The sequence below is a fragment of the Cupressus sempervirens genome, chromosome 2 (genome assembly GCF_028749045.1).
Source record: "Cupressus sempervirens isolate cs-2001-9-10 chromosome 2, ASM2874904v1, whole genome shotgun sequence".
Classification (NCBI taxonomy): domain Eukaryota; kingdom Viridiplantae; phylum Streptophyta; class Pinopsida; order Cupressales; family Cupressaceae; genus Cupressus; species Cupressus sempervirens.
The window spans coordinates 674706832-674778920 of record NC_143119.1 but is presented as its reverse complement, the minus strand read 5'-3'; the positions used below and the strand labels follow the sequence as shown (position 1 = coordinate 674778920).

The window sequence follows — 72089 nt, the reverse complement described above, 5'->3', positions numbered from 1 at the left end:
CTATTCCAAGCACTATCTTAATGACAAACTTATCCTAGCAATTAGCACTTATCTTACAAATCTTCCCAATCAGACACAAAACCACCTTTAATTGACCCAAGCCCACCAGGAATAGGTCCCCAGCTAGAACAAAACTCTGAAGTGCCATTAATCCAATCTAAATTTGAGTTAACCTCATCAATTAAATCCCAAAAATTTTGTTCAATCAATTGCATAGAAGCAACATTCATATCCCTGGAGTTTGAAACATTAGATTCCTTCTGCAAATCAATCATAGCCTAACCCACCATCTTTATACGTTCCACCAAATGAACACCCATTAATCTTGGTTTAGGCGGCAGAGCATGTTTTAAATAAATGAAGCTGCTAGTGTCTATAGCATGCTTAAGTGCCTCAAAAACAACATAAAATTCATGATAGTGCAGGAGTTGAAAATGTGAGTACAAACCACCATCTAATGCCACTCCATTCCATAAGTCATACTTTTGCAAAGCCAAAATCAATTTGTTATCACCCAGGAAGTGAGGTTGGAACACCTTATGGGCCAAAGCTTGAAGCATTTCAAAAGATTGCAGGAGATCCATAGCATTGGAAAGGAAAATTGAAATGAGTTGAGACAGATAGAAAAATAGAAGTACCAAAGGATATAAAAGTTCTTCACTGATGATATGTTGAATAGCTCTTCAGACTATGAGTGAAGAAATTAAAAATATTTGATCCAATACCTCATCCAAAATAATACTCAGTAACACAATTTCCTCCAATGCCGTTGGCAAGCATATACGAAAATTCTTTGGCATGATGGCAAAATGCTGTTTGTGATACATTCCACAAGCCAGAGCGATATCCCACCCAGAACTCATCTTGTAACACAAAAATGAGCACAGATCATAGAATTGAGCTCTTGCATATATCTGCAATTAAAGATGTCATTCCTCAAGCAATAAATTACATAGTGCAACATGATATAAGCCATCTATGCTCATATAGAAAATGTCCTTGAAAGAGCTGGAAAAAGTACTAATGACGATGCATTTTAATGACTCAAATTTAGCCACATGAGGAAATAAAATCACAGAAATAGAAATTAAATGTTGTCAGAGAATAATCAGATTTGAAACACTCAAAATATACTGTGCATGTCATGTCATCATAAATGATTCGAATAAAATTATACGACATTAATGAGCTTTGAATTGTACTATGTTTCTAGGCAACTCGGCACCTAATACATATGACCTTGACTCGACATCTAAAAAATCTACTCTGCTCGGCACATGAAACAATCCTTCTAAACTCGGCATCTTATATCATTCTGCTTCACTCGACACCTAAATCAAAAATACTTCACTTCAATTACCTACAGTAATACTAATGCTTGACAACATCTATTCTGGATTGCTCAGCATCCACTATGTTTCTTGGTTGCTCGACTCCAATAGAATTATTGTGTCACTTGACACCTATAGAATTCCTGTGTTACTCAACACCTATTAACTTATTATCTTATTATTTAAATAATTTTGATTTAATTATTAAGTCACTTATTATCTCTAGTTTACTTAAGCTAACTTTAGGCATATAATAATTAATTCTTCTATTAATTATTATCATGCAACTTATGTTTTACCTTGTTAGGGTTTTGATCTCCTTTTATAAGGATTGATCTCTTTGTAATTTACTCATTCACTTTTGATATAAAAATTTCTCTTTTTTCTCATCAAGAATGTCTCATCTATGGATCTAGCAATTCCAGCCTCCATAGCTTTTTGCTTCTCTCTTTTGTTACAGGTGTTTGCATGCAGGTGATTTTTGGGAGTTGTGGGGTTGATCTTTCATGAGCTTCAACATTTTCATCTCTCTTTTCTATGGAGGAATTTTCCCTTGAGGTTTTCTCTCTTTCTATTCTTTATGAGAGATTGCATTTAATAGATTTCATTACGTATTATACATGTGTCCCTAAAATGGCCTAGTAGTTAGGACCCATCTTGCATTATGAGTTTAAGTGCATTACCCTGAGTTGTACTTAAAGGAGGTGATGGTGTAATTAAAAAATTATTAGTTACACTTTACTTAAGCTTACTTAGGATAATGCATTGTATAGTGTTTGCTATATTTTTTGGGTAGATTGTGTTCTAATTTTTGCATCAACATTTTAGATCACACTCTGTGATCCATCATCAACATAGTAGTTTTTCATTGAAACACCTAGGAGTTTGAATACACCAATTAAGCATACAATGTAGGAGAATACCACTCTATTTGGTCATAGTTGTTATCTCAATCCACCTTTAGTATACATATCACATTACCATCCTCATCATTACATACACTTCATTCCATAATGGAGGATGATCCACCATTGGTGGACATGTGATTCCACCTTGTGTAGGTGATAGGTTATATTGTCCTTATCATTGTATCTTATCACCTTCCTATATAAGGAGGCCTATTATATAAATTTAAATTAATCCATTCAAATCGATCAATCATGTCCATGTAATTCATTGATGCTCATTATCAATAATATCATTCATGCATCTTAATGTAACTATCTTGCCAATCTCTTGTGGAAGTTATCTTGGTCTTTCATTTGATCTTGTGGGTGCTGTAGAATCACCTAAAAATCTAACACTTACATTGGGGCAAGGGATGACCTTGACCCTTGCTTAAAGGTTTTATAACATTAGAATGGCTTCTGAGATCTTGACAATTGAGAAAGAATATTAAAAAATAGGCAGAAGCTCAAGGAAAGGTAGTTTATTGAGCATAAATGCATCCATTCTTGAGAAGATTACCAAAATTGTGCCAAAGAAGTCTTGAAGAGCTCCCAAATTGATGGGTACTAAATTTTAATATGGTACACATACATACATACATGCATGCATGCATCGATAATATTTCTAAATGATATATAACAAAAATTGAGGTATAGAGACCTCTAAGATACCTTCTATATAATAATAAGAATGATATTTGTAGAATAATACCAAATTCCTCATCTGAGTATGCACCATTAATCATAAAGTAATAAATATCTATATCCCTATATATACATTCCTATAAGTGTGTGTTTGCATATGTATGTATGTATACTTATGCATATATATGAAAGGCACACTAATACCCATACATAGATATGTATGTATGTATACAAAGGGCATACACCTTTTCGTACATATATATAGAGTAATAAATATCTATTGCCCCATATATACATTCCTATAAGTAAGTGTGTTCCTATATATATATATATATATATATATATATATATATATATATATATATATATATATATATATATATATATATATATATATATATATATATATATATATATATATATATATATATATATATATATATATATATATATATATAAATATCTATTGCCCCATTTATACATTCCTATAAGTAAGTGTGTTCCTATATATATATATGTATATGTATGTATGTATGTATGTATGTATGTATGTATGGAGGGCATACTAATACCCATACATACATATGTATTTATGTATGTATACAAAGGGCATGCATCTATCCATACATATATATACATGTTTGTGTGTTTCTATACACACACACATACACACACACACATACACACACACACACACACACACACACACACACACACACACACACACACACACACACACACACACACACACACACACACACACACACACACACACACACACACACATACATACACATATACATATGTACATAAATATCTATATTTATATATGCATATGTGTGTATATATATGTATGTATATCTATGTGTATACACATACACATAACAAGAAGTCAAAGCAGAGCCAACACAAGATAAGCATATAAATATAAAGATTAAAAAGATTAATGATGATAGTATCCAAATAATTACATACATATTAACATCATAATTTTTGTGACAATAGCCAAAATTAGGAAGCCTAACAAAATATATAGCAAGATAGAGAGGCTATAATGACGTGTCCAAGTAAACCCTAAATAGTTTATCAAACTTTAAACTTAAAAAACCTAAGTAAATTGGTATAAAAAATGGTCAGGCCCAAAGGTGGGATATTAGTCAAAAACTTTGATTCTTTTAACCTTTATGTCTTTTCCATTATTGTCCAAGATGGATCTCAAATTTACTATGGGACATACTAAGAATTACTACCACTATCATCTTGAGATCTCTTTTTTTGATGGTTCTTCTCACCCTTGGATGATAAAGGATGATTATTAAAGCATCTTACTCCTTAAGACTTATTATCTCTAGTCCCTGATCCAAAAAGTGGGCACTTCCAAACTTTCCACTAGTATGACTACCAAGTCCCAGTAAATCCAACACTCATTGTTCAAAAAATCTATGCTTTAATATCTCAAAACTTTTATCTACTCTATGTGTACATTTGAAATCCCTTTGACCACTTATCATATTTTCTAACATAGGGTTATAAAAAAGAACTAAAATTCCAAATAAAATTCTAATAAAAATTAGCTAATACATGGAATGATCTAACTTCCCCAATACTCTTTGATGTAGGCTATTCAAACTTTCTTAAAACTTATTAGGGTCCATCTTCAAACCTTCATCTGAAATCACAAATCTAAGAAACACTATCTCTTCATGAAATAATATTTTTTGATATTGATCAACAACTTTTCTTCTTTCAATCTCCACAATAATTGCCTTAAACACAACAAATGTTCTTCCATACTCTTACTACAAATCATAATATCACCTAGGTACACACTCATAAATTTAGCCAAGAATTTATTCCATACTTCATTCATCAACCTCATGAATTACTAGGTGCATTAGTTAAATCAAAAGGCATAACCAACCATTCACACAAACCTTCATCCTTGGTAACTGTAACTTGGTAACTAATTCATTTAATACTAGGATGTTTGAACTCCCACTATAAATGACAACTTTACAAGATCTTCATGCTACCTTACATCTAGTCTTGAAAAAACTTTTCCTCAATATCAGTTCTTGATCAAATTCCTATTTACATAGTGCTCTTCTAAAATTTAAGGGCTCTTCCATCTTCAAGTTGATTCATATACCCAGGTAAATCTTCTTCCATAAATGTATTCCTTCTATTGCTACATGCCTTCTTTCTTGAATTTCCTTGGTTGCATTCAAATGCTCTATGATTTTCTTTTCCAAATTTGAAATAAGTTTTCTTAAAATAACTCTTATATTTACTTCTATTATTATTACCTCTAGGGTAACCTCCTCCTCATCCTTAATATGAAATTTATTCTTTCCATTCCAATTTTCCTTTGCTCAAATCTAAATAAGATCTTCCATTTCTAATAAATATCCCAACTCTTTGGAATCTACCACATCTTCTAACTTGTCTATGTTCCTACACCTTGTTCAATTTCTCCTCAGCCTTTAAAGAAAATTGATAAGCTTCCTAAATGATTTCCATCTTAACCACACTAATATAATCCTAAATAGATGTCCTCAAACCATTGAGAAATCTTGAAATTATTTCAACCTCATGATCCATATGGCTAGATCTAATATCTAACCTATAAAATCCTTTGGTATTGTTGGTTAATAGTTTGTTCTCCTGTCATGATTTACAACCTGGGTCTTTCAATACCCAAGGTTTGGAGAAACAAAAGGATGTCACCAACAAATGGATCAATGTATGTGTTCTATCACCACCCTCTAAATTACAAGGTACAACTCCCTTATGAATTGCAATGATGTGTAATGAATATGTCTTTATTAGATAAGAAGTTTATGACATAATAAACTCTTAACCTAAGAGCAGTAAAGGTTAACCAAATTATTTGCAGACACAAACAATTCAGACAATATGGATTAGGACAACCTATCACACACAATGGAATGGATATATTAGATTGTCTTGAAATTCTCTAAACCTTACTTCTATTCTAAATACATATTAATCATCTAAATACAAAAGAGGAAAGGAAGAAGAGATGCAAATGAGGGCAAATTTAATTTCTTTAACTATTAGACTTAGGTGAAATGGAATCCAAAAAGTTTCTAATAGATTCATCCACATTTATTCTTCAATTCCCAATGAAACTACTTTTAACATGCCATGGAACAAACAAGAGAAGAAGAAAAGCCACATGTGAAAAAGTAAATGGAATTACATATACAATAAATACCATGGTGAAATGAAATCCATGGGGTGATCACAGAATCACATGTAATTGTCCTTCAACTCTTTATGTAGAACTAATTTGTAAATTGAATGGGCCATAAAACATGAAGAGAAAATTAGGTAAGTGGAATTACAAAGCCAATTCACTATTAAGTTTGTCTACCTTTACATTATCATCAAAAATTACATTTATAGTTTTGCTATTAAACCCATTCATCACTGGAAATCCAATAGTCATATTATTACCAATATTTAATTTAAGAAATCTAAGAATATGTAACGCCCCGCTCGGGAACCCAAGAGAAATAAACCTAACATGTTACAATGTTTACTGAACTATTTTTTTTTTTGAAGTTTAAACAACATCAAGATAACATTAATGCGGAAGCAATATGAACATACACATCAAATACACATATGCAAATATAGATACAATTTCAATTCCTCAAGAGTTCCTTTACGTTGAGTCACATTTAATAATTTTAAAATTAATTAGTTTAAGTTCCAAGTACAATGTCTCAAGATCATAAAGAAATAATAGATACATAATCGCATAAGCAAATGCATAAGTATAAACAATACAATGAAAGTACATCCACTAAATAACATCCACTGCACATGTCGCAGGGTATGTGAGAATAGATATAATACATCGAAATACATGATAACATATATACATCATTTGAAAAGAAATCTCTGAGATAAGAAATAAGAATGATAAAGGTATATCTTCTGCAACGAACATCCAACAGCTGGCAATATGAAGGGGGAACCCAAATGGTAAGAAGGCACTACCTCCTGACCGTGTGGTTACCTAGTCAGGCTTCCACTCCCACCGTGCAGGGAAGATAAAGAACGATCCACATACGGCTATCAAACATAAAACATTCCTAGGCATGGAACTCCTAAAGGCCACAACTATCTCAAAGGTAACACATGCTACTAAAGAAGATAAAATAATCCAAAAGTAAGAACACTCAATCCAATACCAAGATCATAAGATAAAGTCAACGAAAGATAATCATCTCAAGTCAAAAGCCACATGTCAAAAGTACAACATCCATGAATCACCAATCATCATCAATGAAAGTAAATAACCATAATAAACACATCCAATAATAAATACACCACCAACAATAAGTACACCACCAGAGATACACAAATCTACAGAGGAGACTTAGCTACATACTAGGGAGTGTCATCACATGGCTGCTTGAGTTACCCTGAACTGATCTCTTAATAGACCCCGAACCCTCAAGCGTTGAGTTACCCTGGACTGGTTACTCTGAACCCCAAACCCTCAACATCACACATATGGAAACTAGAAAGCCCTCTCAAGAAGACGAGGCACTCATCTCATTCCCATCCTTAGTCTATACAAACATTAAAGGCATGGGTAGATCAAATATCTCTAACTTATCTTTTTAGTGTGTTTCCCCCCCCATAAATTTTAATTACTAGATTATCACTTATTACATAACTTGCATTAGGTTACCCTGGCACTGACCACTTTGGGTCCCGAACCCCTATGCAAGCCACTCCCAAAGTCACGTACCTAGACAACCTCTCCTAAGCACATAAAAACACAGTTGTGTCCCATACAACAAAACCCCTAAAGATCAAACTCGGTTCCTTAACAGGCAACCTAATAACACGATGGTTCTCCCATCAAAGTACACATAAATTCTTCATAAAGTAAACCTCATAAATATAATTTCCAAACTGAATCACAAGACATCTCATGACATCTAGTCACATAAATGGTATAACAGAAATCTCACAAACCTTTGGTGTACATCCTAGACTGGTCGACATCTAATCCACACCAAAATCTCAAAGCATAAACAGTATAAGCAAAACAATACAGTTTCATAGTTTGGTTGAATTAAATGTAAGGTTCCAGTTTCCAGTTTAACGTATGTTTCAAGTAACTAAGTTTTTGAAATTACCCCTTTTTAATCAACCCCTTTCTATATTCAAATAAAATACAAAATTACTCCCTTTCAATGAAATCAAATTTAATAAAGCTAATTATTAGTTATTTATAAAATAACTAGATAATTAACATTTAATTAATCATTACAATTTAAATCTTTTAATAAATTTAATTATAATTTACAATTATGTTAATATATTATTAATTATTAATTACTTAATAATTAACAAAACTATTTAATAAAATTGTTAATAATTACAACAATAATTATGATTAACATCTATTAGTTAACGTTTAGCATTAACTTCAAATTAGCGCCATTTATAATCCAAATTTCTATATTTAATTATAACTCTTAAAAATTATTTAACTAATTAATATTCATTAATTATTAATCAATTGAAAACCTCATAATAAACATTATTTAACAATTAATACTTATTAATACTAATTAATAAAACTTATAAATATTAAATAAATGTATTATTAAAATTAATAACATATAATATTTCTTAAATAACAAATATTAATGAATGAATATTAATAATACTACATTCATTACAACTTTAATATATATCATAAAATGCAATATAAAATTGCTCGAGTGTTTTAAAATCGCTGGAGGCTTAAAAAAAAAACCATCGGCCATATATTAGAGTCGTGCGGCTGCCTGCGTGACTGCAGGCTTGTCTGCTGCCGCTGGCAGTAGTATTAACTGTTGCCGCGTGCAGCAGTCAACCTGCGCACGCACAACAGTCAGGTAAGGTGGTGGGGTGGTCAAAACTCCTCCCCACAAATATATATATATATATATATATATATATATATATATATATATATATATATATATTATTATTTTAAAAACTTTAAACAACATTTCCCCCAATTTAGTAAATAATATAAATATTAAAATTCTTTTAAAATCAACACCATCTCCTTCTTAATATATATAATTTTAATTTTTTTTAAAGTATTATTACGATTTAATAAAAATTAAATTCAAACACTATATATATATTATGTATCATTTTTACACAATACTTCTTCCAGTTCATATTAAAAAAAAAAAATATATATATATATTTAATCCATGATTGAAACTTTAGTCTAATAGGAAAAATAAATCGTACCCTTTGAATTCTCAATCCTAAGATTTTCATTTCCAAAAACAAACCCTTCCAAATTTAAATTTCTTAATTTCTAATTTAACTCAAAAGCCCAGATCCCGATTTATTTCCAATTTCTTTCAATTGCAGAATGAGGTTATTTAAATAGTTTTTCAATCCAGATTCACAGATGGAATAAAAAAGCAAAAGATGTAGAACGAAAGGTGGCAAGATTCATACAACGAAATTTGAGAAATCAATTTCAACAAGCACAAAGAAGATAGAGATCCGAAAATATTTTTACAATGGTTCACAAACCCTACCTTGATCTGATGCTAACAATTTGGTGAAACCCTTGCTAATCCAAACCCTTCAAAGCTTCCAAAGATTTCTTTGTTCCCCTTTCCAAAAGTGTGTTCCCTGAAACCTGTGTCTGAAAACTTGTCTCCCAAAAATCTCCCTTGAAAAATGAACCCTCAAATTTTGATAAGGAGTTCTCTTCCTATAATCGGGGCACTAATTGTGCGTTTACTCGAGAGGTCTCTTGATCCCCTTTCGTTAACTCTAAAATCAACCTTTATTTATCTTATCTTTCATATTTTCATGCATGTTAAATGGATTATTAAATCTCTTTATTTAATTAATTCATTCATGCACAATTAATTTCCTTTTTAAATTAAAATATTCTTTTATTTTTCCTTCATGCACTTTAACTGAATTGTTAAATTACTTTATTTAACTAGCCACTTGACTTCTATTTTAATCAATTTATAACTTATAAATCTCATGCGCACTTAATGCGATTAAATATCTTTATTAATTTCACATGTTTAATCTTTTCAATTAATTTCTTTTATTTTCAACTCATGCATAAATCATGCGAACTATAATCTTTATTATAATTAAATATCTTTTCACATTTTTTAAGAAAATTAATTGATAAAATATTTATTAACTTAAATAACAATAATATTTAGCATTTATTTAAAAATGCACTCTAAATATATTATTATTAAATTAAATAAATATAATCACGTTCTAAATTTAAACTTTATTTAACTTTTAAATATATTTAGAACGTTTAATTTGATAAATATTTATTAACTTAAATAACAATAATATTTAGCATTTATTTAAAAATGAACTCTAAATATATTATTATTAAATTAAATAAATATTATCATGTTCTAAATTTAATCTTAAAACTTTTATCTTCAATTTAATTCTTTATATTTAATTAATTTTTCAATTAATTAAATATAATTAAATATTCAAAATATCATAATAATTTTCCATTAAATTAAATTATTAATTTAATCTATTAATTAGACTTAATTAATATAAATTCATCAAAGACTCAAAAAACAACATACGCACAAAGGACTCACGGATTTAAAAAGGGTAGACAGTTTGTTACGAGTCCTCCTTGCAGGACAAGTATTATAGGCTTATGGCTAGGATTGGACCTGATCATTATCTTCCCATTCTCACCATTTGAGTATTTGCAATAGAGCACGCTCATCCTGGCAATTCAGGGAAGTCGATGCCCGGTTCCTGCATCCTGCATAAAAGACAAGCATGTACATGTATATAATATATCTAAACTAAATAAACAATGGCGGGGAGTGGTTCATCGTGTAGATCCCGACTAGCAGGTGACTACGACTCCCTCCCTTAACAACATCAAACACTTCAGACAGAAAGATAAAATAAACACGCACACCATACACATGCAAGTATGGGGTAAGTATCGTAAAAATCACAAGTCTAACATCAAATGCGTACATGTAATAATGCATCTCTATCAATACAACATAATCATCATTAAAGACATCATGTTAACATTTTTATAAAAGAAATCACATTTACTAACTAGGATCATTAAAATATCATTAGCAACACATGAATGAAATCAACTAAGAAACAATAACTGATACATTTGTGATCAAGTTCATGAAATAATATCATAATATTACAAATCTCGTATCTCTAAAACTAATCAATACATATAATCAACTTAAAAGAATTTGACAATAATAACAAAAATGCGATCTAGGGGCAGGCACTACAGAATAAAATCCTAAATTTGTAGGTAGATTAATCCATTAATATCTCTCCTAACATTAAGCCCTAATCCTATGATGACCTAATTCTATTAATTCACTTGGAATTCAACCCCTTCATATCCTTGTAAGCTTGGAATTTGGCCTTTACGATCTTATGATCACTTCCCTATCGCATGATCAAGGGTTCCCTTCAAGTCTTCTATGATATCATGATCAACAACTTGTCATAAGATCAGAACATCAACCATAATGTCTTCTTCATAGACACAAGCTTATGTTTAGTGGTTTGCAAAACTTTTTGAAGCTTCGTTCCCTTGCACATAAACTCTTACAATCATACGACCACAACTTTGCTTAGCATTGGGCTTTGTCTTTTACAGCCATATGATCTTATGATCACTGTCAACTAACTCTTTGTCATGACCTCAAAAGCTTTCCTTTAACTACTATTTCTAACTCCCAACCATACGCTGGCTATTATCTCCCCTTTTTCATAACTTCAAAGATTTTTGGATTCACTTTTATGTTATCCCTTTATGACCATATGCTCACTTGCATGTCATGGCTTTGGAAATCCTCACTGTTTGCTCCTGCGATCTCATGATCCACTACTCTTCATATCTTCCAAAGATTTAATTGAAATGTACTTAATTTCTTCATGCTCATGCATTTGGCCCCACTCAATTTTAACATTTCCCTACTTACGATCTTACAATCCTTACCTTCGTAGCTTCAAAAGTCTCTTTATTAGCCTTTATGCTCATACACTCCTTAGTTTATCATAACATTGTATCACTTGTCTTTTACCATGAGATACTTATGATGACACCACAATAGAATGATTTTAAGAGTAAAAACTTGAAAATACACACCCACAATGCTATGACTACATAGTTTATCATAAATTGAGATACTCAACACTTACCTTTACAATCCTCTGCCAAACTTCACTTCTTAACATTAGAAGAGATAAAACCACTTAAAATACTTAAGAGCATGACTTTTTAACTAACCAATGGAGTGTGTTCCTTTTGTTGATTAAATTTTCCAACTACCTATGTAGCTATTAAGATTTCATCTAGACCATTCATGCAACATATCGATGATGCATGTTTTCTTGCCTTTATATTTCAGTATATCTAAGGATTTTAACTTGATTTTCTAGTGTGAGTGTTCCAATGGTTGCTTGCACTGCTTCTCAAGAGACCTGGCTTGTCTCTTTTAGGAACCTAGTCTTCCTAGATCCCTAATTGGTTTAGATAATTAACTAACACCAATCCAAACACTTCTCCAAGAGTTTGATCCTTTGTGCTTACCCTTAAAAGACTAACACTCTAGTTTTAGTACTCTTCTCCACACTCACTTAGAGAGCTCTAAGTGAAATTTTCTCACAAAACTCATCCTTCATTGCAAGTTCATCCATAGACATGATATCACTCTATTTTATTGTATTTGAGTCCATTTGGAAATATCTTTAGACTTCTTCCTTATCGATTTCAAGGTTTTTTCCTCTAGGAAGCCTAATTAGGCCTAGTTCCAATTAGTCCTTGGAATTGACTAATTCCTCTTTCTTACAAAAAATCTCAAAAAAAACTAACAAGTAAACTCTATATTTGGACACCTTTTTGGATTCCCTAAAGGATTATGTAGGTCTTAGACTCCTAAGTTATCTATATAGGTGTTTCCTATAATCTAGGTCTAATAGGGCTAAAAGGCTTATTTCCTAGGTCTAGACTAAAAACTTGTTCAAAATCCTCTCAGATGGATTGGAAGACCTCTCAAACCTCTTATCATACCAAGATGCACTCATTCCATGTCTAGAACTATACTTTTTTTGTACTATACTTCTCTGTCCTATAATAAATCTTTTTTTTCTTGTCCTAAACCTCTAACCAGGCTTTGTCTGCTCGCCTAGGGCTTAGCATTCAAAATATTTTCCCAAACTTCCACAACTCCTAATCCTAGAAATATGTACACTAATGAATCCTATATCTTTTCCATCTACCCTTATGTATTTACCATGGCTAGATTTCATGGGGGAGCCATTTCTTTACAAACTAGTCAGCACAAATCCAATGAACTCTTAGAACCAAAAAAATATATATTTAACCCTCCAAAACTACTCTAAGAAACTTTCTTATTGAATTAAAAACTCTTAAAACTAAACCTAGAATACTATTCAATCAACAAGTTGAGTCTTTCAATCCATTTTAAGGCACTGTGATCACAAAACTCGAATGCTATAACATTGTTCAGAATTTTATTTCACACACAAGGTTAATACAATGTATCTCTCCCTATAGCAAGATTCAATTCTTGGCTAATATATTATTCCATCTCCATAATTCTAGGGCCTATTAGTTGAGCACCATCTCATATACTTTAGGGAATCCGAGGGTAACAATATTGCATGCAATTATTGCAATTATTGCCAATGTTGTCATGACAACATTTTTGCAACATTTGACAACTTCTTGCTAAGCCATGATCCTATTTCTTAGGACCTCTATCCTCATTAGAAGCTATGGAACCAACTAGCTTAAAATGACCCTAAGGAATCATAATAACAACCTTAAAAACATTTATGTGCCTAAGACACATTAAAGACTCCATCTCACTATTTCCTCTACACACTAAGTAATTGAAATAATTAACAATGGCTATTTGTGTGACCTTAGTCCTAATGACAAAATCACCTAGACAACAATGAAAATTACCTCCTAAGGTCCAAAAAAAACTAATCTATCCTCTTGACTTGGCTAGAGTCAAGTACAAGCCAAAAATCATTCAAACAATGGAGGTAGCCTAGGTGTGCTCCTGCACCATTTTCTATTGAAATGACTAGTATCCCTATATTCTAAGCTCAATCACCTATGATATCTTCCATTGAAATATAAACCATTATAGAAATTAGTCCTCAAAATCCTTTTGAATATTCAAATGATGAATCATTGGAGTTTGTAGACCTTCTTCTCATCAAGTAGACATTTATAACTAACCCACCAAACCCTAAATCACCTAACCCTTGACCAATGCAATGCTTACATGATTTCTTGCATAGGTTATCTTGAAAAAGGGGTGATGAGAAGAGAGGTCATCGTAGGGGCACTCTAGACATAGAATCAAAACATTGACACATTGACTTGACTTCAACCTAAAGCAAAATGAGATGAACTAAAAATTGGGCAACAACTAGCTCTGTCTGGGGATTTAAGCATGACAATGCTTAAAAGGATCCTAATAATCTATAGTTTTTCAAAATAAGGTGACAACTTGGTAACTCAAATATAATAGAATAATATAGCAAAGTAACAAAAACTAACTAAGAAAGTGACCAACTAAGCTAAAGCAAACTGCATGAAAGAAAAACCTACCTAACTGGCTTCTATGTAGGGGTTACCTACTTCAATTTTGCATTTGATACAAATTCAAATCTTTCCCATTATAAGAACATGGTAGGGGTTCTCTAGTGGGATATTCCAACTTGAAAGAGTTGTTCTGGTTCACTTGCATGATTTGAAATGACCGTTTCCACAAAGACTGAAACTTGGAGTGCATTCCTCTTGGTTCATGCCTCTTATCCCACATTAAAACCAAATCACCTTCCACAAATTTCTTTGGTCTTTCTCTTTTTTAAAATAAATTTTTAACTCTCCCTTGATGTTCAATGATTTTTTCTACCATTTCTTCCCTTTCCTCCTACAACTTGGTGAGATACAAAATTCTCTTTTCCAATCCATCTTGGCATATACTGTCTTCAATCATAGTCTTCAATTTACAAGTGACAAGCTCTATAGGAAATGATAAGTTATCTTCTACTCCATAAATTAACTCAAAAGGTGAGATAACAATGGATCTTTTAGGTGTGGTCCTATCTACCCATAAAGAATCATGTATCTTCTTGTGCCAACTTCTCTAATTATCTAAGACCAATTTCTTCAAAATATTAATCAAATTCTTATTGCTAGATTCAACCTGCCCATTTCCTTGAGGGAAATAATTAGAGATATGACCAAATTGGATACCATTATCATAACAACAATCAATAATTTATGAAGAAGAAAAATAAGATGCATTTTCCATAATGAATTTTATAGGAACTCCAAATTTGACCAATATATGTTCTTTGAGAAACTCACATACCACCTCTAATGAAGTATTCTTCATTGGCTTGGCTTCCACCCATTTACTGAAATAATCTATGGTAGTAAATATGTAAGAGTTCCCTTGGCTTGAAGGAGGATTAATTGGGCCTATGAAATCCAACCCCCATTGGTGAAAATGAGCTTCAATCACCACTGGCCTTAGAGGCAAGGCAACTAGCTAAGGTTTACTAGTAAACATCTTACATTTCTCACAATTGGAAACCTAATTATATGCATCCTTAAATATACCAAGCCAATAGTAGCATTGCCTCAAAATTTTGAATGTAGTGATAGTGGAAGAGAAATGTCCTCCATGTGCTTCATCATGGAAAGATCTCAACAACTTCACTTGCTATTCCATTTCAACACATCTTAGAAATGTACCATCAATAGTTGTCTTATACAAGACATCATTATGAATTACATACCTTAAGGTTTTTGTTTTTAGATCTCTCCTCTTCTTAGCACTCAATCCATCAAGATTCTCACCATAGTTTAGAAAGTATGCAATATTTGAAAATCAAGGATCTTGAAGACTTACCATGAGAACCTTTGGAGTATCTTCCTCTTCAATTTGTTGATCTTTTGTCAATGCTTTACAAAGTGCATTTCCTCTCACAATTTTGGTTGGCTTAGTTTCTATATCATATTCATGGACCTTTGTTATCCAAACTCCTCTATTATTTTAACCAACCTCTTGTTGTGTCAAGATACTTTTAACCGCAGGATCATGTACATATATCATTGAATGGGAATGCAACAAATAGAATCTAAAATTCTTGAGTGCTCTCGCCACTACATATGCATGTTTCTCCATTTGTGAGTATTTCAATTCTTGATTCTTTAATGGCATACTCATCAAAGCAATATATTCCTTCTTTATTTTCTTGCATCAATATAGATGACATGGTATGCTCTGATACATAACAATATATGATGAAATCCTTAGTATAGTTTGGATGAACAAGAACAGGGGCTTTGGAAATAACACCTTTGATGTCTTAAAAAGCTCTTTTTCCAATATCAATCCATTTGAAAGCTTTATTACTCTTTATCATATCTACTATACACCTAACTGTCTCAAAGAAATTAGGCACAAACCTTCTTAAGAAATTTACCTGGCCAAAGAAAGACTTTACTTTAGTTTTTTGAATGGTAGACTTAATTGTTGAATGACTTTAACTCTGTTTGGATCAATCTTCATGCCTTCTTGAGAGACAATGTGACCAAGTAGTTTACCTTTTGTCACACAAAATAATGATTTCTTGGGACTTAGTGAGACATCATGATTTCTACACCTTTGTAGCACTCTTTCTAGGTCTTTGATGTGATCTTCTCTTTTTTTGGAAAAGACTATCAAATCATCAAGGTACAAGGCATCCTACTATATGAAAAATTACCCCAAGGTGTGCTTAATGCTATCTTGAATTGATCTACCTCATCTACTTGAATTTGATTATGCTTTGAAAAGCCATCTAACATAGATATCAAAAATGACCTTGCAATAATCTACAAGATACAATCCATGTTGGGGAGTGCAAAGTTATCTTTGAGAGAAGCCTAATTTAGATTTGTAAAATCCATAAAAATTGTTATCTCTCCATTTATTTCCCTTATTGGTACAATGTTAGCTACTTGAGTAGAGTGGTGAATAGGATATATGATCCTAGCTTGCATCATTTTATCAATCGCCTTAAAGATTTCTCCTTCAACTTGTTGGAAATATTCAAGACTATGCAAAGTTATTGAGAGGGGAGGGGTGAATCAATAACTTCTAAAAATTCTACCAATTTCAATTCTTTATCCAATAAACCATTTAGCATCATATCTGATCTAATTGTATGCATGAGAAACTAAAATTATAAAAGCATTCACAACACTTAAACACAATGATTTGGTGACCCAGAAACCTCCAGATAGAAAGTAAAACTAGGGTGGGCATGATACCCACAAACTTTAGTATTGTAGCATAAAGTTGGCTGGTTAAGGCTTACATTGATCACTTCTGATGATCTGCCCTGTTAGAAGCAAATAGGACTGCTAGATCCACCTTGTGAGAGGATTCACAAACATACAACGAAGTATGCACTCGGTAAAGAGATTTAGAAAAGACTGTTAAGTCTACCTTGTTAGAGGATTTTGACTAGTTCACCTATTAGGATGAAGTAGTAGATCTCTGGCTTGCAACTGAGTTTTTTTATAGAGATTCCTTGATGTACTGATCACCTTTCTGTGATAGATTTGTCACTACTGCTCCTTGTATTGATATGGCCTTTATAATTCTTTATCTACTGCATTTATTTCACATTCACATTCTTACTCACAATACACATTCACTGTATTCCATGCCATGAATATGATGCAATAAATCACACATATATATCAATCCAATTTAAAAAATTACAAAGTTGACCATGACACAAGTTAACAAAAATATTACAAAGTCAACCCACATGAAGAAACTAGGGTTCTAAAGATTGACTCGATGAGGTTCTAATACTTGGCATTTACTATCACTGCTTGGCATCATCATGCTTTTGGTAGATGTAGAAGCTTGGTCCATATTGATCACTTTCAAGTAGTCTTGAACTCAGTCTGCACTGGTGACTTGGTAGATATTGTGCAACTTGGCAAACACCGAATCACTTGGTTACCATGGAGTGGCTTGGTTAACACTATATTCTTATCACATGAACTAAGTACTTGGTAGACACTGCAATACTCGGTAACTACTGATAAACTTGGTATACATTGAACTGCTCAGTTTGAACTGCTGAACTTCACATTAACTAAATCTATTTGGTAACCATTGGGAATAGTCCAAAGGACTCAGTAGCAACTGTAGAAGCTCAGTGGCTACTGAATTACATGGAAAACACTATAAACTGTTCAAAGAGCTTGGTAGCTATACAAAATCTGAATAAGTGTGTGCCACTAATAACAAAATTAACTGATATGTCAACAATCTCCCCCATTTTCATTAGTGACAAAAACACTTATTATCCCAAAACTGAATACCTTGTATTCATCACCATGTGATACTAGCTCAGTCTATTTTGAGATTTTTCAAAAATTGATCTTTGTAAGATATATATAGAGTATATTTGCATCATAGCATATTTCTCTCCTATACTATGTGATCTATTATGCACATGAAACTTTTCTCTTATATACATTTCTCGCCCTGTAACTTTGCTCCCATATCTTATCTCCCCTTTAACTCTGCTCTCCTCCCCCTTTTTGATAGTAATGCCAAAGATTTATTCAACATATTTACACGGAGACACCAAAATGAGATAAGAATTCAGAGTGTACCTTGAGGGTAATTGCTAATGATTTATCCCAGTTTTCTTGAAGAACCTTACATGTCTAAATGACAAATTCCACTTTAGTTGATAGTTCAATCATGTGGTCAGCAATAGAGAACTTGTTATCATGAATTAGGGTTTTTGAATAAACAATATGTTTCTGCATAGAGTCCATGACTAGAAGGATCATATTTTGTATATCAACTGGTGTAGAATAGATCCTTGCTTCTTCTCTTAACAAATTTTCTTGCATGTCTATTAAAAATATGATCTTCTTAAAATGTGTAGAGCTTGAACTGGGTTCAAGTTGTAACTATTGAGCACTTGCCTTAAGATCAGTATCAATTTTGGAAAATTTTTCCTTAACTTCTATGGTATACTCGGTGACATCACATAGCCTTGAAAAAAGTGATGAGACATTAGAATAGGACGCCTCAAGATTGACCAAATTGTTGATAACTCAACTTGATTAACAACAATTTGCTAAACAATATGCTCCAACACTTTATTATTGAATTTATTTTCTACCTTTTCAATCAATTTCTCTTGTCCCTCTATGTCCTCATTAAAATTTTGGACTACCTCTTCAAGTTGAAACAAAATAGGTTGAGAAGAATCAACCTCAATTCCAATAGCCTCAGATAAAATATTTTTAGCATCATCTAATATCTTGTATTCTCTATCTCTTTCTTCTCTTAATCTTTGTTACTTGGCCTTTTTCTAAAGAAGTTTGCCAACTATGTGCATTTGGTCTGTAAACAAATTGTGGATATCCCATTTGGGAATTTCTATTTCCTTATCGAAATCTATATCTTCTTTTATCTCCTTTCCTTTCAAAAATTTTGTACTTAGTTGAGCCTTAGGCTCAACTATCCTTGCACTTATTGCTTTAGTATTAGAAACAATAGTGGACATACTCGAGCGTGTAGTAAAAATTGTTATATCACTGACTGGTGGAATACTTATAGAGATGTTAGAAGAATCCAAAATTGACAAAGTCAAAATTGTAGAATCCAAAACTGAAGTAGACAAAACTAGAGTGCTTACCATGGATGAGCTCAAAACTGAAGAAGTCAAAATTGGAGAGGAGATGGCTGAAGAACTTAACCCAATAGATGAAGAGGGAGATTGTAGCTTAGTTGATGAAGTGAAAGTTACTTCTATCAATGATATGCTAAGTTGTGTTGATTCAAAGAGTGATTGGACATTTGATGCATCTGATGTAGTCACAACCAAACTTGCTGAAGCTACCTCCATACTTGATGTTGTCAAAGATTTGTTCGGGGAGTGAGGAAGTGAGGCAATGACTGCATCTACTATCTTTATTGGGTCAATCTCCTAATCATCTTCCTTATCTTCCTCGGTAGCTTCTGCACCTTGCTCCTCTTCTTCTTCCTTTTCTTTATCTTCCTACTCCTTATACTCTTCATAATCAATAGTAACATAATGAGTTGATCCTTCATCATCTTCTCCATCCTTACCTTCTTCTTCTTCATCATCCTTTACTTGAATTGGATATTCACTTTGCTTATGAATATGGTAAACATTCTTCCAAGTGTTTGTAGCATTTCTCACAACATGATCTATATCCTTAATCAAAACGAAACATGTGTTAAATCTCAAAGTCATTTTCTCTTCATTTTTCTTTAAGGACTATTTTACCTCAGCATCTAGTATGCTTAGTAGTAATTGCCTTAGGGTTTGTGCATATATGTCTTTTACTATTTGTATTGAAAAATCCCATCTTGGATTTATTTTCTCCAATAATTCATTAGAGATTTGAGAGGTGATTTGGTCTAGTGAATACTTCCATTTGCCAATTTTGGTCAGCACCAACTCTTCAACTTATTTCTGCTTTACCTCTGTCATTGTCTCATACTTCAAAGATTTGGAATTTTTTATACCAGCACCTTCTTCCATTTTCTTTAACTTTTCTTGAAAGGTGGGAGGAGGTCTACTAACAACAATGTCACTTCCTTTCTTCTTGGACCTCCTTATAAAGACTATAGTGGATGCCTTTGCAGACTTGGTGATGATCACCTTGCCCTTTTTCTTCTAAGGTTCTTCTTCTTCTTCTTCTAATTCTTCTTCATCCTCTACCTACTCTTCATCTTTACCTTTACCCTCAGTTAACATGAGAGGTGCACAAGATTTTAGTTTGGCTATCCTCCTCTTTCCTTCATTAACTGCTTGAGGTAGCTTGATTTCTAGCTCTATTCTTGCCTTTGCCTCTTCATAAGTACCAAAGTAAGGATCCCTAGGATCCATAGGTTCATTGACAAGGGTTTCAATGATATCCTTGGTCTCATCAATGTTTACTTCATAACCAAGAGGCTTGATCCATACAGTTCTAGGCTTGACTGCCTGGATGTATACCTTATCACAACCAACCATGATGCAAACATCATCCTTGTAGTCCTCAACTAACTTCTTAGGTATCCTAAACCTATTGTTAATTTTTTCTTTAAACACATCAAAGTAGTTGTCCATGATGCTGCCATAGTTTTCCCCATTTTTGCAATGTATTCATTTACTTGGTACAATACTGGCACATCCTTTCTCCATACTACAGTGCCTTTGGAAGGGAAATTTTTTTGCACATAAAAGAATAAACATGTTAACAAAGAATTGAATTTGCATAGGTTATTCTTGGAGGTTCTAATGCTTTCCATATTCTTATTAAATTGTCTTAGTAATAACTTGATGAGGTCATAAGACAAGTTATTCTTCACCACTTTCTATGCCAAGTCCATAGCTTCACATGATACATTGTTGTGATGGCTTGAATTTTATATCTTGTGGGCTATAACATGAATAAAAAATTTGAGTTTTGCATGTATAACACTACTTATTTTCATGCCTCTGCCATCTCACTCAGCTAGGGTTTTCTTTTCCAATTCAACTCGACCTAGGGTTTTGGTCATTTTGGCTTTGGCGAGCATGGGAAGGTCAATAATTTGGTGAATCATCTTTTTCATTATCAATATTTTCTGCTCCAACCATAGTTGACCATTTTGCACCCAGCTAAGAATATACCTAATCCATTTTATTTGAAACTCTCAGGGCATATGGGGAATATGAGTTAAACCTTTTGTTTCCAAATGTTGATGCTTGGGTTTCAAGGTTCCATCAACACACAACTGAGCTAGGGCATCATCCATTTCAAGAGTACTAATTTCTTGAATTGTACATTTAAAATAAGTTCTAATGTCATTGATAAGAAGTACCTTGGGAGGAATTTGTGATTGAGCTCCATTGGGGTCTAGGGTTTCTGCAACTGCAGGCACAAGCTTGAAGTCTGACGCCTTCCATTCAACACCATGAACCAACATATTAGAACCTTTCTTTGCCTTGCTACTAATGCTGGATGCCATTTTGCTTGATAGCTTGAGAAAAATTTGAAAAATTTTGCAAGAAATTTGCTCAAGTCGCTTGATCGCACAAAAAATAGCACTTCACAATAGCTCTCTAAAATTCATGGAGAAAAATAAATTCGCTTCCATGGCTTTTGTCAAAATTTTGTTATTAATGCTCGGTAAAAAGGTAGATGAGTTATCATAATGCTTGATAGGCTATCATCCACTACTTTGTATTGATCACTTGATGAAGTCTTCGTGACTACCTTCGTTACTCCTGACCTTGCTCGGTAGAGTCTATGAGCTGACCTTACTCGATAGAGAAGGTAACTCGATAATGACTGATATAGATCATGCTTAGTGATCCCTTTTTATCTTGTATATGGATTTGGATCTTTGTCACCTTTCAACTGGAATTGATTATGATGTCTTCTTTGATAGCTTGGTTCTAGTTCTTTCTTAAGAACTTAATTAGGAATGGTAGAGTCACCTAGTTCTTGAGTGACTTGACCATCATTGCTTGGACTAGAATCCTTGGTAGACTTAGGAATCTATTGCTATCTCATCTGCTTTTGAATGTTATCAGCTTTTTCCTTCTTCTCATCTTCAATCTTACTAGGTATTCATACAATTCTTGGCAATATGACCAAGTTTTGTACAAATGTAACATCTTATAGTGGTATTTCTTTTCCTCATATGATGTTTAACACAATTCATACCAATGTGTCCATATTCTCTACAGAAATGACATCTACACCAAGTATTATAATCCCAACCAAATATTGCCTTCATAATTTGTTCTACAAGATTCAATGTCTTTGTTTTGCATTCTGATGCCTTGTGTCCATGTTTCTTGTATTTATGACAGTTGCCTTCAAATTTAGGTTTCTCTTTGCATTCGTTAGCCCTGTGACCATGCTGATTATAGTTGTAGCATTTTCCATTGAATTTTTCTTTTCCATTACTTTAACATTTATTTGATGTATGACCTATCTTACCACAATGATTGCAAGTAGGTCTTTAATTCCTTTGAGAACCTTGTTTGGAGGATTCACCTTCTTCTTTGTATCCAGTTCCTACTTTTCCTTTTTGCCTATAGAGGTTTTGCTCATTTAGTTGAACCATGTCTGCTTGAGATTTCATGATTCTTTCATTGATTTGCTTCTAAGTGTTTAGGTCATTTTTCAATCTTTCACTGATTTTTTTTTTATATCTCAACTCATTTCTTATTCTTTCATTGATCTATCTTTCAAAATTTAGATCATTTCTTAATCTTTCATTGATCTGTCTTTGGCTCATGATTTCTTCATTTGCATTGGAGAGTTTATCAACAAGGTCTACATGCTGAAGGGATTGGTTTTGGATCTCATTGTTTCTTCCATTCATTTCTTCTTTTATCTTGTTCCTTTATTCCAAGACTTCACATAACCTTGCTACTATTTTTTTGCATCTCTTGCTCTTCATCCTAATGATGGCCTAATGATGGATCATGTAGTGTGATTCAAAATGTTGATGGTAAAAGTCTTAACACAATCAAATCCAGAAACATATCAGTACAGTATAATGGATTTTGGAAATTTGTTCTCTTTAAATAACCTTACTAACTGAATTTCTTGTTCTCTTTTCAGCTTTCTTACTTCTTGTAGGGAACCATTTTTCTCTAGGAGTTCTTTGATTAAATTATTTGCTTCATCTAAACTGCTTGAAGGGAAAAAAATTTCAATTCTTTCTTCAATGTAGAGATGATCATTTATTTGATTTGAAAGTTCCTTTCTTCTTTTTACAGATTGGAAAAGTGGCTCCTTAGCTTTCTTGAGTTGGGAAATGGCCATTTCCAGATCCAAATTTTCATTGTCAATAGCTTTATCAAGTCTGAATATCTCCAAATCCTTGATCTTTTCTCAAGCTGTTAAAGTTTCTCCTTGAGAACCAAAATGCTTTGATACCAATTGTTTGAAATATTCAAGACTATGCTAAGTTACTGAGAGGGGAGGGGTGAATCACTAACTTCTAAAACTTCTACCAATTTCAATTCTTAATCCAATAAACCATTTAACATCATATCTGATCTAATTGCATGCATGAGAAACTAAAATTATAAAAGCATTCACAACACTTGAACACAATGATTTGGTGACCCAAAAACATTCCAAATAGAAAGTAAAACTGGGTGGGGATGATACCCACAAATTTTAGTACTGTAACATAAAGTTGGTTGATTAAGGCTTACATTGATCACTTCTGATGATCTGCCATGTTAGGAGCAAATAGGATTACTAGATCCACCTTGTGAGAGGATTTACAAACATACAATGAAGTATGCACTTGGTAAAGAGATTTAGAAAATACTATTAAGTCTGCCTAATTAGAGGATTTTGACTGGTTCACCTATTAGGATGAAATAGCAGATCTCTAACTTGCAACTGAGTTTGCTAATAGAGACTCCTTGATGTACTGATCACCTTTCTATGATAGATTTGTCACTGCTGCTCCTTGTATTGATATGGCCTTTATAATTCTTTATCTACCGCATTTGTTTCACATTAACATTCTTACTCGCAATACACATCCATTGTATTCCATTCCATGAATATCACACACACACACACACACACACACACACACACACACATATCCAATTTACAAGATTACAAAGTTGGCCATGACACAAGTTAACTCAAATATTACAAAGTCGGCCCACATGAAGATACTTAGGTTTTGAAGATTAACTTGGTGAGGTTCTGATACTCAACATCAACTGTCACTTCTTGGCATTGTCATGCCTTTGGTAGATGTAGAAGCTTGGTCCATACTGATCACTTTCAAGTAGTCTTGAACTCAATTTGCACTAGTGACTTGGTAGATATTATGCAACTTGCCAAACACTGAATTACTTGGTTATCATGGAGTGGCTCAGTTAACGCTATCTTCTCATTGCATGAATTGAGTACTTGGTAGACACTACAATGCTCAGTAACTACTAATAAACTTGGTATACACTGAACTGCTTAGTTTGAACTACTAAAATTCACACTAACTAAATCTGCTTGGTAACCATTGGGAATAGTCCAAAGGACTTAGTAGCAATTGTAGAAGCTTGGTGGCTACTAAATTACATGGCAAACATTGTAAACTATTCAAAGAGCTTGGTGGATGTACATAATCTGAATAAGTGTGTGTCACTAATAACAAACTTGATCAATATGTCAATACAACTATAGGGTTGTAGTTCCTTTGGTTCTATTTGAATAGTGTTGCTCCTGGCTTAAGGGGGATTTCATGTTTGAATTTCTCATGCATGAAATTTCTTAGATCTTCATAGCTCCAAGAAAATACATCTTGATATTCAATGAGTAATTTCTTTATTTCTACCTCTCCTTTTGTGTGCAACACTTCCCTATGTTTATCATATTTGGATTGATTTATGTCCCTATATTTATTCCATCATACTCATCACAAGATTTTCCTTTGTTATCTCTTTCTCTCTTAATGTATGCATCATGTCTAACAAAAATATTTTCCAAATAAATGAGATGAGATGGGATCTTGTTACTTTTGAATTGGATCATATCTGGCTCTGTTTTCCTTTTGTCATCTATTAATGGATCACCACTTGAATTAGTACTTCCTTCAAAATACAGGCTTGCAAAAGGTTCTATCCCTTTAATGAATTGTTGTATGTGTTTACCATCATCAAACACCTGCCAAGAATCTTAATTATCATGAACATTGGATCTAAATAGAACTTCTGCTTTATGGATTTGATCTTTGAAGTTAGGATGTGGTAAGAGAAAACATGCAGAGACTATTAAAGAATCAACTCTTGAATTCAATTCCCTTGGTGCTACTATGATTGAGAAAGCATCCAAAATTTCAATCTCATCCCACACCTTATTGTGGTCGTTTTTCAATCTTTGGTTCTTCACTTGCCTTACCACCAAATCTGCATCTCCTTGATCTTTGAGTATTTTGACCCCTTTTTGTTTTTCTAAAATTATTCCAAGGAGAAGGGCTTCATACTCTATAGTATTGTTGGCATTCTTGAAATCTAACTTGTATGCCAAATAAGTTGTTTCTCCACTAGGTGATGTCAAAACCACTCCTACACTCGAACTAGCATTGGCACAACTACCATCGATTATCAGAAACCCCTAAGTCTATGATGCAATTACTCAACCTATTTCCATTAATAAATAAGGAAATGTAAAAATTATTAGGTTTTTGATTTGGAGAAGTAGATAAGATAATAGATTCTTCTTCTTGAAACAACTTAGGTAGTGCAAGATCTTCATCAACCAGAAAGGTTCCACTAGTGCTAGCTTTTCTGTGATGATCAACATTAGCATTCATACTATCATGACCTCCATCTTTATTATTACATAGCTCAACAAGTATTTGAAGTTGATTAGGGTTAGACTTCAAATAATCTAGTGGAGATATCTAAACTCTCACCTCTTCACAATATTATATTATATCAAAGGAATTAGATAACTTACCTTTGTGTTCCTTTTGTGAAGTTGAAGGTACCATGCCACTATCTCTAGCTACTTTGTTTTTGAATTGAATTGGAGGTTTGGTTCTTATTGTTAGACCCCTAGTCATGATTATCCAACTGAGGTCCATCTAGAGTTGCAAAATAGTCCCCTCCAATTTTTTATTCTGATTTATACTCTAAATAAAAGTTTTTAGAGTCACCACAAGGAGTATGATCATCTTCACTTTCTAGATATTCCACTATTTATTCTTTATTTTCCACCATCTTCTTATACTTGATCATGTTAGCACATGTATCCCCATTATGATCTACCCTTAAGTAGAAAGCACACATGTTTTGTCTCTTTGGAGCAACCTCAATTGCTAGCCTCTATTGAGCAGGTGGTATTCACAAAGTCTTACCTCCATTTGGATGTCTATAACCTTCTTGATAAGGTTGGTGAAAAGAATTAATAGGCCTATTGATTTGTTTCTTTATTGAAATAACTTCATTAGCCAATTTTTGGAGCATGACATCTATATTATTTGAAGTGCTATTGCATTACCTATGGTTCTGGATTGAAGTTCTCTTTTCCACTTACGAGAGGCTATCATGTCATCTTCCATCTCTCACAACTAGAATTTTGGAAGCTTGTAAATTTTCTATATTTTCTCTCCTAATTTGATATCCTGGATTAGGAGGCATAAAGATGATGTATAAGGTCTTCTTATTGTCATCTGTTGGTGCACTTTTAGTAGGTATTCTCTTGATGAGTTTGTTAAACTTTGTGTTAAAATTGCTCATCGAAAAAAATGGTTCTTTATTTATTTGTGCCAATTGTAGAAACAAAACTTGTGCATCTTCTATACTTTTATAGCATTCTTCAAACCTTTTCGTCATGTGATTCCAATCTATGATGCACCTATAGGTAAATCTTGGAACCAATCAGCAACATTATCTACAATAATATCCACAAACATCCTGACTGCCACATCTTCATGTTGAGGATTCACTACACCACAAGCTTTATGAAAAGAGCTTAGATGTTGTTCTATAGAGATTGTGCCATCACCATTTAATCTTGGGAACTTTTTTTGATGCTCTTGGAAAGTCATTATTGGCTCCAAGGTTGAGAGTACTAATTGCATTTCCCCAAGGGACTGCCATAGATAGTGGTATAATGATAGGATTTTCTTGGAAAGTGATTGAAACAAGGGGTGCTACCCCATGCAACAAAAAAGAATTATAAATAAGAGAAATATAAGTTTTAGCAATAGGAGGGGAAGATTGATTTCTCCTTGTTCTAGCAAAAACAACTACAGGAAAGTGAGTTTCTTAGCCTCAGATTCCCTTGTAAGTGCTCTTCCCTTTTTGAAAAATATCTTCTAGGATAGGAAAGTTGGCCTTCTTGAGTTCCTCATATATTGGGTCAATCCTTCCTCTTTCATTGGCACTCCTAGAATACGTGGGATCTAGGATGAATCCACTATTTAGAAAATGGTGTTTTGAGTTTACCTTAACCCTGGTGATCAAAGAAAATTTACTAGTCTTCAACTTTGAGTTAGCTTCTCCTTTTCTAGCAAGTTAAGGATACAAAATTGGTATTAGGTTCTTATGGAAAACACCTCACTTCACAAGACCTATCTTGCAACTCAAAATATATACAAAATTAGAGTGCAAATTAATTTTGAAGAGAAATTCTTTAGAGCTCTTTCATTATGAATTCTCCCTAGCAGAGTCACCAAAAATTGTTGGTTAACAGTTTGTTCTCCTATTGTGGTTTACAACCTAACTCTTTTGAAACCCAAGGTTTGGAGAAACAAAAGGATGTCACCAAAAAATGGATTAGTGTATGTGTTCTATCACCACCCTCTAAATTACAAGGTACAACTCCCTTAGGACTTACAATGATGTGCAATGAATATGTATTTCTTAGATTAGAAGTTTATGATAGAATAAGCTCTTAACCTAAGAGCAGCAAAGGCTGACCAAATTATTTGTAGACATAAATAATTCAGGCAATATGGATTAGGACAACCTATCACACTCAATGGAATGACTATAGTAGATTGTCTTGAAATTTTTAGACCCTTACTCCTATTCTAAATTTAGATTAACTATCTAAATACAAAAGAGGAAAGAAAGAAGAGATGCACATGAGGGAAAATGGAATTGATTTAACTATTAGACTTCTAAGGTGAAATAGAATCCAACAAGTTGCTAATAGATCCATCCACATTTATTCTTCAATTCCCAATGAAAATACTTTTAACATGTGATGGAACAAACAAGAGGAGAAGTAGAACCTCATGTGAAAAAGAAAATGGAATTACCTATAAGGTAAATACCATGGTGAAATAGAATCCATGAGGTGATCACAGAATCACATGTAATCATCCTTCAACTCTCAATGCATAAATAATCTATAAATTAAATGGGCCACAAAAGATGAAGAGCAAATTAGGTAAGTGGAATTATAGAGCCAATTCACTATCAAGTTTCCTGACCTTTACATTATCATAAGAAATTACATTTATAGTTTTTTTGTTAAACCCATTCATCACTAGAAATCCAACAGTCATATTATTACAAATATTTAACATAAGAAATCTAAGAGTAAAATCTCAAATTTGTAGGTAGATTAATCAACTAATATCTCTCCTAACCTTAAGCCCTAATCTTGTGACGACCTTGTTTTGTTGATTCACTTGGAATTCAAACCCTTCATATCCTTGTAAACTTGGAATTGTGTGTTTCCAATCTTACGATCACTTCCCTATCGCATGATCAAGGGTTCCCTTCAAGTCTTCTACGATAATATGATCAACAAATTTTTGTAAGATTAGAACATCAACCATAATGTCTTTTTCATAGCTATGACCTTATGCTTAGCAATTTGAAAACCTTTTCATAGCTTCATTCCCTTGCACATAAAATCTTATGATGATACGATGACAACTTTGCGTAGCATCAGGCTTTATCTTTCTCAGCCTTATGATCTTACAATCACAATCAACTAACTCTTTGTCATGATTTTAGAAACTTTCCTTTAATTGTTGTTTCTAACTCTTGACCATACATTGGCTATTATCTCCCCTTTTTTGTAACTTTGGAGATTCCTGGATGCACTTTATGTTATCCCTTTATGACCATACACTCACCCGTATGTGATGGCTTATGAAACCCTCATTATTTTCTCTTGTGATCTCATGGTCCACTGCTCTTCATATCTTCAAAATATTTAATTGACATGTGCTCAATTTCTTCATGCTCATGCATATGGCCCCACTCGACTTTAACATTTCCCTACTTATGATCTTACAATCCTTACCTTCATAGCTTTGAAAGTCTCTTTATTAGCCTTTATGCTCATACACTCCTCAATTTATTGTAACATCATATCATTTTACATGTACCATGAGATACTTATGATGACACAAAAACATGATGATCATAAGATCAAAAAATTGACAACACACACCTGTGATGCTACAACTACATGGTATATCATAAAATTAGGATACTTAGCACTTGCGTTTATGATACTCTACCAACCTTTATTTTGTAACATTAGAAGAGAGAAAACCACTTAAAATACTTAAGGGCATGAATTTTCAACCAACCAATGGCATGCATTCCTTTTATTGATTGACTTTCCTAATCACCTACATAGCTATTAAGATCACATCTAGACCGTTCATGTGACATATCAATAGTGCATGTTTTCTTGCCTTTATATTTTAGTATATCTAAGGATTTTAACTTGGTTTTCTATTGAAACAACTAGTTTCCCTATATTTTGAGGTTGATCACCTATGATAGCTTCCATTGAAATGAAAACCACTATAGACATTGGTCCTCAAAATCCTTTTGAATATCTAGATGATGAATCATTGGAGTTTTCATACCTTCTTCTCATCAAGGAGATGCTTATAACTAAACCACTAAACCCTAAATCACCTAGCCCTTGACCAATGCAATGCTTACATGATTTCCTACATAGATTAGCTTGAAAAAGGGGTGATGAGGAGAGAGGTCATTCTAGGGGCACTCTAGACATAGACTCAAAATATTGACACATTCACTTAACTTCAACCTAAAGAAAAATTAGATGAACTAAAAATTGGACAAAAATTGGCTCTACTTAGGGATTTAATCATGACAATGCTTAAAAGGATCATAGAAATCTCTTGTTTCACAAAACAAGGTGACAACTTGGCAACACAAAAAGAACAGACTAATATAGGATAGCATCAACACCTAACTAAGAAAGTGAGAAACTAAGCCTCATACATGCTAGGATACAATAGGTTTGCATGATTATAAAATCTGGTCAGAGACCTTAGATCCAATTCTAACTAAATGTCCTTTATGTTACAATGAACTACCTACTTACTTGATTCTACTGTAGAGGGCTATTCCATTAAATATATATGCATTGTGGCATACAAGTCAACCTTAAGATCCATAGTATATTCCCCAAGAATAGGAAATGTATTATGATAAATAGGTCTAGTCACAAATCATAAAGAAATCATGACATTAACTCTTTGACAACTTACAATTCCAAAATTATGTCACCACATGGTCCAAGATCATAGCTATAAGTGCCACCAAAAGATCACAAGTTGTAGATATCCATGAAAAATCCAAATTCCATGATCAAATCCAAGAACAAATAATAACATGCTACCCAAGATAGAGCAATTCAAATAACTCGTTACTCGAGCATTGGGGAAGTCTTAACAAACTTAACTTAATTACTTGGTTGTAACTTATATAATGGAAAGTAATTTCTATTGGAAACATGAATTTTGATAATATTCCTATGGGGGAGTATTGTAGAAACATGATTAGATCATTATCATGATGATATGTTACATTCATGACTATGTTTGTCGTTGATGTCAACATAACAATTTTATGTGGTATTTGATAGAAGAACAACGAAAAGATCAAGTTGGTACAAACAGATCATTGAGTAATTTCACTAGTGAGTTTAAAGGGAGACACTAATAAGTTTCTAACAAATTCAGCTAACCTTGGAAGAAAAAAATATTAAGTCTAGAAGAAGTTATGCAAGTTTTGGTGAAGATTGTTCTGAGATAGAGTTTACAGAAGCATGTTCTGGTGAACTTATTATATCTTGTAGCAGAACTGTTATTCTAAGAAGCAAGGTTAAAGGCATGTAGAAGACATGTTGGTGATGACATGGATAATCTTTCTCATCATAATATTACATGCACAAAAAGTTATTCAACTTACAAGGCAACTAATTAATGTTATAGCTAAGTGTAACATGTTCTTAATGAGGTCTTATAATAATTAATTGAGAGGTGTAATAGCCAACTCAGGGAATTTTTTTTATGGATTTGGTATAAAGGAAGGACATTTTAATTTGATTGGATATGATTGTATGCAAGATTTTAAGAAGCACAAAGAGCAGAATAGAAGAGAAATAGTTGATATGTGAAGATAAGTAGAGCAGAGCGAAGTTGGAGAGAACTTCATTGTCAAGGTTTTATTTAGAGATCCAAATTTTGATACTTGGATCCAAGGTTTATGACCTATTCTACAAGGTCCAACAGTGATTGATCCACTTGACAGGATAGAGGAAAGAGGATAAAGCACAATATAGACAATTATTCTGCAAGGAATAGTTGAGAGATCAGTTGGACAATGAGTTCAGTGGTCTTTCCCCAGAAGCTATTTGGATAGTGGGTCCTTCTACCTTCTACAACTCCTAATAGGGTTGGAATATGCTAACAAGGATTCAAAGTCTCCTAGTAGGGATCCTTATGTACTGAATGTGTTTATAGACTCCTAACAAGGTCCATCCTTTAACAAGGAATATACTTATATATATATATATATATATAAGTATATCTTTGTGGGCATCATTCCCACCAGGGTTTTCCCTCTGATCAAAGGGTTTCCCTAGTTAACAAATTTGGTGTAATTGTGTGTGTGCATCTTTTTATGGTTGCTATTTATTTTGGTTGAATGGTTAAGATTAATTAAGGTTGATAAATGTTTTAATTGGATAACTGATTCACACCCCCCCCTCCCCCCCCGCCCTAGTTATCTTGGTGGACTATTATTTCTAACAATTTCCTCACTTGTAATATATGTAATGGTATGGTTAATATGAAATCCTTGATGTTGGGTATCAAAGAAGAGATGAAGCATTATGAGATTCTTTGATTAGAGGTATGATTGGAATCTATTATAATTCACAATTTACTTCAATATAACTATAAATGCAACTAATTTGTTAATGAGTTAGTTCAATAAAGGTGGCTTTAACTTTTCCTCTATTAGACAAGTATCTCAAAGGTGGATATGAACTTATACCTTTGGGAAGCATGCTGAGGTAGCGATCATTTTATTCTCATCAAATCCTAATAAGGTTGGGAACCTTTTAATATGGGTTCAATTCTTTAACATGGATTTATCCTTTAACATGGACATATGTACTAAATGTATTATACTCCTAACATGCTTAAGTTCTATAAAAGGGATAATTTTATATTAGTGCATAATCTTGTGAGTATAATCCCCACCAAGGATTTCCCTTTAGAGAAAAAATCCTCGTGTTATATATTGCCTTTCTAATTTTTGTGCATTAATATATTCTTCTTCAGTGACTGATTTTGTGTATTAATATATTCTTCTTCAATGATGTTTGAACTTTATAGTTATTACTCACAATTCATTCCAAATAAATATAGTCTTCAATGATTTCCATCTTAACCACTCTAATATCATCCTAAATAGATGTCCTTAAACCATTGAGGAATCTTGAAATTCTTTCAACCTCATGATCCATATGTCCAAATCTAGTGTCTAACCTATAAAATCCTTTGGTATACTCTTTTAAAATGTATTCATTCTACTTTAGGTTCTCCATCTTCCTCAACAAATTGGATTCGTAATCACCATATAATAATTTACCTTTTATTTTATTTACCATCATCCCATGACTTTATATTTTCCTTTGCTCTCTTTTTTCTACCATTTTACAATTGTTCCCACCATAACGATGCACACCCTTTCAACTTAGTGCTATCAATTTTCACATTATTATTTTTATTTGTATTTTCATAATCAAAATACTTTCTCATTTTTGTAATCCAATTGAGTAATTTTTTCAAATATATCTTACCATCATAATCAAGAAAATTGAAATGTGGTCTTGCATTAACTCTATTAAGGGCTCTCATGAATCTTTTATCCCCTTGTTCAAGTACAAGTTAAACATCTATTGTAACTACTTCCTTTGTTTCCTTATCACTCACATATCTAATAGGTATTCCTCTTCTCTAGGAATTTGGTGTTTCTACTACTTGAAGTCTAGTTGTGATCTACCTCATCATATCCATAATCAAGGATTTGTATTTGTCCTTCCACAAAATATTTTTCTATCCCCTATAATTTTAGGTTAGATCTCAATTTCTACCACCCTATAATAAATAAATTTGGGATTCACTACTTCTAGTTCAACAAATCGATCCTCAAGAACACAAACCTTTCTCTCATACCACCTAATGTAGTCACAAATGGAGGGACCTCAAAGAGATCTATCCAAATATGCAACAAGAGTAAACATAATATGAAAAAAAAGAGATACATGCCTCATAAATTATAGGATACAATAGATTTTCTTGATTATAATATTTGGTTAGAGACTTAGATCCAATTCTAACTACATATCCTTCATGTTACAATGAACTGCCTACTTGATTTTGTTCTAGGGAGCTATTCCAACACACACACACACACACACACACACACACACACACACACACACACAAGATCCATAATATATTCCCAAAGAATAGAAAACATATCTATCCAAATATGCAACAAGAGTAAACATAATATGAAAAAAAAGAGATACATGCCTCATACATTATAGGATACAATAGATTTTCTTGATTATAATATTTGGTTAGAGAACTTAGATCCAATTCTAACTACATATTCTTCATGTTACATTGAATTGCCTACTTACTTGATTTTATTCTAGGGAGCTATTCCAATATGTGTGCGCACGCGCGCATGCACACACACACACACACACACACACACACACACACACACACACACACACACACACACACAAGATCCATAATATATTACCAAGGAATAGAAAAAATATTACAAAAAATAGGTCTAGTCCCAAATCATAAATAAATCATGACATAAACTCTTTGACAACTTAGAATTCCAAATTTAGTTCATCACATGGTTCAAGAACATAGCTATAAGTGCCACCAAAGATCACAAGTTGTAGATATCTGTGAAAAATCCAAATTTCATGATAAAATCCTAGACAAAATAACAACATGCTACCCAAGAGAGAAAAATTAAAATAACTCAAGCATTGGGGAAGTCTTAACAAACTTACCTAATTGCTTGGTTGTAACTTGTATAAAGGAAAGTTTACTCATTTGTATTAAATGGAATGGTATGGTTTATATTCAAGCCTTGATGTTGGATACCAAAGAAGAGATGAAGTATTATGAGATTTGATGAGAAGAGATATGATTGGAATCTATTACAATTCACAGTTTCCTTCAATAGAACTATAAATATAACAAATTTGTCAATCAGTCAGTTCAACAAAGGTGGCTTTAACATTGTTTCTATTAGAAAACGAGTATCCTGGAGGTGGATATAAACTTATTGCTTTGGGAAGTGTGCTCAAGTAGTGGTCATTTTATTTTCATCAAGTCCTAATAGGGGTGGGAACCTTTTAATATGGGTTTTATTCTTTAACATGGACTTGTCCTTTAACATGAACATATGTAGTAGATATATTATATAAACTCCTAATAAGGTTAAGTCCTCTAAAAGGGATATTTTCATATTAGTGCATAATCTTGTGAGCATCATCCCCACCAAGGATTTTCCTTGAGAACACAAATCCTCATGTTATATATTGGCTTTCTAATTTTTGTGAATTGATATATTCCAATCCTTTGGTGATTGATTTAAGATGTTTGAATTATATAGTTATCACTCACAACTCATCCCCCCCTCCCAAGTTATGAGGTATGGAATTTGATTACTAACAATTGATATCAAATATTTCAATACTCTTTGAGAAGGAATCTTAATTTCTTGAGGAGATCTAGGATGGTTTATAGGAAGGAAAACTCAATATTTGACAGTAATAGCCATGATAACTAGAAGAAAAAGATGACAACACATCTGATCTACTTGGGAATTGATTACTAGATGATTACAGATATTTAAGAGGCTATAAAGATAAATATTGATTCATCTTCATGCATTTATAAGGAGAAGGAAGCATTTACCATGATTACTAAGGAAGATTTTATTAGTACCCTATCTCAGCCATATTTATAGAGGTTAACGAGATTTAAGACATACTATTTGGATTGAGTTGGGGAAATTTTATGAAAGAGAAAACTACACAAAGAAAGTGAAGTTGCATAATTGGAAAGCAAAGTTAAAGATTAAAATAATGCATGATGATGAGCCTATTATATCTTATTATATGAGAATAATAGAAATTGTTATAGGTATAAGGAATACTAGTGGTGCTATAACAAAATATGAGTTTATGCAAAATATTCTAAGTTTTTTCCCACCAGCTTACAAAACAAAGACTGTAGCTATTGAGGAAGTGATACCTGTCATCATGAGATTCAAGATGGAAATACTCATTCTTAAGTTGAAAGTTTTTCAAAAATTTAGATAGTTTTATGAAGGAGAAAAGTACACAAAGAAAGTGAAATTGCATAATTGGAAAGCAAAGTTAGAGAGTGAAAGAATGCATGAGGATGAGCCTATTAGATCTTATTATATGACAATAATAGAAATTGTTATAGGTATATGGAATACTGGTGGAACCATAACAAAATATGAGTTTATGCAAAATATTCTAAGTTTTTTTCCACTATCTTATGAAACGAAGACTATAGCTATTGAGGAAGTGATACCTCTCATCATGAGATTCAAGATGGAAATACTCATTCGTAAGTTGCAAGATTTTCAAAATTTTAGATTAAAGATTAATTACCTATATTAGAATCTACTTTTAAGGCTACTATTCATAAAGATAAAAGGATTATAACAAAGAGCATGAATACTAATAGAGCTTAATAATTCTTGGAGAACATGTAGAAGAATAGGTAGAGATAGAGGAAAAGAAAATGAATATTGAAGAACATGAAGTATTGGTCATTAAGAGAGAACACATAGATAAAGGAAAATATGAAGGTGAGTTTCCTTAGATATATTTTTCATGTAATATTGGTCATTTTACATGTAGATGTCCAACTATAGTGACTAAGTATAAGCCCAAGCCTTACAAATCTAAATATCCTATGGAATGCTATTATGAGGTGGTGAAAGAGTATAAAATAATAAATCAAATGATAGTGATGATTATGAAATTGGTTTTATTTCTATAAAAGAATAAAGTCCCATGAATGAGGAAAATATATTAGTTTCACATGTTGAGAAGAAATCTAAATGGATCGTGGATAGTGAATGCTCACATCATATGACATTTGATAAAGATAAGCTTTTGGAATTAAATAAATATGGGGGTAGATTTATTATATTTGGTGATAATAGCCCTTATTTGATTAAAGGAAAATGATCTATTACTCTTGATAGAAAAACTAACACTGATGATATCTTATTTATTGATGGATTGAATCATTACTTGTTGAGTGTTGGTCAACTTGTAGATAAGGGTTATTATTTGTAGTTCAAGGATAGAAGTTGTAAATCTAGAGATCATTCAAGAAATATGATTGCATCATGTAAAAATACAAGAAGCAATGTATTTCAGTTAAATCCCTCTGAAGTAAGTTGTTTTGTTGTAAAGTTTGAGGATAATTGGTTGTGGAATAAGATATTTTATCATGTTAACTTTGATAATATGGTAAGGATTAGTAATTCAAATGCTATCAAATATTTACCTAACATTGTGAGTCCTAATAACATGTTGTGAAAGGAATTTGTGATGGGTAAATAGACAAGGAATAACTTTTTGAACAGTTTACACTCTGCTAAAGTAAATTAGATCTCGTGTAATAGATCTGAGTAGTCCTACTAAGACTAGATCATATTATGGTGAGATATACTTTATTCTTTTTGTTGATGATTAATATAGGATGATGTGGATTACATGTATGAAGGAGAGATTTAAGGCCTTTGATAAGTTTGAGATTTATAAGAAAAGGTAACTTAGAACGAATCAACTTTGAAGACCAAATTCTTGAGGTTAGACAAAGATGGGGAATTCACATAATATAGATTTAATGTGTATTTTGAAGAGAATGGTATATTTTCAAGGGATACATGAGATCCTAGGACTACATAGAATGAAGGATTGGTGTAAAGAAGGAATAAAACAATAATTGATATTGCAAGGAATATGATGTCTAAGGTAATGATATCTCATGTTTATTGGAGAGAAGTAATTGCCACAAGAATTTACAAATTGTATAAAGTTAAGATTAGACATGGTACATGTAAAACTTCATATGAACTATGGTTTGGTCATGTTCCATCAATTAAGTATTTTAGATTTTTGTTAGCAAGTGTTATATTAGAAGAGATGATGAGATAGGGAAGTTTGATCCTATATTGGATGAAGGTATATTTCTTGGATATTCAAAAAAGAGAAAACATGTAGATGTTACATCCCATTATGTGCCTAACTATCTTAATACACCTCTCTTAGCATCTAACAATTGATACCTAAGATTCATGCCTAGTGGCCTCATCTCTTGACACCTAAGTACATGATATACCATCTAAAAAACAAAAAAATTAGATAGATGCATCAGAATCATGATAGAAAATCTAACCAAAAACAACAAAGAAAAGCTATTTTATCAAATGCAAAACCTTTAAATCAAATGAAAAAGTCAAATGTCAATTGCAAATATTTTAAAGTAATTGTGACAATCTACTAGCTATTGTGGCAACTTTATCAATTATGGGATATAAATAGCAATTGTGGCACATGATCTATGATTATGCCATTTTCAATAGCCACTTATGGCACCTTAGTCTTTCAAGAAAAATGATTTTTTTGAACATGTAATAAATATAGTAATTAATGAGCTAGGTATAAATTCTCACTGGTAGTCCATTTCCCTCTAGATGATTAAATGTCTAGACTCAGTTAGATAGATGCAATACTCTAATCAACCCATCATCACAACTCAAATGGAAGAAACTAAACATAAATGCTTACCAAATGTTAGGAGCTCTTGGATGCAAAGCGAAGGAAATAAAACTCAAGTCACTACTTATAGATGGTTGATCAAAACCCTAATTCATTATCCTAAACCTCATAAAATTCAAACAATTATATCTTCCATATTATAGCTCTAGTTTTTTATTCATTCAATCCTATGCACACTATTTAATATTGTCAACAAATTAATGCTCAACTTGTTTGACACTATTTCACTTAACTTGTTGATGGGATATAAAATACACATCATGACTATGACACATTGGGAAAGGATTTAAATCACAACTTTTTTGGCACAACACTCAAAATCATATCATATCAAAGAGAGTCAAATATAGACACCCAAATTGGCCAATCCTGTAAGTTTGAATCAATTACTAATTATTCTTTTAAATTGATTAAATATTTTTAATTGTTTAATTATTCATCTTTCTTTTTCTAAAAGCCTAATCTTTTTATCATTTAATCCTCCTCAACACTAGTTAAATAATTAATATTATTTGATTAATTTACCTTTTAATTAAGCCGATAGGCTTATACGTGGGAGCTTTGCTCTCGGATTTTACAATTTCCTGTTGAATTTCATATTTTTCGACAATAGTTCTTTGCCTTTAGTAATTTCTATTTTCTACTCCTAAAAATTATCACTTTTATTTCTAATTTAGTCTCTAATTTCTATTTTCTATTCACCTCCCCATTTAATAGATTTTATTTAACATTTGTTTATAAAACAAAATTTTCAATCAAAGTGGAATAGTGAAATTTTGTATATTCATGAAGGATTGGAGAATTTTCTATGCTGTGAAGAGGGTTTCATAATCTTCTTTGCGTAATCTATCCATTTCCCTACTTGTTTTCAAAGGTTTAGATTTATATATGCAATAATGTTCACAAATCTTCATAGTCTTATTTATTAGTTTCATGGTGCTGATTTTTCTTGGTTTTTTAATAGATCTTTATTTTTTTAGTGTGACAATTTTTTTGGATAGTTAATTATTATTTTTACACCCTTTTTAAAAAATCTATAGGACTTACAAATTAGTGAATCATTGAATGATAGGTGTTGAAAAGAAGGTAAAATAAAGTTTGAGTGTTGTATATTATTTTATTTTTGTGACAGATTATTCATTTTGAATTAGGCAAGAATTTTTTTAATGTTAATTGTTAAAATCAAGATAGTTATGTTTCCAAACTCTATTCTATTTAGATATTATCATTTTATTCAGCTGTGTAGAATCTACTTTTGTTAATTATTTGTGATTACATATATAACAATAACTAAAATTGAAGTTTATTGTTTATATATGCAGCTCTAATGAAAAAAAATATTACTAGATTTGATAGTGAAGACTTTGAATAGAAAAAATTATTTATGCATCTTAACAAGAGAGAAAAGTTGAAAAATAAAATGATAAATATAGAAAATGGAAAAAAAATATTGTTTTAATAAAGAATGATTTGGGTCAAAATTGAAAAAATATAGAAAGTATTTGTGCATCTAAATTCTACTTTAATATTTCTTCAAATTAAAATTTAATTTAATTTTAGAATATAAATTATTTTCATTAGGTTTATATGCATATTTTGATAACAATTTAATTTAGATTAACTTTTCAATATGAAATGTTTTAAGTAAAAAAGATAAATAAAATAAAAAGATTGTTGATATTGTCCATATATCTAGATATTAGTTTCTTATTTATTTTTAAATTATAATTACTAATTATAATCTATTGTAAAATAAGTTTATAAATTTAATCTATTATAATTAAATTAATTATTTAACATCACATGATAAATATTTTATAAATTTTAAAAGTTTGAATTTAATTTAATGAATTTTCACCTTAGATTCTAGGTTATGATTGAATTAGAATTAGATAAAATGAACATTATACACTATAACAATTTACAATTTATAATAGAACAAATAATTTTTAAAAAAAATTATATGTAAAATATTTTTTCATTATACTTTAGTTAAAATAAATATATAAAAATGTTTAAAAGCTAAAATAATTTGCATTCAAAAAGAAAGAAAAAAATAGGTTCCACATATATCTACAATAGGAAGTGTAGATTTATTATTTTAAAATCACTAAGTGTAAGTTTTTGGTTTTATTATAAAATATGAATTTAAAAAATTGTCCTCTCTAATTCAATCTATAAAAATTATTTGTATTAATCTTTCTTAAAAATCTTAAGTTGCATTATTTCTATTTAGATGGCCACCTTTAGATATTTTAAATATCTTGTATAATAGATTCTTTCTATATTTTCCATAGTTCCCTCATGACCTTAATTAACTTTGTAATTTGCATTTTTATACATTTAGCAAAGCTAGATTGTTACTATGGAGAATAAATATGGGCAACGTACATAATGAAATGGTTAGATATAAATTAATTCACCATTTTAAAAATAAACATTGAACTTTGATTTAATGTTACAAGGTACCTTATAACATTTATTTTATTGTATTTACATATAATTATTTATAGAAAAAATAATTATTTATAATGTTTTTATTTAGTACATTTTAAATTTTATCTAATTAATTATAAAAATGTGATATCGATGCATGCACAAAAGCATGCGACTCTAGTTAAATTCAATTTCTAAGAATTCTACGATTAAAGATAATTACCTTTAATTATTTAAATCGACTAATAAGTTCTTCCAAATAATATTATTTTAGTTTTATTCCAACTTCAATTTCACTTAATTTCTAACTAGTCTCATTTAATTTTATTCAAATTTTGATTTAATTTCATCATTTGCAATAGCTCACTTTTTAATTCAATTTTAATTCTAGAATCTCCAAGCATCTCCAAAAATCAAATTTAAGATCTCCTAAAATCATAACTGGTTCCTTTTTAAAAATGCATTTTTGAAAATTCCTATCTTCAAAAATCTTTTGAAATCTTATCTCATGTTTCTCAAGTTACTTTCCACTTTAGAGTTCAATTTGAAAACAAATCCACACTTTCTAAAGGTTACTCTCCTAATTATCTTAACCTAATGATATATTTTTAGTAATTTATCAATATTCCTTAAAAACACATTTTCTACCACAAGTGTTTTCCTTAATATTGTTAGTACCCTTGATTTTCTTGTTTTTCTGATGTGCTCTTAAAAAATTCTAAATTTAGACATTTCTAAAAAAATAGACTTTAAAGTAACTCTTTATTGATCCACTCCTTCAAAACTTATTATATCAAGAAAGCATTTGAAAATAAAGTATTTGAAACCCATCAATCTAGAAAAAGAGTAAAATTTGTGCCTTTCAAGCATTTATGAGTAAAATTTATTTACATGCATAAATTTTAAGTGCTTTTTCACATTTGTATGGAAGGTTGTTTTTGATTTTGAATTTTTTTCTTTCTATAAATTCTATTTGATATTTGATATTTTTAGATAAATACCTCATTTCTTAAATTTTGTTTAGCAAATTCGTTCATGTAATTGACAGATTTAAGATATTATCAGTTATTTTTTTGTAACATCTTACAATGAATATTTTTTTGGCAAGAATTTATGTGCAGGTAAAACACAAGAACAACTATCAGGGAAATATGCTAGATAGAGATATTTTTAGTCCGAGTACTGAATCACGCTTCAATAAGGTATTTTTAAAACTAGACTTTGATAAGGTATTTAAAAAAATATATTTATAGATACTATTAAAATTTGTTTCTTAATGAGATTATGATAAGTCTAAGTATTAAAATCAATATGTAATGTGAAAAAGTATAATAAAAAAACTATGAAATTCAAAAAAAACTTAAAAGATAGTACCAAAAACATATCAATTTTATATTTTATAAATTTAATAATATTTATTAATTTGAATGATAAAACTCTATTGATATTTACAAATCTTATAGTTTCATACATTCACAACAAAACATAATTTATATTTTTTGGTATTTTAAATCTTATCACATTTATCACTTTATTAATTAAAATCTCTAATCATATTTCACAATTATCATTAAAGTTTAATGATGTTTAAATGTCAAGTTTACTAAAGAACATTACTAATTTGAAAAGTATAATAAAAAAAGTAAAGATTTTTAACATGTTCAAAAGATAACTTTAAAATAGTTTATTAATTAAACTCTCTATATTTATGTGATTTGTAAAGTAAAATTAAAAGTTATTAAATCTTAAAAAATTCAAATATGTTTCAACATTTCATCAAATTTTATCTTATTTATTATCATCTCATGATTAAACTTTCTATTGATATTTCACAATTTTTTTGATAACAATAAATCTACTAAAGAAGAACATTAATTATCTAAATAAAAAAATATGTTGAAAATAAAATATTATATGAAATTAAAAAAAAAAGAATTAAAATATATTATTAAAACACATCAAATATATTTTTCAATATTTTATAATTTTATTATGTTTCTTATTTTGTTAATAATAAATTATTTAATAAGACCGAGATATGAAGACCCTGGTCTCCCTTTCTATTTATACTAATGGTTGGTGCATTGGGGAGGTCAATAACGCAAGAAAGAATGGAAGGAGTCATCGAAGGTATCTTAATAACCAATGTGGAGGAACCATCTACACATCATCATTTTGTAGATGATACAATGTTATTTGGAGAAGGATTGACTATGCCTATAAGGATATTCTGGGTAACTATACCATGGCGTAAGGTCAGAAGATTAATAGAGACAAATCAAATATTTTTTTCTTCAACACTTCCACCAATTTGGAGGCTCAAATTTGTGCCATCTTAAACTTTAACAAAGGTATCTTTCCTTGTAGATACTTGGGTCTCCCTCTCAATTCAGGTCATAGTGTTTCTAAATAGTGGGATCCCCTAGTAGAAAAATTAAAAGTAAAAATAGTTGGATGAAAAGGTAAGTAACTTTCCTTAGCAGGTAGGAAGACTATGGTTTTTGTTGTACTGTTAGTGCAACCTATTTACTAGCTTTCATGTTTAGATCTCCCAAATAACAAAGTGATTGAAATTGAAGGTCTACTTAGAACCTTTTTCTTGGAGGGTAATGTAGATCGGAATAAGTTTTCCCTTCTTTCCTAGGACCAAATCTATAGGTCTAAAAGTCTAGGTGGAGTTGGTATCAAAAATATCAGATGTCAAGGAATGACCTTAGGAGCAAGATTATTATGGAGTATAGTTAGGTTCCTTAACCTCAAATGGGTTAGGATTCTTTCCCACAAATACCTTTCATGGGTAAGTGCAAGAAGTTGGGTCTCACTTTTGGGCAAAAAGTGAGAGTGTTTTTCCTGTTTTTGAAATTTCTTGTCAATTGATGTCAAAATTTGAGGCATTTAGAGATTGAATATAAAAAACTTCATAACTAAAAATTGTAGTGCTTGGAATTTACTTTTTGAATATGTAATTTATTTGTGTACCCATATGATAGAATTATTTTTTGATATGGATCTTTAAAATTGACTTTTTCAAAATGCATGTTTTAGGACCATACCACACTCGTGTATGGACACCATAATTTAATACAACCACATGAAATTTTGTAAATCCTTTTAAAAGAAGTTACCTAACACAACAAATATTGATAAAAATATTTTTCCTTAATTTTTTATGCAATATTTTTTTTACTATTAATTTTTAATTGGATATAAAGGTAAATTTTAAAACGTACACCATAATTTGATCAAAATTTTACTTTTTTCAAATTATTTATTTATTTTTAACTTCAAAATAATTGTACATAGATTGATGACATATAAATTAATTTAAGAAAAATCATAAAATAAAAAAGTTATTAAAGTTTTAGTCAACCTTGCTATTTTACATTTAGGTACCTCATTTGATTAAAAAATAATGCAAAAATAGTAAATAAAATTATAACACTATACAATTTATATTTCTAAAATCAGGATAGTGAGAACTTTAATGGGTTTTTGTTTCATAAAATAATTTGATTGGGAAGAGCCTCTAAAAATTATGGCAAGGCCTAAATTTGTTAGTTCAATGCCTCAACCAAATCTTGAGAGGTCAAGGCATAGACTTGGTCTCACAAAGCCTATCCCGAACTAAAACCTGAGGTGGGAGAAAAAATCTTGCCCCATGTTGTAAGAAATGGGTGCCCATTTTGAAAATGTAAAATCAACGTTTAAAACACATTTTAAATCCTAGAAAAAATAAAAAATTTGAATTTTTTAAAAATGAGCACCCATTTTAAAAAAATAAAAAATGGGCACTTGATTTCTGAAAAATAGGTACTCATTTAAAAAGATTTAATTTTTTTATTTTTCCCAAAATGGGCACCCATTTTTTGAAAATGAAAAAATGGGCACTCGATTTTTTTAAAAACGGATGCTCATTATTTGACATTTGGATTGGGCATCCGAGCCTAATATGGGTGCCTATTTTTTACAAATGAGTGCTCATTTCTAAAAGAGTATTATCTCAAGCTACAGACTTACGCAATTTTGAGACCCAATTTTTTGCTTTGCCCTCATTCCCTAATCTAGTTAATATTTTTAGGGAGGTCAACCCTCCCAATGGCTCAAGATTTTGGAATTTCCTCTTGAAATGTAGAAATATTATTTAGAATAAGCTCTTATGGAATCCAGGGGATGGAAAGGAGGCTTTATTTTCAGAAGACTCTTGGGCTGGTTATAAGCCCCTTTTTTATCATTCTTCCCTTCTGAAAGCCAAATCTTATTTGGTAGAGAGATGGGGAACAAAGCTGAAGGACTGTGATTTTTGGAGAAAATGGATTGCATTGGAAGTGGAGAAATCTTGATGTTGAAGACATTCCCTTAGAAGATAAATTTCTTCTTCAGTCAATTCTAAGATCTAGAGTGATTTCCTTTAAGGGAGCTAAACTCATATGGGATGGGAGCAAAAATGGAGAGTACAACTCAAAAATGGGCTATTTGTATCTTGAATCTCTTCAAGGATTCTCTCTATCTCCTTTCCCTCTTCGTCTATGTTGGGATAAGTTCTACCTTCCCAAGGTAGGATTTTTCTCATGGATTGTTCTTCATCAAAGGGCCCTTACAACAAAAAGGCTTAAAATTTTTGGGTTTTAGTGGCCTAGTAGATGCCCACTATGTGAATCTAATGAGGAATTTGCTGACCACCTCTTTCTTAACTGCCCTTACTCAAGCTCATGTTGACATTGGCTATGTTTGCAATTAAGAGTTATGTTGGCTTTTCCAAATTCAATTAGGAATATGTTGACTTCTTGGCCTCTACTAAGAACATATACAATATGTCATAGCCTTTTGATTACGTCTCCTTTCATAAGTCTATGGGAACTATAGAAGGAGAGGAATCGTAGAATCTTTCAGGATAAGAAGATACATGTTGATCAATTAAAGCAAAAGATTGAAGTCTATATCATTGACTTAACTAACAACAAATTTCTTAATTATTTCCTCAAAAAATTTAAGTGATTTGTTGGGATGAAAGGATGAGAGGTAGATGGATTGGTCTATATCTTTCTAGGTGATAGAGGGACCCTAGTTAAGTTAAAGAGTTTAGAATGTGTTTGGTAGGTTCTATATGATGGTTGGTTCAAGCTCAATTTTGATGGAGCCTCTAGAGGACATCTGGATCAAGTGAGTATAGGGTGTTACATTCACAATAATCTAGGGATTGAAGTAACCAACTTGTCAAAAAACAAAGATGAAGCTACTAACAACTAGGCAGAGATTTTTGCTCTAGTAGAGGGCCTTCAATTGTCTAAATCCTTAAATATTAAATTTTTAGAAGTTGAGGGGGATTATGCCATCATAATTAATGCCCTTAGAAAAGGTTTCCTTCCTAACTGATGAATAGATGCAAAATAGCTATAGCTTTAGAAATTTACAAATATTTTGACAAAATCATTTTCAATCATATCTATTGGGAAGGTAATAAGCGAGCAGATGAGTTAGCTAATATGGGGATTAATGCCTTTCTAGCATTGAATTTTTAATTATTGCCTCGTCTTCCTTATTAATTTTTGGTTAAAAAGGTCAAAAAACTAGTAAGTACAAGTTGTCTTTTAAGTAGGAAAAGAGAGATATCATTAGTTTATGCGCTCTTTCCCTTATTGAATCGTGATTACATTAGCAAGCTCTAAATATTTGCAAAGTTGGATATATGAGGTCATAAGGGAGGCTTTTAATTACTGCCTTTAAGTAATTGGTAGAAGTTTCCCCTCTTTAAGCGTCTTGCCTTTCTTACTCTCCATCTGATCGAATTTTGAGGTGTATGTCTGATTGGTATGTAGAAGTAGTTTAAAAAGGTATTTGGTGATGTTATTAATTAGCTATGGGTGTGTTGATGTTTATTTGATTTGATGTCTTGCATTTCTGTTTAAATGCTCCTTTAAGACTTTATGAGTTTCTGCTCCTCAATCTCTAGTTGATGGGCTTCTGCAGTTTCTTGTTTTATCTTTTAATAGTATCTTTATTTAAGGTTTCTAACCGTTAACAAAGAAATATGAAGTTTTTTTTTTTTGGTTAGTGTTTATGTGATGTTTCAAGTAATTTAAGAAACAAGAGTGGATCTCTTTGGAGAAAATGGAAAACTATAACCATTGGATATGGAATAAATAATATATTTTTAAAATTTGGGCTAAATTGAGGGACAATCACCCAATTCCATCCTTCAGTCCCTCAAGAGTTGGGTTGTACTCTTTTTATATTTAATATATGGTTCAACCTCTTGCTTATAAAAATAATCCTACTTAAAAAACAAAAAAACAAAAAAACAAAAGAATGAGTATGCACAAAATCTTAATTTATTATGAATATAAGATTTATAGAAGTTCCATTTAAGTTTTTTTATAGATTTAAGAAGTTTTATAAAGATACTTTTTTGGCTTTTTGATTTTATTAAATAACTTATTCTAAAAATTAAAATCTTATATTAATAATAAAATATATTTTTTGGCACACGATTTTTGGGTATTTTGATTTTCTCAAAAAAAAATAAAAATGCAACAACTTCAATTAACAAGTTCGGAGAAAAGATATTATTAAAATATATAAAATGAAGGAATGTTTCAATCTAAAAAGAGGCTTGCATTCATATTACAAAGAATCTATGAACTAATCTATCTTGTTGTTATGACATATGTGTATGATAATATCAAAACAAAGATATGAACTAATCTATCTTGTTGTTATGACATATGTGTATGATAATATCAAAACAAAGATTTATCCAAAAATTTATCTTATATTAATATAACTGAAGAAAGACCTCCAACCCTAAAATAATAATATCAAAACAAACTAATATAGCCCGAAGCTTGGAAGCCATGCCAGTTAAAAGCACCGCAAAGCTAGTTTACTAATGGATAGAATGCACGCAATTAGGTTTGCAGTTGTAAACAATAATAAGAACTTCATATTTAACTGCGGATTCTTCGCCAACCCCAATTGCTTCTCATCAAAACAATTGCACAACCTCATCGAATGTGGTCAAACACCAACAAAAATGGCTTCCTTTACGCGAATGTTTTGGGTTTGAAACGAAATACAGATGAGATAAGATTGAATCCCACAAGATAGACGCAAATAAGATTTCAGTGGATATCAACATATCAATATAAGAGGCAGCATAACATCATGCTGTTATGATAAATATGGTATGAAATTGATGAACACAGTCATTCAAGATGGGATTTTTACTCACTTTCTTCTTGCTTTTATCAATTCTACTCCCTTCTCATCAGTTTTCCACTCAGCGTGATGCTTTCAGTTTTATCCGACACGCCGCGAGGTCGAATCTCCTCAAGGAGACAAAATGGTCTTCTTCATCTTTTCCCTTGAAAAGAGATTCAGAGTATATGACTGAGGAGGCAAGTATTGATGTTGAGCAACAGACAGATCTTATCAAAGATGGGCTTCCTGGACAGCCACCTGCCCTCCATTTTCAGCAGTATGCAGGATATGTTTCTGTTGACTCAAAATCTGGCAGGTCCCTTTTCTACTATTTTGTTGAGGCCTATGACAAACCATGGAAAAAACCCCTCATTCTCTGGCTTAATGGAGGTATACAAATAGAACATAATTAGGGAGGATTAGCCTTTCAGTCTATGATGATAAATGCATGTGGGGTTGCTAGAGTAGAGTAGAGTTAATTGTGTGAGATTTGTTGAATATTAATGTTTTGGATCACATTCTGTAATCTATCATTCTATTGTTCTAGCTCTTTACTATTGTGATAATCTATTATTCTTGAACATGCGAGATAACTAATTTGACTAAGAGTGTGAGATTTATCATTCTAAACCTCTACTTAGAGTGTGAGATTGTGATCCACCATTCTAGTCCTCTAATTTGTTGAAGAGTATGATCCAAAGCATTTCTCTAGCTTAGTGACACGGGTGAGATTTATCATTCTAGTCCTCTAACTCTCTCTATCCTCACAAGCATGAGAATGTGATCCTTCATTCTAGTTATCTAATTTCTTAAAGAGCATGATCTGATTTATTATCATTCTATTCCTCTAGCTCATAATGTGAGAATGTGATCCTTCATTCTAGCCTTCTAATTGTTTGAAGAGTGTGACCCAAAACATTCCTCCAACTCTGTGAATAGTAGGGAATATCATTAAACTCCTCTATCTCTTTCTAAAATATTTCTCCAGCTCCTTGATAAGTGCACGATTTATCATTCTAGTCATTTAGGTATCTCATCCTCACAAGCATGGGGTAATTCTTCATTGTAGTTATCTAATTTCTTAAAGAGTGTGATCCGATTTATTATCATTTCAGTGCTCTAGATCATAGTGTGAGAATGCGATACTTCATTCTAGCCCTATAATTGTTTGAAGAGTATGATCCAAAATTTTTTTCTAACTCCTTGAATATTGAGATATATCATTTTAGTTCTCTAGCTCTCTCTCTATCCGGAGGAGTGCGAGAATGCGATCCATTCTAGTCCCCTAATTTCTCCAAGAGTGTGATCTGATTTTCCATTCTAGCTCTCTAGCTTAGACTGCAAGAATGTGATCCTTCTAGCCCTCTAGTTTCTTGAAGAGTGTGATCCAAAAGCTCAATGACTGAGTGTAAGATTTATCATTCTAGTCCTCGAGCTCTTTCTATCTTGACTAGTGTGATAACACAATCCATTCATTCTAGTTCTCTAATTATTCGAAGCATGTGATCCAAGTTATCATTCTAATCCTCTACCTCTCTATATCTTTATGAGTGTGAAAATATGATCCATCATTCTAGTCACCTATTTTTTTGTAGAGTATGATTAGAAATGTTTCTCTAGCTCCTTCAAAATTGTCAAAATTATTATTATGATCCTCTAATTTCTTAAAGAGTGTGATATGAAACATCTCTATCTTTGTGTACAGTGTGAGACTTAAATATCCTAGCCTTCTAGCTCTCTCTTTATTGATTTAGTGAAAATGTAACCCATCATTCTAATTTTCTAAATTTTTAGTAATTTTGATCTAAACATATAAATATCAAACAAAATTTACAAAATCATCTCCTCCAATTGTTCAATAATCTATCATTCTATTTTTTTACTCTTGACTATCATGATAATCTATTATTTGAAGTATGTAAAACTTATTAAAACTTAGTGTAGAGTGTGAGAATATGATCCACCATTCTAGTCCTCCAATTTGCTGAAGAGTGTGATCCAAAGCATTTCTCTAGCTCGGTGATAAGCATGAGTTTTTTCATTCTAATACTCTAACTCTCTCTATCCTCACAAGCATGAGAATGTGATCCTTCATTTGAGTTATCTAATTTCATAAATAGCGTGATCCAATTTATTATCATTTTATTCCTCTAGCTTGTAGTGTGAGAATGTGATTCTTTATTCTAGCCCTCTAATTGCTTAAAGAGTGTGACCCAAAACATTCCTCTAGATCTGTGAATGGTGAGATATAAAATTCTACTCCTCTAGCTCTCTTTATCTAGGGGAGTTTGATAATGTGATCTAGCTCTCTCCAAAATAATTTATCATTCTATTCATCTAACTCTCTCACCCTTACAAATGAGAATGTAATTCTAGTTATCTAATTTCTTAAAGAGTGTGATCCAATTAATTATCATTTTATTGTTCTAGATCATAGTGTGAGAATGCGATCCTTCATTTTAGCCCTTTAATTATTTGAAGAGTGGGATCCAAAACATTTCTCTAGCTCAGTGAATAGTGAGATATATCATTTTAGTCCTCTAGATCTCTCTATATCAAAGGATTGTGATAATGTGATCCATTCTAGTCCCCTAATTTCTTCAAGAGTGTGATCTAATTTGCCATTCTACCCTCTAGCTCATATTGCAAGAATGTGATCCTTTTAGCCCTCTAGTTTCTTAAAGAGTGTGATCTAAAAGCTCAATGACTGAGTTTAAGATTTATCGTTCTCTTTCTCTTTCTGTGAGAATATGATCCATCTTTTTATTCATCTAATTTGTTGAAGAGTGCAATCAGAAATGTTTCTCTAGTTCTTAAAATTTGTCAAAAGCATTCTTCTAAGTCTCTAGCTTAAAGTTTGATAACATGATCCATCTTTCTAATTCTCTGATTTCTTAATTTAAACATTTCTCTAACTTCATATAGAGTATGAAACTTATATCCTAGCCTGTTAGCTCTGTCTTTATTGATAGATAAAAATGTGACCCATCATTCTAATTTTCTAATTTTAAAAAAATTTAATCTAAAATTTTAATACAAAACAAATTTCTTATCATGTTCAATTGTTTAATATCAACATCTCAAATCAAATCCAGTGATTTATCATTTGTACTATCATGATAATTCTAATAAAAAAACAATAATAGTAATTGAAATAAACTACTAGCTCAGCTTATAGAACATAACGTCTTGTTCAGTTTTCTATGTGAGATAAATAAAATACTAATGAAAGATGATTTTGATGAGAGAAAACAGGACCTGGATGCTCGTCAGTAGGATATGGAGCATTTGCAGAATTGGGTCCTTTTCGAGTTAATTCAGATGGAAGAACACTACGCAAGAATCCAAACAGCTGGAACACTGGTGAGCACAAAACATTCTAAACAAAGTCTTTTTAATCATATAACATATTTTTATGTAGTTGAGTTGTAATATTAATATTATAATTTTATTTGTTATTAAATAAAATTATTTTGGAGAGCATCTTGTTAAATAGTCTAAAGAACTTACATTTCTATTGAAAAGGAGTGCATATAAGTTGGGAGGCGGCTATCCTCCATACAAATTGGGTGCCATTGACTAAATTTCAAAAAATTGAAAATACAATGAATTTTTTTGAAATTTTGAGCATTTGATCTTCATGATCTGTATATTAAAATAACAATTTTTTTGAGAAAATTTGACTGTATTTTCATGAATTTGAAAAAGAATCATGTTTGACTTTTAATTTTTTTTTTTTGTCTTTGTCTGAGATTAGCCAGCACCTATAAGTCACCATAGATGACCCCTTGTTAATGGTTAAGTAATTGCATTGTTAGTGATGCTGGCTACTGAATTATGGTGCTCAACAGATTAAATTTACAAACAAAAAAAATCTCTTTTTTTGTAATCTTTTCTTAAAGAGACTTTGACAAATTTAGTTATTTTATAAATGGGATTCCTTTGGCAGAGGCAAATCTGTTGTTTTTGGAGTCTCCAGCTGGTGTGGGCTTTTCTTATTCTGATAACCAATCCGATTATGCTCAAAGTGGTGATGCACGAACTGGTAAATTTATGCTTCTACCTGCAAAGATCACACACTAACAAATGACTCCAAGATAAAAAGTGTTAACAGTTTATATTAACTGATTTTTTCCATATTTAATTTTTCCTTAGTATGTAATATTTAAGAATGATCAATTACCTATATTTTAACTTTGCATGATGTTTATATGTAAGAACAACTAATGTACCCCAGTGATTCCTGATAAATTATTTGTTTTTTCAGCTGAAGACAACTATGCATTTCTAGTCAATTGGTTTCAGAAGTATCCAAAATATAAAAACCGTGATTTCTACATAGCAGGTGAAAGCTATGCAGGTAAAGGTTATAAAAGTAATACAAATAAATCTTTCTTTTATCATTCAAGTGCAATAAACTTTTTGTGGAAAGAGTAAACATATACATCTTCACTGGATGACAAAGAACTGATTTTAACAATATCAGATTTTAACAATTCATTAGTAATGTTATTAGTTTTTGGATTCGATTGTGTCAGTGTTTTAGCATCAATCGAATCCAAAAACTATTCACACATTTCGAAAACTAATTTTTCCAATTTCATAGCAGATCTATATGTAAAAACTGATGTTTCCTGATAATTTAAGGTGCAATATAAATTATCCTCAAATTTCAATTTATCCTTTGATTTTTCTTCACCTAATTTGCGCCTTAAGCTATTGGTATTAATAACAAGGATTCTATTCACAAGTTCAGGTAACTACATTCCAGAGTTGGCTGCTAAAATTTTGACAAGCAAAAGTCAATCACAGGCATCATTCATTAACTTGAAGGGAGTGATGGTAAATTCAATGTTCTTGTTATTCTATTAAAAGATAGCATTAGTTTTAGTTAAAAATCATGAGGTGAATTAAACAATAACAAGAGAAGAGTCAAAAAGAACTTAAAAATTGTTAGTCATTCCCTTTTTCCATTTCATTCAAATTGAATTGTTGTAGATATTGTATTCATTCATTTGTTCAACTGAATTGTATCATTTTTGTTGTATATATTTTATCCATTCATTTGTTCAACTGATTTGTTATGTACAGATTGGAAATGGTGATTTTTCTATTACACAAGATAATGATGGAACATTTCTGTTTGCATGGTCACACGCATTGATCTCAGATGAAACCTATAATGCTTTAGTGGCCAAGTGTGTCCATGTACCCTTTATAAATTCCAATAGCACAACTTGCCAAGAGTTGAATGATAAGAAAACCATTGAAATGGGAAATATTGATCAATATGCCATCTATTCTCCACGGTGTTCAAATGGAACGGGTAATAAGGTAAATTTTAAGAATTTGTGATTCAATTCTATTGTGTTTCATAAAGAATAATTTACAATAGGAAGATTTAAACATCAGATATTAAGACTTGATTACTAAGTTTAAAACGTTAAATAATTTTAAAATTGACTTATTTTTTTCAATTTTATTTTTTTCCTATACTTAAAAGTGGTCACTCACAACTAACATTCTTATCTTTTGAAAAATAAAAATAAAAATGATGTCATATTTATTATTACAACTTTTAATACAATACTCACTGTAGCTATACTTATTTTTGTTCAAAAATTAAGGTACAAGCACAAGCAGATCAATATGATCCTTGTATCCATAACTACATTGTGAAATACATAAATTTACCAGAAGTTCAGAAGGCATTTCATGTAAAGAAAACACCTGTCATGTGGACCCTATGTAGGTATGATTCATTCTGTTCTTATGAATCACATTTAGATTTGAATACATTACTTATTGAATTGAATCAAAGAACGATTTTTTTTTATAATATCCAGGAAACTAACAATCTATTGGTAACGTGTGTGTTTTTGTAAATAACTAGTGATACCATTTTTGGAAGCTGGAATGACTATGTTCCCTCTGTTTTGCCAATCTATCCACAACTCATTTCAGCAGGATTAAGAATTCTCATTTACAGGTACGTTGATTGCATGTTTTAGATAATATTTATGATCAATCTTTGAATTTGAAATGTACCCAATTTCTTTAATCTCCACCAATAACATAACCCAAATTCTTGTGATTGTTTTGTATGATTATTTAGTGGAGATACTGATTCAGTAGTTCCTATAACCGGCACGAGGCAAGCCCTTAGTGCTCTTAATCTTACAATTGACACATCATGGTACCCTTGGGCTGAAGATCCTACTCAAACAAATGGAGAGGTAAGTCATTTTTGGGCATTCATGCTATCTTAGATTTTTACAATCTAGGTGGGTATAATATTACTTTTTAGAATCATATTATATGATCTATTATCAGAATGTTAGCACATTCATTCATTACAAAGATGAATTGATTCATTAAGAAGATGAATTGGGATCATGGATGGTGGATCGCAAAATCTATGCCAATGGATATTGAATTCTTTAATATCAATTCTTTGAATCACATTTCCTAATCCATCATCAAATGTTAGTATATTCAAGAAGATGAAGAATTGAGATCATGGAATATGATTTGTGGCCTATTATCAGAATTTCATGTACATAAAGATGATGAATTGTGATAATGAATGGTGGATCATGGAATCTATATAGATGAATAGTGAGTTTTTTAAACATCAATTTTTTGAATCACGTTTCATGACCTATCATCAAATGTTAGTATGCTCCAGAAGATGAAGATTTGTGGTTGTGGATGATGGGTCGCTGAATATGATTTGAAATATTGATATAAAAAATCTTACACAATTGAAGTCCCCTGGTCAGCCGAGGAGGCTTAAGGTTGTAGGTAGTTCCCCATGGTCTTGGGTTCGAATCTGGTGGTCTGCTTCAATGATGCACTGATTCGGTGAGTAGGTGCATCTACATGGAACTAGTTTCACCCCAACTAGCCTCAAGAGGCTTCTGGGCATTGAGCTAGGTCACAAGGATAGTCCTAAGTCAATTTTTATAAAAATAAAATCAATCTATCATAAAAATATTATAATATTCAAGAAGATGAAAAATTATGATCATGAATGATAGATCATGAAATATGATTTAAAATGTTGATATCATAAGTCTCACACAATCAAATCCTAACATTCATTATCATTATATCAGAATGTTCAAAAAGATAAACAATTGTAATCATGCACAATAGGTCATAAAATATAATTTGAAATATTGATGTTGAAAATCTCATATAATTAAATAAAAAAAAGCAATTTTCTAAACTAGCATCAAGAATTCTTCCTAATATTCTTTTCTTATGCAGGTTGGAGGATACAGTATAGTTTACAAGGGAAATTTGACATTCGCCTCTGTGAGAAATGCTGGCCATGAAGTTCCTCTCTTTGAACCAGTAAGGATCTTAACCTTGCTCAGACATTATTTGGTCGGGCAACCCCCACCACCGAAATGATCTAAAATATTAGTTGATCTTAACCTTGCTCATAAAGAATAAAACCTTCACACTCGGCAGCTTAATTGTTTCAGTGCCATTATATTTTTGGAAATATAAATTTCATCCATAAATGGAAGAGGGCACTTGAGAACTACTGAAAAATAAATTGAATAATAAATTGAATGTATTTTACATTAATTGTATTATATCTTTAAAAAAAATAATAGATGGATGGAAATTTTTTTTAGTAATAAAACAAAGTTTTTTGTATTTAACTGTAAAAGTTAAAATTTAACTATCATATGTACATTTTGTATATATTGTGTTGAGAGTAATTCTTCTTAAAGCATTTGTTTTTATCAATTCGTAAAAGTTTTTTCTATGATTTAAGATTGATGAAAATAGATGTTTCTAAAGTTACATACATACATAAAAGCTAACAGGCTATAGAGCAAGAAGAATTTATTATTGTTATTATTTTGTTAAGATTAGTGTCAAATTATTAATTTATTTTTAATATTTAGTTTTACATGTAGTATTTTATTTGTCTAACTTGAGGGCATAAATAATTTTCTTAAGTTTCATATAATAATAGTAATTCATTTAATTTTTGTTTTTATAATCTTTATTTTAGATGTATTTTATTTAGTTAAATACATAACATAGTTTGAATAGTTGTTACATTTGTAATGTTTAGTTAAGAACATGTCTAGGGTTAAGGTAAGGGTGAGCCTTAGGGTTAGGACTAGGGTTATAGTTAGACTTAACATTAGGAATATGGTTAGGATTAGGGTTACAATTATAAATAGACGTAGGTTTAGGGATGGGGATAGGGTTAAAATCAGACATGTGATAAGGTAACTATAAGGCTTACAATTAATATCTTATCATAAGTCTTTCCCTAACCCTAACCCTTAATTTTATCTACAATCATACTCCTAATTATAAGTATATCTCTACACTCAGAATGGGAGTACCAATAACATATATTATTGCATCAAAATAATGGCTCTGACCACGTATTTAAAAGAAATCATCTCCTCCTTTTGTGTTAGGAGTGAGAGCTCTTCTAATGCAAACAATATGCTAAAAACTAATAAAATAAATCTAGTTACATAAAAATTGACTCTCTAAATGGTGTTAAGTAGGTCTCCACCATTGTTGATGTCAATTAATGGCTGCATGAGCTTTTACATGACTTAAAACAATAAAAGAAAAAAGAGATAAGAAGATATAAGCCATGAGATGATTTGAGAGTCACTGGGACTTCTAAAAATGCAAGCTCAGACTTCTCTAGGTGTTTTTGGGAGTTAAACTGTCATCAAAATGCATTTCTGATGCATGAAATGTTCAAAATAGTAACTAATAATTAATTGTCGGTGCACTACTTCTTCTTCAAAATTTTTGGCACACCTCTAAAAATTGTACCTTGAAAAAGTGCACCTCTGAAAAGAGCACCTTGAAAAAGAACACCTTCAAAAAGTGCACCTCTGAAAAGCGCACTTTGATGATAGGACCCAAAAATTGACATAATTTTTTCTAACTCTACAAATTTCCAAGAGTGAGAATTTTTCTAACTCCACAATTTTTAATTTCCACCATCTAGGTCTTGTTGGCCTTCAACCAAAATGATGTGTGGATGTTTCCCTTTGAACTTTTGGATAGAAGAGGTGATTTCTTAAGGATCTAATAAGTTTAAAGCTTCATACTTTTCCCTCGCTTCTCTGTGGAAATCATGAAGTGTGATTTATTGGGCATTCCCTAGAACTTGAAAGTCATGGGTTTGAGTGTGATCTTAGCCGTTGCATAAGACAAGAAAAACCATTGTAATGTTCAAGACCTTGGGGGGCCCCTAGATGTTTTAGATATGTGCACTTGTGCACCTTTAGAGACAATTCATTCACCAGATCTTCAAATTGTGCACATATGCACCTTTTGGAGTCCTTCAACTTACGCATATTTCAAAATTACAATGCACACCTACGCACCTTCTGGAGATAATTCATTCACCAAATCTTCAAATTACGTTCTTGTGCACTTGTGCACCTACGCACCTTCAGGGAATTGTGCAAGGTGCTCAATTCACCAAAAAATCAAAGTTCTCAGTTTTGAAAATGGTTTCTAGGTTTTGCTCAAATTGGATTTTAGATCACTCTTGTGTACTTATTTTTATCTTTTTGACAATTTAGGCCCATTTGCACACCTTGTGCCCCTATGCACTTTGCTCTTCAAAACTTTGTAAAATTGCGGACTTGCACACCTTAGCATCTTTGGGACTTTGGACATCTTCAAGACTTTAGAATTGCGCACATTTGCACATGCACACCTTCACACCTATGCACCTTCTAGAGTCCTTCAACTTATGCATATGTTTGAAATTATAATGTGCATTTGCGCACCTCACACCTTCAGGGAAGTGCAAAAGGTGCTCAATTCACCCAAACCTCAAATTTCTCAATTTTCAAAATGGTTTGCGAGTTTTTCTTAGATGGCATCTGGGAGAAGTCTTGTGTACTTATTCTTGAACTTTTTGATGATTAATGCCCTCTTTATATTCCAACATTGTTATAGACTTGAACTCCTTCTACTTCTTCTATATCTCAAGGCGTTTGTTTCAAAAATGCTCATGCAATACCATGGTAAGTTTTTGTGCTATGGATGATGATGATGATGCCATGATGACCTACATAAAATATAAACATTAGTATACTAGTGCTAGGTGTTAAAAATGATGCTAATTTATCAAACTCCTAAACCCAAACTACAAAACTTCCACTCCCTATGGCACCTTGAAAGATACCCTATTCCGAGGAACAAGATTTTATGAGCCAAAAAAAGGGGTCCCTATTTCCAAATTCAAAAATGGGGTGTGTCTTATGGAACCACAACACTTACTTATAGAGTTAGGGTTAGGGGAACACTTACGATATTGTTAGGTTTATGACTACTATTAGTTAGTGGTATAGTTACATATACAGTTAGGGTTACATATATAGTTTATTAAGTGTTCACTACAATCACATACAGACATAGGGTTAAATGTAATGTTGGGGTAAGGGTTAGAGCTAGAGTTAGGATCCAAGGTTTATAACTTTATTTATCAAATTTACTCAATGTTCACTACAATCACATATAGACTTAGGGTTTAATATAGTGTTAGGGTAAGGGTTAGAGTTAGGGCCCAAGGTTTATAGTTTTATTTATATCACACTTAGTGTTATGGTTAGGGATGAAAGTAATTAACTATTATAACAAAAAAGGGACATGCATAAGGGAAGGGTGGGACTTAGGTGTAGCATTATAGTTTTGGTTAGTAAAAGCTATTATTTACTTTTATAGAGGGATGTAATGATAAATGACATGTATGGATTACAATTATGATTAGTGTGAGTAATGTATTTAGGTAATAAAGTTTGCAATAATAGTTAGGCATTGAATTAGAGTATTAGTTTATGTTAATTATGGTTATCATGAAGAAAAGCATACACATTACTTAATGTTACTATAATGTTGTGTATGTGTAGAGTTTTAAATTGGTTATAATTTTACATTAATCACAATGAAATAAGAGTTCTACTAAAAATTGTATATGTTTCGTAGAATTAACATATGCAATTGATAGTAACTTCAGTTTGTAAGATATCTATGAAAATTCTTTTGTAAGAAAATTTCCATATGTAATAGACACATCATTTGTAGAAACTATTTTTTTTTTAGTTTCTCATGAAAGTTACATAGAACAATGAAGTAATATAACTCCCAATACAACTAATTAGATGAAGTAAAAGTATAAAACAAAAGAGAAGAATTAACTATATACAAAACATTTTTGCGTAATGGTGTAAATACATGACATATTCTTCAATGATTTAGATTATATTGCAACCTTTATTTGAACAATGATCACAAAAGACTTCTTTCATTGGCGATGGATTAAACACATCCATCTTTGCACACGTATTACACATAAATTTTGTAACATCTTCCATCTGCATTATTCCCACTTCCTCGATATAGTCAACTATCAATGATGCATTCTCCACAATTTTAATTATTGATGTGCATGACTCTTTGATTATTCATATGCACTTGTCAAACTTAGTCTCAAAGTAATCATTTGACACCACCAAAGCAATCGAGCTAGTATCTATAATATTTTTCTCTCTATCAGAATCATCTAGATGGCTCAAATAGTAACTTACAAATCTATAAACAAACACCAATGTATAGAAATAAATTGAAAAAATATTAGTTAATAGAATATAAAGCTTGAATTGAATTGTACTCATAATAAGATAATGACAAACTCAGCATCATGAAATGTCAAACCTTACATGTTGTTCACATTGAAATGGAAAACATTAATTAGTGGAATACTTTCATTTAAATTAATGAAAATATGATTATTGAAGGATGATATTATTTTAATTATTCATACACATTGAAGAAAGAGGTAATATAATCTATCACATAAGAATAATTGGTCCAATATTTTGACCAAAAGTAGGAGAAATATCAATATTACATTTATTTTAATATAAAATTAAAAATGCATCATTAGAGTACATTATTGTTTTGAAGACATTTGAGTCTAATTTCTTTTTCTTTTGTATTAGAAAGTTGTTTCCCAATTTTAATTTTTTCATAGCAGGGCATAAATGGTAGCATTATTCTCAAGCCTCGTAGAGACTTTACACAAAACACAACCACAAATGTTAGTCCAACTATTTTTGTTGGACCAATACCAATTGTAGCTTTTGTAGATGTTAATCCATGAGATTTATGAATCATCAACACCCATGCCAACCTAAATGACATTTGAAAGGTTTTTCCCCTTTAGAATGGTTTTATTAGAACTACTTTAGGATGGTGGTCATAAAATGGTATACCAGAATAATTATCAAATTAAAATGTAACATATATGCTAGTGGTTCAGGTGCCCCAGATTCTGGTTTGTACACAATATTTGTGATATATCCAAAAGCTCCATTGACAAGATCGACCTATATCCAAATATTTGTAGTCAACATCACATGTAGATCCTTATTGAACATTAACTCTAGATAAAGTTTATTACTTGAGTAAATTTCAATTGTATTGCCATTCCTTGACTTAGTTGCAAGGCTATGCACAACACGATGCCTCAAATAATACAACATCCTCATGTTATGGTTGCAAACATTTTCATTTGTTGTAAATAAATGCACTATACCTTATAGAAGTTTTCATTATGTCTTGAAAGTTCTAGTCATCTATTCTTGGCTATGGATCTCTGTGATTTGTGAGAAGCTGACAAAATCTTTGATGATGTGTGTTTTCTACATATTTCCTAAATATCTTATCTAATGTAAGAACTATTTTGAATTCCTCCCACATTAGATTTTCCCACCTATGGATGACATATGGTAGTTTATCGAAAACAAGAGGTAACTAACCTAGATCACCAACCAAAATAATAGAAATATGTAGAATAAAGGAAGAATAAATTATCACCACGCAACATTTGATTTATAATAATAAATATTATTTCACATTAACCTTGTAATCAATAATGAAAGATATATCTGCAAAACTTATGGCATCACTTTGCAAGAATTCTTGTTTGAGTTGACATTATATTTTCTCTAATAAATCTTGACCAGTAAAGCTCAATTAATTAATTAATATATTTAATGTGAGCCATATCTTCTTGGAAACTTGCAAGTCATGCCCCCTCTAGCTAAGAAAAATCTCTTATTAGTATGTGCAACTTTGAGTGAGTTATAGAGGATCATATATTGAAAGTTGCAACTGTAGTTGGTGCAAGTGATAAACATGAAAAAATAATTGTCATTTCTTTCATCTAGAAATATTGACTGAGGGCACCAATTAGATAAGAATTTCTTATTCCTATAGTATCTTAGATTATCATAAACAAAGGTGTTCTTACTTGATTTCTTAGCGTACTATAATAATGTCAACTTATTTTTGTTAATTCCCATAGTGTGTTGTAAAGTTGATGCATTCTAAGACATCATCATACAATAGACATCCATATTTCTTCATTTCACCTATGAAATTGATAGCTTTGGTTGCATTCTCTTTGCTTTGATATTCACTGCACCAAGTTGTCTTTCTATCAATAGATCTCTTCCCAACATATCTATTTTTGAAACCTACATAAGTTGGTCACGATGTAGCCTTGAAATGATATCCCATTCATGCTTTGTGGTATTATCCTAAATATCTCCATTACTTTTGACTCTAATTTACTAGTAAGATTATTATTTTCTAAAGGTGCTTCTCTTTCACCATGCAAAGTAATATAATCTAGAAAGTCCCAACTCACCGCTATACTATCATTATCATGACCAATGTCCCTTTCAATGTTATGAAAAGTTTTGTATGGTAACAACTTAGATAAACAAACTCCACTCATTTATTTGATTCACATGGAAGAATTGATGCAAGCCTAGGGAAAAATCTCAATACATGTTGTTTCCTTTGGTCCTTACTTGTTATCTCCTATATTTCTAAAGATTATATATTCAGGATTGTGATGTCCTCCATTTGGAACATGATTAAGAATTTAATCACAATAATAATAAATGAACAAAAATAACTAATAACATAATATACTATTATAATTCTATAGTATATCATTGATATAATAAATAATTAACCATATATATAACAATAATACATAATTAGTAATATATAAATAAAAATATAATATAATCATATAATTAGATAATATATTATCAATATAATAATTATATTAAAACAATATATTAATATATTAATTGTTGGAAATATAATGGGAAAGTGAGACTCTGAGAAGGGGGCTGAATGAGGATCTCCAAAAACTTTTATCAATTCAAGCAGAAACCATACTAAACATATTTTACCAACTCCTCATTAACCTTAATCATGCAACATCATATTATAATATGTAATTCCAGATCTAACATCTACTAGCATGAACAAAATACATAGGCAAGTAAACAACACTAGACATAAGATTTGGTAATGCAAAAACCCTCCAAAGTGAAGGTTAAACTGCAGTAGGGATGATACCCACAAAATTTTCACTGCTACAACTTAACAAAGTGCCTGTTAAGGCTATAGTTTGATCACTTTCGATGATCTACCCTGTGAGGGGTCTACTCTTGTAAAAGCATATAAGATTGTTTAGTCTACCTTTACAAAAGGATTTAAACTTCACAATTAAGTGATTACTCTTTTAGAAGATTTACAATAGGTTTTTTAGGACCACTACATTAAGATATTCACCTAATACACTAATTAGAATGTAACAATACCTTGATCCTTTCATCTACACTGATTGCTAATAACAAATCTTCTCTTTCCAATATCTGATCACCTTACTATGACTAATATATAATAAATTCTCACTACACTGCTCTGTCACCTTAATCCTTCACAAGTTATTGATTCTCCTTCAGCTTCACATACACACATTGTTCCCACTCACAACATGATTATGTCTTGAAACCCTATGAATCTTCTAGAAAAACATTAACAATTCCTATTCATTCTTTTTTCCACTTAATCCAAATCAAATTTTAACATTGGTTCTTCATACTACATAAGGATTAGTGATACATAATTATAGGTTTAATTACCTCCTTGATCTTCAACTCGATCATAGAAACATTTTATGCTTAGAAAAATGGTTTACATAATATTTTGTGCCATTCTAATCTCATATACTCAAACTACATAACTCAACACACATAAACTATGATACTTGGTCATTCTTGTTTATTTCTATTGATCCTCAACATATTCCATTCTCATCTTAAACTATTTTCTCTCTAAAATACTCGACTCATATAACACTCAAATGATATCATGTGTTTCCTTCTCAATAACTCGGAAACAACTGAATGCTCAGTGACTATGATGTGCTTGACACATATGGAACTTGTGCACTTTTGTACTTGGCATCTCAACCTTCATTATGGCTCGATTGAAATGTTGCATGACCAACTCTAACTTGTAAATGTCTAAGTGTTTTGCACTAATATACAATACCAAGATTTCCTTTAGGGTCAATAATCTCCCCATTTAGCATTAGTTACAAAAAAAACTCATCATGATAAAAAATATGACACAAAAAAATCTTCAAAACATTTAGCTCTCCCTTAGGGTGTGCTCCATACCTGTAGCTCAGTATGTAACTTATAGTTTCAAAATATTTTCCAAAATATTTTTATTCAACATCAAACAATAAAATGTGGCTCCTTATTAATCCAATACAATATATGTATATCCATTCCCCTTGTGTTGTAGTCATAATATACATTATATTTTCATTTCCCCTTCATACTCATCCATAATCATTTCTGCCTTATTTTTGTCACTTATGGTGAGTAGTGACATTTAACTATGGATTGGGGATTATACCAAATGTATTAAAAAATTGTTGATGTAATCTTAATATAGTAGCCATTTTTTTTCCCGAATTGTTCTCAAGTATCTCAAGAACTTTTCTCTCTATTTATAATCTAGCTACAAGATCTACCATATTATCAGCTAGAGACAATTGTTGATTTTGGATAAGGTCCTTAGCAACGTGTAAGTACCTTTGCATTACATATAAATGAGGTAATAAAAATGCTTGAATGGATGTAACTTTTGATCTAATGTTGTGTTCCTCATGCAATAACTCTAATTGTTTGCCTTGCAAAAATCTGATCTTAGAAAAAAAAAATTGAATTGGAACTCACATCCATGTTCAGATCTCTACTGCTCCTCTGTAAATCTACATTAATCTTATCCATCTCCTCCCTATTTGGTGAATCTAGGGACATCACAAATTATAGAAAAAAATGTGTTTAAATTATTAATTAACTAATCCAAATTAGTAACAAGAGTGAAGAGTTCAACCATTTTAGGTGCAATCTCAGTTGCTACTTTCTCCAACACTTCATTCTCAAACTTTCTTTCTAACCACTGCATGAATTTTTCTTGTTGTCTATGTTAGGTTCATTAAGCTTCTCAATGATAATAATTAGATGTAATACTGATGATGCTATCATTATTATGACAATCATGTGATTATAAACAAAAAATAAAAAGCATTTGTCATTTTCTCCAAATGCGACGCGAAGAGGAGCTAGGAGGTTGCATTTGTGCTACAAATGTTTTCTGCTACAAATTATAACAAGGAATTAATCTAGAAGAGATGGGTTATGTGGAGGTTTCATTTGTGCATTTGTGAGGAGTTCATCTAGAAAAGATCAGAACCACAAATTGTGTTACTCAAACTTGCACATTTTTATGGTTTCAAATAGTATGCATACTATTTTTGCACCAAGTTTTTGTGGTTTCAAATTACTTCTACTTTTATCTATGGGTGTACGTGTGATTTCTAGAAGTTTTTATGGATATTATTTGACATAAATTGACTAAGTGGGAGTAGATCTACTCACTTCTTCTATCTGTCTAATCTCTCCCCTCAACTTGGGTATCTATACCTTTTACTTTATCTCTTACTTTCTATCTTATGTGAGTTCCTACATAAGCTGACAAAATTGAAGGTGGTCTATAGACAAATTGGTATGCCAATTTCTCTAGCCCTCTTGGTGGTTCAATTTCTCCACCAATTTTAAGTAGTATGCCCTTTAGAAATAGTAAAATTATAGATCTATATATAAAACAATCAAAAACATCATCAAGGAGTAGAAATTTGAATATATTACCTTCATCTAATTTCTCCTCCATTTCTTTCTCGACTCTAACTTGGCCTTTCACTTCCTTATTTGATTCGGTCTCTAACACTTCTTTTTCTTAAAACTATTAAACTCCCTCTTTCATCACCCTATGTGTATTTCATTTCTGGATCTTAAGAGATGTTTGTACCATTATTGTGAAGAAGGGTTTCCACTTATTCAACATCCCACAAACCTTCAACTTGATCTCCTGTAGCTCTCCTCACCTTCAACTTTAGCCTAGTCACAAAGTTACTTTTTATGTATAACCCTCCACCTCTTGAAAAGATGAACCCTTGCTGCACCTTTAAAAAATGACCAAGGAATGTGGAATAGGAAATGCCCAAAATAATCAAACAATGGTTAGATCTGCAAATAGGCCAAGTAAAGATTTAGTTGGAAGAATTTTTGATTAATTATGTCAATCGTTGCTCCAAAGTGCTCAAAATTATTATGAGATCTGAAAAAGCTATGGTGGCTATGAATATCTACTCTTCTATCCTTTGTTGTATTCATAAAAGAAGGTCATTCCCTACCATTCTAAATGTCCAAGTGACCTAGCTCTTGTTCTCCTCCATGCGTCATAGCTCTCCCCTAAACTGATGCATCCATACTTGTACACATTTTTAAGATCACAATTTGTTTAGTTTTCAATACAATAACTTTTTTGCCACTAGAACAATTTCAAGTGAACAAATGCACATATATTATATTATAACTAATTATTATTTTTTTGATTTTTTAATTTGTAGATTTTTGGATTTTTAAATGTCCATCTCATTAAAATATGAACATGTGTATCTATTTTATTTCTACTTATATATTGGGAGATGAATATTAGTATCTTATATAATATAGATTGGTCGCTTCAATTCTCATGCCTGAGATTTCACAAACTTTTCTATTGCTAGTGATTTTGCCTTACTATTTATATGGCAATCTATGAATTGAATGTATTCATCTGAATTTATGTTTGAGCTACATTGGGAAGCCGATCCAGTTCCATAGTAAGCAACAACATCTCTTCCAGTTTTAAAATTGTCAATATACAAGCCAAATCTGGTAATCTACCACAAAACATAACTTAGATCTAATCAAAATTATCCTTTAAACCTTCACCACACACATGTGATTAAGAAATTTCACTTGTAATAAAACTTGCAAAAAGAAATAACCATCCACATAAGTTCAATACATGAAAAAAGGATTAGGCAATCGATTTTCATTTTTTTCTTTTCATTTTTTCGCATACATGTTTAGTACATGAATAATCTTTGATAGCTTTTATACATTGTCCTCCTAAGTCTGAAACTGCAATAGTGTAGCTTGTTAAATAGGGTAGATTGGTTGAGAAGTGATATACATGGAGAAATGCCTAGGCTCAAGCTTAGTTACCAAAAATGTTTAAAAGAGGAGGGTTTTGATCTCACAATAGAATGGCTTAGGTCTCATAGGTCATTTAGATTAACTTGTTTCTAAAAATCTCTCTTTACCTTTTGAAAAATTTCATAAAAGAATAAAATATTCTTGATCAATGGATAATGACTTATCAAATCATGAAATGAAATAAGATGTGAGAAAGTTGAAGATAAAGCTTATGAGGATCAAACATGCTTAAACATGTATGAGCATGAAGATGACATGTATTAAGAGTGTACTCACACATTTGAGTGAGAATTGGCCCAATGAGTTAAAATTAAGCGAAGAGGTGGAGTGATAATATTCCTTCAAATTAGTATTCTCAAACTTATATGTGTGTGAGGAGTGGCGATAAGAATGATCACACATATGTGGTTTTACAAGTGGGTTAAAGACATGTTTGAGTGAATGCTGGGGGTTTGAATCTTCACTTTCTTAAAATTACTGTCAAGATGCATAGGGTCATTTCAAAGAAGAATACAAGTAAAAGGAATGGTGAGGTTTAAATGGTAACTATTGGGTGTTTTTTTTGCATGAGGTCAATGACAGGAATCCATTGCGTAATTACTCTCCTGAAAAGAAAATCTTATTAAAGATCCACTCCATGATTCAATGTTTTTCTTGTGATGTACCAAAATCCGCTCAGTAGAAGATAAATGTGAGTGTTCATGAGGAGGCCTTTGTTGGTTCTAAAAGACTCTTTTATCTCAGAATTGAAGTAAATCTGTTTGCTGTCTTAAAATATCACACCAAAAGAACAATATTTTTTTGTATTTTCTATTTTTCAATGAATGCAACTCTAACAATGCAGCTACTATGAGATCCTATTTTAACAAGGGGTTAGCAAAGCAAATAATGAAACTAAAAGAAAATAATTTGAAATTGAAATAACATGGAATTGAACTTCCTAAATGGACATAAGCTACATAACACAACACACTGCAAGTTAAACCTTTGAAGAAATCGGTAGGAAACCAATGAAAATAGGAGCAATGCTTCCTAGAATCTATGGATGCAATCATCATTGAGAAACTTTAATAATCGAATGATGTTTCACTCTTCATCAAATCACAAGGCCATGGAAAGTGCACTCATGCGAGACAAAGAGTTACGCAAGCACAATTTGTGATCTCTCCTCAAGCTAGATACGCCAGCAGAATTCGTAAATCTATAGAAAACACCAGAACTAAAAGATTGCACAATAAAAAATAATGGAATAAACCTTTGGATCAATCACAATTCCATGAACAAAATTCACAAAACAATGACAAATTTAGGCAAGAATAACTACACTCCAAATGCGAGCACCAAAAGCATTATTTTATTGCATAATAACGGTGGCCCTTGTTACATTTTACAATGGGGTATTTATAAGAAATCGTCTCCTCAATTTGTGTTGAGAGTGAGCGATATCTTTCATGCAATAAAACACTTTTAACTAATAAAACAAACTATATATATATAGACTATCAACTAATCTGGTGCTTAGAGGGACCCCATCCATATTTTATTCATTAATTGGATGCATGAGCCCTTTACATGTCAAAAATAAAGAAGAAATGAGAGAGAAAGTAGGAGGAAGCCATCAGTCAAAGTGGAAGTGCATGGAGACACCAAAAATAGAAGCTAGCCCTTCACTAGGCATGTGTCAGAGTTAACTTGCCATCAAAACGTGCTCCCAATGCATGGAAAGTGATATTTTTAGAACTGGCAGTCAACTGTCAGTGCACCTTTGAATTGCGTAGCTATGGACTTGCAGAGCTGCATGAAAGTACAAACCTATGGACCTGCAAACCTTGACAGGGTCAAAATCTCAAAATTTTACTAAGTTTCAAAATTGAAATTCTGGCATCTGGGTTTTGTTTTTCTTCATCCCAAAGCTATGTTTGGATGTTTTCCCTTGAATTTCTCTACCATCTTAGTAATTTTGGATGCATATAGAATATTTGAAGTCAGATATTTATCCTTTACCTTCTATCTGTAGTTGTCCACCTCAATTCGAGTCTCTGCAAAATTTCTAAGTTTGGTGTCCAACTCTAACAATGCTTCCTCTATTTTGAAGGCTTGTCTAATATCTTCATCATGAGATGCTTCCTCTAAAATCTACTTAAAATTCTCCACTATTACCTCAACTAGCAAAAACTTCTCTCATTCTTCATCTTCAAAGATGTCCAAGCATGCATCGCTATACAACTTTTTTGCTTCCAAAATTCACCCCCGAGCTTGGTCCTTGAGCCGATGGATCTCCTCGTGCAAAGTTTCCATTACTTTATTTCCATCCGCTATCTTCTCTATCCAATCATCAATCAAGTCTATCTCTTCTCCAGTATATACATCAATCAAAATGTAGTACCTTTTCCTTTTATGGCTTGTAGAGTTTGCAAATCTTTGCTCCATGCCCGTACCTCATCCATGATACTGAAGTCCTACCTCAAAATTGCCACGATTTTATCAAAATTCTCTTATGTAACATGAAATAACTTCAAATTCCCTATGATTGTGGTGACACCTCTATCCTCAAGACTTTTTTGCCATTCCTGACAACCTTTCAAAAATGGATTGAGCCGTACACCTTCTGCTTCTCTAAGAATGGTATTTAGAGTCTCCTCAAGGCACTCAAGATCAAGAGCACCAACAACTTCGGCTAGATATCCCTTTAGGATCTCAACTTTCCTTCAAAGAGTTTGTAGTTCAATCTCATCATACTCCATGTGCCTGTGAACCTCTTTAACTCCCATAGTCATCATCTATTGGGTTGAATCTTGTGTGGGCCTTCCCACCATAACATCCTTCACTTCATAATCCTCTAAACTAATAGCTTCTGCACCTATACCTTCAGGAGGGAGAACCACTTGTGCAAATAAATGTTGGTTCCATATGGTAGTAACAAATGTGAATGGCACTGCATCATGTAATGGAGACTCAAGTTTGCTCAAGATCTCTGCAATATCACAAATATCATCCTCTAAAGCACAGAACTGAGGCTTAGCACTTGTCATTATCTCCTTTTGGAACCATCTTGGGATATTTTTTCCCATGGATCTGGCTTTTAATGATGAAGGCTTGTGTTCAACTACCTCCTTCCCTTTATTTCTCTTGCTTGGAGTCATCTCCTATTATGAAGACTCTCCTTCTGTACCCTCAGTCTTCGTAGATCCTGTAGCTTGCTCCTTAGCATCATGGGAAAGTTGTTGTGCATATTCTACCATTTTTCCCTCTTTTGATGCTTCACTAGTAGCCCTCAACTTTGGTTGCTCTCATGGTAATGTTTCCTTTTAAACTTTTTTCGCTTCTGAACTCGGAGGTGGAGGAGTTATTGAACCCTTATCCACCATTGTAACCTATGGTGGAGATGGAGGAGTGAGATTAGGACCCTGTGTCTCTGGTGGCATCTGCATCCAATCTTCCTATTGGGGCTCACCTATAGTGGTGTCTCTAATCTTATCTCCAACCAACTCTGTACCCACGAGCATGAAATCAAAATTTGTCATAGCAAAAACATCCTCACCTAGCTCCCTTTGCTCATTCACCCACTGCTACACTTCATCTTCTAAAGAAGAGAGTTCTAATGGTTCTACTTGGGTGGATGGTGGGGTACTAGTGGCACTCTTTCTTCTTTCTAACTCTGCAACTTTTGCTAACCGAGTTATTCTTTGTAAGGGTACTTGTTCCTCCTCCTCTTCTAATTTTGTTTCTTCCTCATCTTCTTCTTCCTCCAAAATAGTTTTAGGAATAAATGGATTAGGTACTAATCTTCTGCTGATCCTCTACCTTTTCTTCATCTTAATCTTGATCCTTTTATGTTTCTTGGAGATGAAAGGAGAAGGGGGCTCTTCTTGTACTGGAGGAATGTAGGCTTCTGGAATCTCTCCCTCTTCTAGTTGGCTTGGCACAACAGGAGGCAACTGAGTTTCATCCTGGATTTGAGAGGCTCCAATACCTTGGGACTCTTATGAGCTCTATTCATGCTATAGGGAAGACACATGTCCTGCAACCTATTTCATCTTAATCCTTTGAGAAGAGGTTCTCTTCTTCTTTCCCTTCTTTTTAGGAGGGTGATAATATCCTATTGGATGATCAAGATGGTAGACTATCTCTAGCCTAATAGGAGACTGGAGTGAAAAGATAGGAACTGTGACTTTCCTTCCTTTACCCCTTTCTGGGCGAGCATATGCATGGAAGATTATAGTATCAGGAATTGGGTCAAGTGGAAAAGGTTTCTTGATCCAATCCTTTTTCATTCTAATGACATGCCTCGCTCGATGATTGATGTCATGTCCTTCCTCTCTGTCAACTTCTACATTCAGAATGGGTCTTTCACCAACTTTATCTGCATTGAACAAGGATTCTAGTAATTCTTTAGAGTCTTGTAGCCTTATCTCATCAAGGATAGTCAAATGGAGAGCCTTTTCTGCTAGATACAAAGTCATCCTACAATAGTCTCTAATGTGGACATCATAGTCATTTGTGGCATTCGTCAAATGATCTTCAATGACATCCTCATGATAGAAGTCCTTCCTTGCCAAGTTTTCCACTTTACCAACATTGTCACAGTATGGCCAAGGAGAGTTGTACTCTTCAAGGGGATAGTTCTCCCATTCCCACTTGAAGGTTAGGATATCCTATTTCCTTTTCACCTGATATGCTCCTATGACCAATGGCCAATCCCAACAAGGTCTCCATTTTCTTTTGATCCTCTCATAGATTGACTCAATCTGCCAAGAAATTTCCACTAGGACCAAATTTTCACTTGGACCAAATTTTCACTTGGATATCTAGGGAGCTTCTTAGGATTGATGGATGCACCACCTACCCTAATATATGTAAATGTCTTGAATTGGATGAAATAGGCTTCGAGAGCTATAATCTATGCTTTGGCTTCATCAGATAACCTCTTCCCATAGTCCCCCTCAATGAATCGAATGATCACAAAGATGAAAGCATCATTTACAATTCTATACTCCTTGCTCTGCACTGAGAATTTCTTCTTCACCAACTGAGGATAGACTATGTATGGCCAGGCATTGGGGTCCTACATACTGCCTTTCCTAGACAACCTAGGATAGTTTGTGGCCCTTGCTACAAGTAGGTACACCATATAAGAAGTCATATATAACTTCTTCTTGTCCTTTAC

General features: G+C 31.8%; 1 protein-coding gene across 1 annotated transcript; it reads left to right on the top strand.

Moving 5' to 3' along the window:
- Window positions 1-48357: 48357 nt before the first annotated feature.
- Window positions 48358-55986, top strand: LOC149575160 (putative serine carboxypeptidase-like 23). The gene is made up of 10 exons (XM_089816003.1): window positions 48358-48809; window positions 51675-51782; window positions 52369-52464; window positions 52687-52779; window positions 53176-53261; window positions 53511-53770; window positions 54019-54171; window positions 54313-54408; window positions 54535-54655; window positions 55692-55986. The coding sequence occupies exons 1-10, from the start codon at window positions 48434-48436 to the stop codon at window positions 55836-55838; spliced, it is 1536 nt and encodes a 511-aa protein (XP_089672129.1). The 5' UTR covers window positions 48358-48433; the 3' UTR covers window positions 55839-55986.
- Window positions 55987-72089: the final 16103 nt, after the last annotated feature.

Excerpts from the sequence above, each read along its gene's own strand:
- LOC149575160 (XM_089816003.1), top strand. The coding sequence starts at position 48,434 with ATGGGATTTTTACTCACTTTCTTCTTGCTTTTATCAATTCTACTCCCT. Across the intron at positions 48,810-51,674 it reads CATTCTCTGGCTTAATGGAG|GACCTGGATGCTCGTCAGTA; the intron begins GTATACAAATAG and ends GAGAGAAAACAG. Across the intron at positions 53,262-53,510 it reads TTAACTTGAAGGGAGTGATG|ATTGGAAATGGTGATTTTTC; the intron begins GTAAATTCAATG and ends TGTTATGTACAG.